The 54876-nt window shown below is 30.0% G+C and overlaps 2 protein-coding genes across 6 annotated transcripts in view; one reads left to right on the top strand and one right to left on the bottom strand.

The window, feature by feature from the left end:
- Nucleotides 1-26366: 26366 nt before the first annotated feature.
- CDC50 (cell cycle control protein 50A) lies at nt 26367-46618 on the bottom strand. 2 transcript variants are annotated; one of them, XR_010576430.1, is made up of 9 exons: nt 46434-46618; nt 45877-46151; nt 40410-40614; nt 40137-40339; nt 39942-40077; nt 39710-39875; nt 38241-38437; nt 37984-38166; nt 26367-27096 (listed from the first exon to the last, which is right to left on the bottom strand). XR_010576430.1 is itself a non-coding variant. In XM_065508631.1 (7 exons), the coding sequence occupies exons 1-7, from the start codon at nt 46489-46491 to the stop codon at nt 27051-27053; spliced, it is 1089 nt and encodes a 362-aa protein (XP_065364703.1). In that variant the 5' UTR covers nt 46492-46618; the 3' UTR covers nt 26367-27050. The 2 variants fall into 2 exon arrangements, 1 of the variants encoding a protein (XP_065364703.1); XM_065508631.1 differs by lacking the exons at nt 37984-38166; nt 38241-38437.
- A 2109-nt stretch (nt 46619-48727) lies between these two features.
- The window catches only part of CoRest, a 24547-nt gene continuing 18398 nt past the window's right edge, over nt 48728-54876 (top strand). For 2 of the 4 annotated variants that reach the window (XM_065507283.1, XM_065507284.1), the window contains exons 1-3: nt 49739-50050; nt 50139-50186; nt 50255-50389. In XM_065507283.1, the coding sequence (XP_065363355.1) occupies nt 49891-50050; nt 50139-50186; nt 50255-50389 (343 nt within the window). In that variant the 5' untranslated portion in view covers nt 49739-49890. Of the gene's footprint in view, nt 48843-49652; nt 49668-49738; nt 50051-50138; nt 50187-50254; nt 50390-54876 lie in introns of those variants that run through there. The other 2 variants (XM_065507282.1, XM_065507281.1) reach the window with 2 other exon arrangements.

The following is a 54876-nucleotide window of genomic DNA, read 5'->3' as shown; positions in this document are numbered from 1 at the left end:
TCTGTCGAAAATGAAATGATGGATAGGCCATACTTTGCGCAGGCTCACAGGAGACATAGCAAAAATCGCCATTGATTGGACACCCCAGGGTAACACACGAAAAAGAGGCCATACATTGCACACATGGACACATTGAATGCGAGATAATGCAAATTGGTCTTAACTGGAGTGAAATCAAGCATAAATCGACTAACAGAACTGAATGGAATCTGTTTGTGGTGGCCCTTTGTTCTTTATAGGACCCACAGGTCATAATAATAATTCATTAGCTTTAATATGAGATCAAAAATTATAACAGTTCTAAAGTTATTTACAGTTTTACTTTATGTATTTAGCACCCATCTATTAAAAAAAAAGTTTTTGAACCAACACAAAAAACGAAGCTCTGGAGAACTTTTATATATATATTATCATATATTATCGAAATCATAAGAGTAAAGTTTCAAGAATCCATATTTTTTTATCGAAATTTTTCTTTTTGTGCCAATTGTTGAAACCAACTTCTTTTAAATTTTTTTTATCGATATTTAATATATGTATTTCTATATTTGTAGATATTTTTATCGATATTTAATATATAAATGATAGTAGCAAGATCAACGCAGCCATTTGATTTAGAGACTGACGATCAGACAATTGAAGTAGTGTTAACAATGATAGATGGAAAAGTAGGCCAAAATTTAACAAATGCTTCATCCATCTGCAATATTTGTGAAACCACATCAATCCACTTAAATGATGTCCCGGAAAAATCATTAGATAAGACTGATGCATATGAATTTGGATTATCACCGCTTCATACAAGAATACGATTCATGGAACACATACTAAAAATCAGTTATGATTTTGGACTTACAGGATCAATAAGATACAATGACACCAATAAGGAGTTAAGAAGTTTAAAAAACAAACATGTTCAGGGCGAATTTCTCAAATATGGGTGGATAATAGATCAACCAAAACAAGGATCAGCAATACGAATGATGGGAACACAGCAAGGAGGTTATTTTTAGATCCCGAAAGAGCATCTGAAATAAGAGGTGTTGATAAAAATCATATTTCAAAATTTAAAACAATTATCATTGAACTTGTGTGCAATGAACAAATTGATGCTAAAAAATTTTGTAATTCTGCGAAGGAACCTATACGAATATATACAGGCAAATATCCATGGAGAAATATGTCTGCAACAATTCACAAAAATCCTTAATCATGGATCGTTTAGTACCACTAACAGAGGAAGCCCAGGAAAAATTTAATAAGGATTACAGATTTTATAGAGAGCACAGTAAATGAAGATCTATTTAATATATAACTAGAAACGTCAGATCCACTCATCTCTAGCATTCGAAGTCAATGGAAAGTAAAACATCGGGACTTAGATGAAGAAGGAAAATGGCTGCTACAGGACAGAACTAAATAAAAAGTTCCTAAACCACTGTAGGCCGCCCATTAGCCCCCATTCCCAATACAAACCCATGTAAATACAAATCAACTCAAAAACATGTCAGCTCTGACTATATTTCATCAAGATATCTCAAATTGTTTACGATCTACTGAATTATTTCCGAAATAAAAAGTTTCTAAATCACTGTACGTTCGACTAAACACAAATCACTCGAAGAATAATCTAAAATTTAATAAATTATTGATCTAAGACTCTTATTTCAATTCGCTTACGTGGCATATAAATTTGAATAAGATTTCTAAAAATCATACTAAATATTTAAGCACATTAATATTGTATAGTATGAATAATGTACATTAGAAATACATATATTTAGTGCACTATTTGTAAATACTTTGTGGTTTTGAATTCATATACATACTTATGTATTATTAATAAAACAAAATTTAACCACACTTATGAATCAGAAAACACGAACCACTTTTTTTACGTAATAAAAAACTCCCAACCGCTAAAGGTTGAGGATTTTAAAAGATGTTTGATTTAACAAAAAAAAAAAAAAAACTTTGGACTTATGGTTTCGAAAAACGTCAGTCACACTTTTCACTTGTTGACTTAATTGTTGTAATGAAACTACAAGGAAGCCCTTCACAAGGCAGCTAACATTCTTAATACAGCTAGGTTGCCAAATGATGGACTGACTTGGAATTTGCTATTTATTTTTACTTCTTTAAATTAACTTTATTATTTTATTTATCCACTTTTATTTCACAATTTGTTGTCCACTGTTGAAGATTTAATGCACGAATGACGATTTATCCGAACCTTACACGATCTTAAATAGTGAATGAATCTTTTCGTTTGAAATAAAATTGAGTTTGAGATTTATTTAATTTGAGTTAAAGTATTATTCGTACGGTGTTGTGTTGTTGCTGCTACTGTTTATTTTCTCCATATTCTGATAAGCTATTAAAACATTTTTGCGTCAGGCTATAGACCCGCAGCCTTAAGCGAAACATTTTATATCGAGTTCTCACTCAAGACACAATCACTTTCAATACAATATTACTTGCTTCTTATCGTAAAACCACGCCTACACGTCATACAGCAAAAATTGTATCTTTAGCATAAAACGGTACCAATATTTTACACAGAACATGGCTTTATCTGCATTTTTTTTATATTGTGCATTCTTTAAAATAATCGCACAATTGTTTTTATTTTTTTTTTGGAAAAATTTTAAATATTTATATGTTTATTTTTTTAAATTATACTGGTTGGTGGGCGATGTTATCACCAAATGTACAGTTATTCAAGAATATGTATTTATAAAAAAAAAAACATTTTTATTCTAAAACTACACATTTATTTATTTGTCTGAGGTCACGATTTTATTCCTAAATAAAAAACGACATATTTAGTTTTCGTGCGAAATGCTTTCTACGTTTTTATACTATATTGACCGTGAAGATATACTGGGCTGGGGTTTTTATGAAATGGATTGATCTTAATTTGTTAACTCACCAATAGATATTCATTGATTCAACAGTTTGAAATCCTTAGAAATCAACTTAAATCAAACTTTTGGAATTTATTATTGTGAATGGTGGAAATGTGAATTAATGTTCAGTAATATGCAGTACCGTCTTTACCAAATGGGCACTCGGGACCCGTGCCCAAGGCCCTGACCTCAGGTTACAAGAAGGTCTGCTCCTACGAATGCTATTAATGCTTTGCAAAATGATCATATTAATATTTCTGAAGTTTAGACATCAATTGCAAGTGACATCAATCAACCAGGAAAAACAAGAAATGAGACTCAGGGCCTGGCAAAAAAATAGAAAAATTGGAGACTATTCTTCAAACAGAGATATGAAATGACCTTTTGGGAACTATGAACTAAACAAGCTTAAGTTTACAGAATAGCACTGTTAATAACAATTGATTGGAATACACTTTCACAGCTCCTGAATTCGCCCTTTGGTACTGGTTTTGTAGTTTTTAACATCGAAAAATACCTTATTAGTACCTTTATGACCAGTGCTTCCAAATGGCAATTTAATAATACTTGGGGGGTTTTCAATTGAGAAAAATCTTTAGAAAATGAAAAATAATTATTTTTTTGTTCATGGACAATATTTTTGTTTAATATCCTGTGTTCAACTTTTTGGAAAATATATTGAAACTAGGCTAAATAAGCATTATTATTATGAGACTAATATTGTTAATATTGTTGTATAAGCTTTTAAATAGTTATATACAATTGAAATTGTGCGATTTTACACTATTATTATATACAATTTTAACTTTGAGCATCGATAAAAGGCAAATGAAAGTGAATTTACAACCTGTTATACAGGTATGTGATTTCGAATACGAAAAAGGTTGTGATAAATGTTTAATTTCTGTTTCATTTATGAAGTCTCTGGATCCAAGTAATCACAAAAACAATGTGTATTGAATATGGGATCTACATCCAGACCAGAGCTTCGAATTAATTCAATTTAAGCTTAATTCACTGAAATCGTATAAAAGAGACGTATAACTTATAAAAAAGAGTAAAGTTACTGAGTGTCTGACTGATTCATCATCGCCCAGCCCAACCGTCTAAAGCTAGAAACATGAAATTTGAAAGGTTTATCTCTCCCCGTATAGATCCACTTTTACAGATACAAGAACATTTTAAATACATTTTCGTCCATTTAGATCAGAAAACGGGTAAAAATTGTATTTAGGTACTGCTTTTGCGCCCTATGTATATACAGAGAGCCTCAAAAGTGAGTAAACACCAACGAATTTTTTGAATTCTTTCAGATCATGAAAATCATTATAGACCGACTTAAATCATTTTTTTCAGAACCGAATCTATTATTCAGCCCAATCTCCAACAAACCGAAACTTTTAACTTGTAATCGATGGATAGATTTTAGGATTTTCATTATCTTATATACCCTTCACCAAATTATACTTTAAAATAAATCTGTTCAAATATTTTTAGGTAAACAAAATTTAATTTTTTTTTAATTGATTTTCAAAAGTTTTTTCCAAATTTTTTTTAAATTTTTTTTGTTAGTTTTTACATTTTTTTTTTTTAAAAAAAAATTTATGACAAAAAAAATTGTTTGATGAAAAAAAAATTTGGGTTAAAAAATATTTTTCCCGATTTTGACCCAATGTAGGTTCAACTTACTATATCCCTATCTACATCGTTGCAATGGACTTTTAAATATCTATCATTAGATATCCATATTGTCTATATTAATGACTTAGTAATCCAGATATAGATCAAAAATAGGTCAAAAATCGAGGTTGTCTTGGTTTTTTGCTCATATCTCCGTTATTTATGGACCAATTTTGCTGATTTTTAATAGCAAAATTCTCGAAAGCATGCCTGACAGAATTATTGAAGATTTGGATCCCGAAGATATCTGGGGTCTTCAGAAAATTGATTTCAACAGACAGACTTAGCTTAATCGACTCCGCTATCTATAAGGATCCAGAATATATATACTTTATAGGGTCGGAAATGAAAAATGTAGAAATTACAAACGGAATGTCAAACTTATATATACCCTTCTCACGAAGGTGAAGAGTATAACAAGTAAGAGAGCTATATTTGGCTGTGCTGAATCTTATATACCCTTCACCAAATTATACTTTAAAATAAAAATTTTAAATATTTTTAGGTAAACAAAATTTCAATTTTTTTCAGTTGTTTTTTCGAAATTGTTTTTAATTTTTTTTTTAATTTTAAAAATTTTTTTTTTTAGTTTTTAATTTTTTTAATATTTAGTGAAAAAAATTTTGGTCAAAAAAAAAAATTCGGGTTAAAAAATGTTTTTTCCGATTTTGACCCATTGTAGGTCCAACTTACTATGGCCTTATATACGTCGTTGCACAGGTCTTTGAAATATCTATCATTAGATATCCATATTGTCTATATCAATGACATCAATCCAGATATGGGTCAAAAATAGGTCAAAAATCGAGGTTGTCCTGGTTTTTTCCTTATATCTCAGCCATTTGTTGACCGATTTTAAATAGCAACCGAGCCGGAAGAATTTCGGAAATATTCGTGTATGTAAGTTATTTGGGGGCTTCAGAAAGTTGATTTCAACACACAGACGGACAGACGGACATGGCTATATCGACTCCGCTAACTATAACGATTCAGAATATACAGTGGTGGCCAGGAATTTAAGACAAAAATTGTTTGCTAAATTCCACGTGATTGTCAATTATTTTTTCAAATATTTCCACAAATGTGTATGCATGAGGACTGTTTTAACACACAAGTGTGCTTTATTCGACTGTGTCAATTCATACATATTCACCACGAATACATAAAATGTTTCTACAACTTGACCAAAAAATTTTTTTTTTAAATAATCATATTTCCTCACATTTATGTCATTATATTTTAATTATTATAAAATATAAAATATTCTGACCAAATTTCTTATTTTTAGATCCATTAGTTTCGGTCATATCATGTTATTAACAGCGGATGTTCGCTGAGGTGGGTCAACGTATTTCCACATATCTTTGTCCATATATGTTTTACCCATTTTTCCAAACATTTTTCAGAAACTAGAAACATTAATAATAAATTTCATACCCTTAGAGGTCCTTTTATTTTGGCTCTATCGCACTTAAAATTCAGTTGATGAAAAAAATTCAAGTATTTGTCTTAAATTGGTGGCCACCACTGTATATTAGAGTGACAGCCGATTTTTTTTTTTTAGATTTCAAAGAGTGCCGGGTGGAATATTGTGACACTAGGCCTAAATGTTAAGTGCTGAAAATTTGAGCCAAATCGGGCAACGATTTCTGGACGCGCATCGAGGTCAAAGTTCAGATATATGCAAAATTATACTATTTATATGGGATAAATAGGTGAAACTCGTTAAATTTCTGCATTGTTTTCTAGAAATGTATAGATTTATTTATATTAATGAATATTACATTAAAAAATTTTTTTTGGAAGTTAACCCTGCATCTCCTTTGTGTCAAAATGACCCAAAAACTGTATTATCGCCAAAATTCGGAAAAAATGCAAATTTTTCAGATATTTTAAAAATTTTGCTACTAAATAAATACTTTTGCAATTGAATGCAAAAGAATCGAAATGTGTACGTAATTATCGTTGTAATGAGATATAAGTGACAAAATTTGGTTAAAAAATGTTAAAGTTATTACAAATTCGCCAGACCATTAACGTGTTTCAGGCCACTTGAACAAAAAATTTAGGAAAAAAATTAAAAGCTCATTTTTACTTAAAATATGCCCATATTTACTTGTATATAAGTTTTTGTCTTCGTAGGATACCGTTAACCTATTCGCAGGTATGGCCAAAAAAAATAATTTTTTTTAACGGCTGTTTCAAAACTCCATTTTCAAATTTTTAAAAATTTTGTTAAACAAATTTCAGATTTTTTCGATCATCACATTGGGGTTTATTGAGATCAAAATAGGGAATAAAAATATGAAAAAATTATGTCAATACCTCTTACAGTTTTTCCGTACCTGCGATTGAAATTTTGCGTTTTTCAAGAAAAACTAATTTTTTGTCCATATTTAGGCGAATGAGTCCAATTTCCTTACTGTTATAAATTTTAAGTAAAACCTATTCATAATATTATAGTCCTTATAATTTTAAATATGTTCTGAAAGTTTTACTAAAATCGGAAAACGATTACCTTTGAATCGTGAAGGTCAAAGGTCAAATTTTTCAATATTTGGAATTTCTAATGAAAAGATAGCGAAATGTTACATATTTATGGGCCGATTTTCATGAAACTTGAGGAAAATATAACATAAAGTCCAGAATTTAAAATAACAGCACAAAAATGGAAATTAACCCTTAGCAGCACTTGGGGTCCAAATTATTCTCAACTTTTAAAATCAAGAAAAACACAACCATTTTGACCCCAAGTCCTCTTAAAGGTTAAAATTCATTTTTGCACTGATGTTGTAAATGCTAGACCCCAATATATATTTTCCTCAAGTTTCATGAAAATCGACCGAAAAATATGTAACATTTCGCTATCTTTTCATTAGAAATTCCAAATATTGAAAAATTTGACCTTTGACCTTCACGATTCAAAGGTTATCGTTTTCCGATTTCAGTAAAACTTTCAGAACATATTTAAAATTATAAGGACTATAATATTATGAATAGGTTTTACTTAAAATTTATAACAGTAAGGAAATTGGACTCATTCGCCTAAATATGGACAAAAAATTAGTTTTTCTTGAAAAATGCAAAATTTAAATCACAGGTACGGAAAAACTGTAAGAGGTATTGACATAATTTTTTCATATTTTTATTCCCTATTTTGATCTCAATAAACCCCAATGTGATGATCGAAAAATTTGAAAGTTGTTTAACAAAATTTTTAAAAATTTGAAAATGGAGTTTTGAAACAGCCGTTAAAAAAAATTATTTTTTTTGGGCATACCTGCGAATAGGTTAACGGTATCCTACGAAGACAAAAACTTATATACAAGTAAATATGGACATATTTTAAGTAAAAATGAGCTTTTATTTTAATTTTTCTCGAAATATCTAAATTTTTTTTCTAAATTTTTTGTTCAATTGGCCTGAAACACGGTAATGGTCTGGCGAATTTGTAATAACTTTAACATTTTTTAATCAAATTTTGTCATTTATATTTCATTACAACGATAATTACGTACATATTTCGATTCTTTTGCATTCAATTGCAAAAGTATTTATTTAGTAGCAACATTTTTTCAAAAACTGAAAAATTTGCATTTTTCTCTAATTTTGGCGATAATACAGTATTGGGTCATTTTGAACCAAAGGAGATACAGGGTTAATTTCCAAAACTTTTTTTTTAATGTAATATTCATTAGTATAAATAAATCTACATATTTCTAGAAAACAATGCAGAAAGTTAACGAGTTTCACCTATTTATTCCATATTAACAGTAAAATTTTGCATATATCTGAACTTTGACCTCGATGCGCGTCCAGAAATCGTTGCCCGATTTGGCTCAAATTTTCAGCACTTAACATTTAGGCCTAGTGTCACAATATTCCACCCGGCACTCTTCAAAATTTTAACAAAAATTTTTTTCCATACAACTGATTGTCACTCTACTGTATATACATTGTGGGGTCGCAAATGAAAAATGTAAAAATTACAAACGGAATGACAAACTTATATATACCCTTGCCACTCATGGTGAAGGGTATAATAAATACAGCATAAAAACAATAGGAACATAAGCTATGAAAAGGCCTCGAGAGTTATTTTTTGATGATATTTGATATAAATATAAAGTCACTTCTTCAATTAAGGTTATTATTGCAATAAATTACAAAATATTGACTTAAATTTTCAAATAAAAATCGTTGTCTATAGGATCTAAAAACATTTTTATATATAGAAAATTTTCTTTCGACATCAACTGATGTTATAGGAGCAAATTTAAAAGACAATATTTCTTTAACACTTAGAACGGTTAAGTTTGAATTAGAACAAAAATTTGATATTTGGATGGCGCTATTAATAAAATAGTGCTTATTTTATATTAAAAAAAGCCATCTATTTTTCAATTTTGAATTTTAAACAAAGGAAGTAAAAACCGGTAACATAACAGCGAAAAATAAGTAAGACAAAATTTGTTTTTGATAAAGTCAAAATATGCTATTAAACAGTAAAATATGCTCTAAAAACGCAAAAATATGACATAAATATGCTCATAAAACAAATATATGCAAAAATATGCATTTAGGGGTAAAATATGCAAAAATATGCACTAACAAATCGATGCCAAAATTCTTAAAAAGTTCTGAAACGTGTAAATATCTTATGCATGTGCTCATTAGAATCACCAGAAAAAACATGCATTTGCATATTTTGGTTTCCCTGATAATAACTCATGAAAAGTTGTGTTTTTTAAGATAGACGATTTTGAATATGGACACTCGCTATATATTAATATATAGTTCCTTAAAATGTTAAAATTTGCTATGGTATGGATTCTACCGAGGTTCAACTTTTAATAACCAATTTTTACACAATTGGTCTCATAGTAGTGGTAAGAATAATGAAAAAAATCCTATTTTCACTAAGTTATCATTTATACTTTAAATAGATATTTATGATTAAATTTTGAAATTTTTACCTTGATTTTGTTGGGTTTTGCAATTTTTATACCCTCCACCACCATAAGTGGTGAATGAGGGTATATGTATATAAGTTTGTCATTCCGTGTGTAACATTGAGAAATATTCATCTGAGACCCAACAAAGTATATTATTGATCCTTATGAAAATCTAAGTCGATTGAGCTATGTCTGTCCGTCCGTCTGTCTGTATGGCTGTGTAAAACAAGCTCACGTCCAAAATAAACAAACAAAATTGGTAAACTTGCAAGAAAATGTTTATTGTTCTCCTAAGCAGTTTGGTATTGAAAATCAGCAAAATCGGTTCAGTGCAACCAGAGTTATAACCAAAATGTGAGACAACATAAAAAAAACATGATAATTTTAAAATTGTTTTTGTTATATGTGCAAATATATTGCAGATAATACCATCAAATTTTACACACGTTATTTTTATATTAAAAAGACTAACTTTGGTAAAAATTATAGGAATCGGTCCATGATTTATCCTAGCCCCCATACAAATTTCTTCCCGAAAATACCTACCAAATTGCAGTATCCACACAAAATTCAGGAAAAATAAGTTTTGTGCTCAAAAAAAAACTAAAACACTAAATTTTTTGTAGATCGGCCCATATTTGACCATATAAAGTTCAATTCCGAAAATCACTTAAATAAGCATAAGTGTATTAAGTTTAAATTCGTCATAAATAGTCCCAATATATACAAAAATCGCTATACCTAATTCTATGAAGATCGGCCAATAATTGGTTATAGCTCCCATATAAGGACCACTCTAATTTATATTTAGAAATCATACTACGGGATTTTGTGAATATCGGTCCATATTTGACCATAGCTCCCATATAAGGTACACTTCTGAAAATCAGTTAAGTACTCATAAATCTCTTATAAATAGCTTTATCATTCTAAAATTCGACAAAAATAATAAGCATATACATAGAAATTACTGTATCAAATTTTACTCAGATTGGCCGATAATTGGTCATAGCTCCCCTATAAGGCCCATTTCCCAAAAAGATATTAACCTTAATAAATATTTAAAACAAATCGATAACAAAATGAAATTACAGCAAATTTGTTCAATATATACACAAATCGATGTACCAAACGTTACGATGATAGACCCATAATTGGTCATAGCCTCCATATAAGAACCACTTACCGAAAATACATTAACCTTCACAAATATCCAAAATAATCTGTACTGAACCAACATTTTACACCGGTCAGTAATTTGTATCCAAGAATCGTACTACAAGATTTTTTAAATATTGGTCCATAATTCGTCATAGCTCCCATATAAGGTCCACTCTTGTTAATGGCGTTGTTTATATGAAATTGTACAAAAATAGCACTCAAATACTTAGGCCCATAATAGGTCATAGTATCCATATATTGAACCAAAATAGTACAATGATCAGTAATTTTTAAAATCATACTACTGAATTTTGTGAATATCGGTCCATATTTGGCAACAGTTCCCATATAAATACATACAAATCACGTTAAAATATTTTATGACAATCGACTTATAATAGGTCATATCTTCCATATAAATCCCACAACCCAATATCTTGAAATTTGTCTAAATATATTTGTATACCCTTTTTTATAATCTGTTTCTTCAGTGAAGAATCTTCACTTGAGGTTAAAAAGGAAAAATGTTGATCCAAACGTATTAACTAATTATTAAGTATATAAATTGTTAAATTGCATACGTTCTAATAGGAATTTCAATTATAAATTGCTGAATTAGATCTGCGTAAACTAGTCTTACTTACAATTGTTATATTATTTCAGTTGTTATACCATCATATTTAGGTGGATGTTATTTAAGATTCGGCACGGCCGAATATAGTTCTATTACTTGTTTTTTTTAAATATTTTCATTCTTTATTTTAAGGGCATATAAGATTCGGCACCGCCGAATATAGTTCTATTACTTGTTTTTTTTATATAATGTACATTTTATATATGTATGTACTACTTATGTACATCATAACGGCATTAAAAGAAGCAACAAAAACAAAAGCGTGCTCCTGTTTCAGGTGATGTTGGTGATAATGATAAAAATGAAAATGGCTATGATGAGTAAGAGTAATGATGTTATTGTTGTTGATGATGATGATGAATATAATATTAAGGTGAAATATAAACAAAAACATGCAATTGTATCCTTAGTGGGTCACGTGCAAATGTATTTAGGCAATGTGAACACACGCACACACATAAACACAGCAAAATATAACGGAATTTTTATATTAAAACACAAACACGAGTATCCTTCCTATATACATATGTATTAGTGCGTATAGGATATAAAAAAGGGCACATTCTCTTCCACACACATGCACACACACTCACAAGCAAATCCTTAAACAATTTACATTATATTTATTTGTTTGTTTGTGTGCAAGTGTTTATAGTAAATACCGTTACATATACATATGTATTTATTTATTATTTTTACTATTTTTTTCCGTTTTGCACTTATTGTTTTTAAACTAATTTGTCTTTTGTTTAAATTCCTTTTAACACTTTTATTCTTTTTTTTTTTGCTATAATTTCACAAAATTTCTAATTGATTTAATTAATAGTTCTGTTATTAATTATTTAATTTAAATTTACCACTGAACACAAAATGTTTATCCATTTGACGGAGAATCCTTTTGGCTTTTGTAGCTGCACAACTTCATTTTCGTTGTGTTTTTTTCATTTTCGTTTTCGAAACCAAAACAAGTTTCCTCATGACCCCTTCTAAATTTATAATGTGGATGCGCCACCACCAACCATGATGATGATGAGTACATGTTGTACGAGTAGTAGTAGAATTGTTATTGTACAAATGTTGCCAGAAAACAGCTGTAGTACGTCTTTCGTTTTAAGGCTTGTGAAATCGCCAAAATATCGTATTGTCCAATAGAGACTTCCGAACTTTGGCAGTTGAAGCTAAAACTCTGTTTTGCCAAATCACCATTGACGTACTTAGCGAACAACAACATTGTTTTATCAAAATGAGAGTTCTGTTCGGGTAACGGTGAGGCCCATTTCAGGATGAATAGGTGCGTCAACAAACTAAATTGTCGATTAAAATTCACTTTTTTATCGGATAAATATTCACACACACTTGTTTTATAACAATGGTATATTTATATAATATAATATTTATCGAATAGGATCACTTTCTGAGTCGACTAAGCGATGTTTGTCCGTCCATGTAAACCTTGTAATTAAACTACAGGTCGCAAGATTAAAGATAATTCGACAAAATTTGACACAAACCTTTATATTGCCCCAAAGGACACAGCCTATTGAATTTGGTTAGAATCGGTCCATTATTTCTCCTAGCCCCTATACGATTGCCCTATTTGAAAAGTTAAGCTCTCATAAATATCTTAATTATAAACATATTTAAACCAAATTCAGCACAATGAAGTTTTATATAAGAACTCTCACGTCCAAATTTTGTGACGATCGGTCAACAATGTTCCATAGCTCCCATATAGGCAACATTCTCGAAAATGTCATTAATATACATAAATCTCTGAAATATGTCAGTATCCAAGCTCCCATATAAGGCCCACTACTCGGTGTAGGGTATCATAAGGTCGGTCTTGTCCGACTATACCATATTATTTGTTTATTAAAAAGTATTCTTCGTTGCTTTTCACAACAGTTTTTGTTATATTTTTTTCGAATGAAATATTAAAATAAAATATAAAAAACCAAATAATGCAAATATTATTCATGAACATTTTGTTTTTCAAAAATTTTAAGTTCGAAATTGCAAAATTTATGAAATTGGACTTTAAAAAATGTTCAAACATAAGTTCGAATTTTCGGTCATAGTATTTTTTTGCGATTTGGAGATTAGTTTAATAGTTTTAAAAATGTTTCGAACATTACTTCGTGTTTAATTTCGAATTTTTGAACATAATATTGCATTGTCATCAGGTGTATGCATAAATAATAGAACTGCGAGAATTGTTCCAAAATTCAGTTATGATATGATAAAATCCTTCAATAAATCTCGATATTATATTAAACTATTACGTCCAATATCCATGGTCTCATACAGAAGCTTCACCATTCAACACTGATTGGTTGAAATATAAAAAAATACATCAGCAGCCATATCATCACTGAATATAATATACAGTGTGAGGAAGATATCAACAATTGTATCAAAGACTTCAAGTCTCTTATCTTTTCGGCCTTGGATGACTCTAAGTGCCAAATACCTCCTAAAATGTATATTTCTAATGCTGAAAAGAGGAGGTGTAGAAGAAATTGACAACACAACAGATCTCCTGCTGCTAAGTAGAGACTGTCTACTGCAAGTAAGTAAGAGACCTTCATTCGGAAGAGGATCGCAGAAATCCTCCCTTTGGAAGGCAGCTAAGAAGATTAAGCCACCGATACTTGGGCACGTAGTGCAAAGCCTTAGTTTTCGCTGAACATTTAAGTAATGTGTTCCAACCAAACCCCCCAACAAATAATTTTGTATTAGGGGTTTTACCTCCTCATATTGAAAGAGACAGTGAACTAATCAAAAACCTAGTTATGATTTTATTACACCTTCCATGATTGAAAACATACCAGATGTGGGTATTATTGTGCTCACAGCATTATTCAATGCGATCTTATCTTTAGGAGTTTTTCCGAACGGTTGGAAAATCTCCCAAATTATAATGATACGCAAGCCATGAAAGGATTTGACATTGACATCATTCTACATACCCCTTAGCTTATTGCATTGTTTGTCTAAACTATTTGAGAAAATAATCCAAGGGAAAATTTTAACTTTCTTAAATAGTCAACACATTATCCCAGACCATCAATTCGGATTCCGTGAGTATCGTGGAACAATTAAGCAAGTTAATCGCCTAACTGGAGAGATACGAAAATCTTTTGAACTAAAAAAGTACTCTGTTCGACAATATTTCTAGATGTTGCTCAGGCTTTTGACAAGGTTTGGCATAAAGGTCTAATACACAAGATTAAATGCCTACTGCTTTCTAGTACACATAAAATACTATAGTTTTACCTATCGGATCGCTTATATTATGTGACAAGCAACTATGCGATCAATGCTGGTGTACCTCAGGGAAGTATTCTGGAACCGAAGAATTAACCATTTCCACCTTTGTTTTAACTCAAAAATTGTATGTCTTGAGTTACATAACATTATTTTGATATACATATATTCCACTCGCATCCCATTACGAGACCAAAAATCTCTTAAAGGAATAGACCTAAACATTCTTTTGAGCAAAAAAAGGGCCCATTTAGGAAAAAAAGTTAGATTTGCAAAAAAAGTCAAAAATGGTATGTCTTGAGTTACAAAATATTTATTTTGATAGATATCCCACTAAGCGACTTAAAATGTCTCCAAAGAAAATATCTAAGCTTTCTTTTGAGCAAAAAAAGGGCCCATTTTGAAAAAAAATGTCAACAAAGTTTTTGATTTTGCAGAAAAAGTCAAAAATTGTATGTTTTGAGTTACAAAACATTTATTTTGATGGCATCCCACTAAAAAATTCAAAAAAGTTTTTGATTTCGGAAAAAATTATTCATTTTTTTTTATTTTTTTTTAAATATTTTTTTTCTAAAAATTTAAGAAATAACTTTCTAAACTATTTCTCACACATTTTGCTAAGAACAATAGGTAACAAGATTCATGTATGAGAAAAAACACATGTTTGGCCAAAATGTTTTTAAAAAAAGTCAAAAAAGTTTTTGATGATTTTGAAAAAAATATTAAAATTTTTTTATTTTTTTTTAATTTTTTTTTCGAAAGATTGAAGAAAGAGCTATCTAAACTATTTGGGACTATAGTCCAAATAGTTTAGAAGAGCCAAAATGTAAAATTTTTACCCCCTCTAACTCAGAGAGGTCTCGACCGAAAATTGTGTCTGAATTATTATTATCCAATAGAACTAACCTTGGGGCAAATTTCATCCCGATCGGAAGACATCGATTTCAAAAGTTGGTTCACTTGACACGAAATGCCGCATATATAAAAAAAATATGAATCGGTGGTTGAGAAAAACTAAATGCTGACTATGAAGATAAATCTAAAGTTTTTAAGGATCATCAGAAAATTTACAGTTGAATGGCAAAGAAAAATGTCGGGTAGATATCCCTTTAATCCCATTCGACTGCATGCCAAGAAATTGAAAATGATTAAAGTTTTCTTTCTCAGTTAATAACAATTGACAAACAAATTTAAAGAGTTTGCAGAATTCTATCAAGATTTTTGACAACTGAGGTAGGTCTTTGGCAGAAGAGCTTCTGATCTTAAGGGATTCTTAACCTTTGTGCGTGTAAACCTAGTGGCCAGTGTCTAGTAAAGGGCTCTATGAGGCTTCTTAGTCCTCTGAATATCCATATATAACCAGATTAGCCAGATCTTTCTTTAAAAATTGAGTAACATTTTAGTAAAATCGTCTCTCCTCAAGAGATGAACATCCAAATTCGTTCGAATTTGTAAGTGTGGCCTGTGGTATGGGATATTTTCCTACATTATCCGCTGATATAGTTGTGAGGTTATGTAGAATATTACATAAAGTGTGTTTTGGACGTATAACCTGTGTAGATTCAAATGGTCCCTATTTTTAAATTTGTTCAAACCAAAATCCCATTATGTGGCAATGCGATCCATCATATACTACTTATAAATAAAAATGTAAGTGTATTTGATTCCTATTACACTCGTTTCTGTGTGTGTTTGGTTAGCTGTGTGTTGTTCCATGGATATTTACGATGTTGGTCACACGAGGTCGTTTGGCGTATTCATTGTAGCGCATGCGTTTCCTTTAAGTAGTCGTTGTCCTTTTTTTCAACAATACATTTGTTGTTGTATTTATTTGTTCCTTCGACTATAGAATGATAATTATGTATGTTTGTTGTTGTTTGCTAATACATACTGTGAGGAGCTGTTTGTTGTTGTTCTGTTTTGTTTTTTTATTATTATTTTATAAAGAGCGCGGCGAGAAGAAGGGCTTAGTTGGTTGGACTTGTGTGTTCTGATTTGGATTTTTGTGTTTTTAGTATATGAAATCGATAGAAAATATGCCTACCCGCTAACCGAACCTCCGGCCTAGCCTGCTCCATGCCAACGACAAATTGGTTTCCTTTTACTACTCGTACTTTGCATACAAATTTCTATATCTATCTATGGATGTAGTATAAATAACAATCGTAAACTACAATCCGTATACAACAACAGTGTTGTAAATGTTTGTGTGTTTCACCTCATCGTGCAGTGGCGCTGTCGATGATGATAATCATGTTGGTGAGACTGACGACGATGTCGGTGATGATGTTTTGTGGCATAAAAGTAGGTTTCTTTGTACAATATATTTTATAATTTAAACACCCCCTTTCCAACAACAACTGAAACAAGTCCAATTGCTGTGTAAAACTGGCGCTCCTTTCGTTTTTGTACTCGTCGTATTCGTATTATTGATGCTTCAATAATGTTAATAATTGTGTTCAAGGTTATTGTTGTTTTGCTGTATCCGTTTAAATCGTTTCTGGGCCAAACAAACAAACATATTTTGGACTAATTATGACAAAAAAATATACAAAATAAGGCTAAATGTTTGTTTGTCTAAGTGCAAAGGAAATCATGAATAATAATTTGAATAATGCATGTTATTTTTATATGTACTTTTTTCTTTTAGAAATTTCGATGTGGGCTGTTTGGATTATTATGACACTTGATATTGTAGACAAACTCTGAAAGTTTGAGACAAATCGGATAGTGTCAACCCGTGCCGCATTGTCCCTGAAATTTAGCAAATAAGATCAAAAAGTCGGAAATTGGTTGTAAAATTTTCTAGTTACTCATTCGATTACAATAGACGAATTAATTACATAGATTTTAGTAAAGGGTCAATTTGAATTTTGCAATTGTTGGAGCCTCAATTCTAAATGGTTTTCCAATATGGAGTTCTGAACTTTGACAGTTAATAGCGGCCATATTATTGAAGCTACATCTGTGTAGATGTTTCAACAAATCACCATGTCACAGTGGTTTAGAAAAGTTTTTTTTTGGAAATAATTCGGTATCTCGGGAACTATTGGAGATATTATTACGAAATTTCACATGGTTGGAGCAGTGTGTTACCCCTCATAGTTGGTCACCTCGGGTCTAAAATTTTTAATGGTTTCTTAGATGTGGCGGGCCTACGGAGGGTTACCTATATTGGCTATAAAATTCTAGACACGAGGTGACCAACTCTGAGGGGCAACGCACTGGTCCCCATTAGCGCTAGAAAACTAAGCAAATCCACTCGAAAATACCTCAGCTCCAACCATGTGAAATTTCATAATAATATCTACAATAGTTTCCGAGATACCGAATTATTTCCAAAAAAAACTTTTCTAAACCACTCTGAATGGATGGATATAGTATTGAAAAACACGTGAAAATGATAAAATTGTTTTATCAAAATGAACATTCATTTCTTAGTTTTTCATCAAAAAATCACCTTCAGCTATGATGCACATTTCCGGATGAATGGTACGTCAACAAACAAATTTATGGAATTTGGGACTATAAATTGTTTGGTGACATGAAAACCCCGCAATAGCTTCTGAACAACTCCAGTCTCACATCGGTGATTTGGAAAAATGGCTGGGCAAATGGAAAATTAAGGTCAATGCAACAAAATGTATTCACGTTACATTTACTCTAAGACGAGAAAGTTGCCCTTCCATACAGATAAATAATATCAAAATTCCAGAACAGAGTCATGTGAGATATCTTGGTATCAATCTTGATCGCCGTTTAACATGGTCACACCATATTGAAGCTAAGGTTACACAAATAAAATTAAAATCAGTTCAATTGTACTGGCTAATTGGCCCATGGCTATAGGGCATTCAGCTATGGGGAACAGCCTCCTCTTCTAACGTTGAAAAATTGCAAAGAAAACAGTCAGCTCTGTTAAAGACAATAACAGGTACCCCATGGTACATTTGCAATAGTAATATCCATAGGGATCTCAATGTCCCCATAATACGCGAGGAGATCAAACTCTCCAGTCTAAAATAAATTTAAAAACTAATGGATCATACAAATCCCCTTGCCAGGGAGTTGCTGTCATTTGAGGGTCATAGACGACTGAGGCGATTCAAGTCTATGCAAATAAGCCACAAATCACACCGGGCTTCAAAGCCAATACAACCCATGCCATCGGACAAATTCAGTCCCATATATGCGCCGGAGTCATGGAAAATTGGACATTTCGGATGCGCGCCATCCAGCGAAACTGCGGCGGACATTTGACCATGTAATATTCCATATATAATGGCATAAATAGACCTTTGAAACGAATAAAAAAAATTTCGATGAAATCTCACACACAATTTGATTTATCTTAATTAAAACATAGGAAGTGGTTATTGAAAGATCCTTTATTAATATTATGGTTTATCAATTCTAAATATACATAGATATAAAATTATCTGGCTGAATTGCCAATTAACAATCAAGTTTCCAGTAAAAAGGAACTTCCAATCAACCAAACCAAAAGTAAAATTAAAAGGAATTTCGGTTTCTCAATTCCGTATAATACTGAAGCAATTGACGGACCTTTATATGACACAACGGGTCTCGCAGTCTATAGAATTCGACACTAGGTTATCTTTTACACTTCCAAATGAATGTAGCATTATTCAGGCTGAAATATCATAACCGGACACTGCACTTTTGGCAACCATGCGAGGAGACTTGGCTTGCCCTACAACGACTTCTGCAGAAGTTGTCAAAACGAAGAGAAGGATGAGACCATTTTTCATCTTCTTTGTCACTGTCCGTCATTAGGAGATCTACACTTAAGGTTTCTGGGACATCGTTCCCTAAATAGTCTTTCAGAGCTCTCGAATATGAGGCTAGTGAGCTGCTCTTCTTTTCTTCCTTTTCTATTTATTCTATTCATTGCTTTAGAAGTTGTAATGGAATTCATTCATTGACGCACTAAGAACTATTCCTTCATAGGCTTAACAATATACTGCACCTCGTTCTAACTGACTTTACAATGGTGCGGTTTAGCGAGTGTTAATGCATCTGGATGTTGGAGATTGAGAAAATATGGCCCTGTGAGAATTTTGGGTCTATTACCTCCGGTCTTAATTCAATCTTCTTTCAATATTTCAATATAAAATTAGTTGTGGTGTTGTATCTGGTCTATTCTCTGTGAACTTGAGATAGGTATCTTTAATTGTCTTCGAATGAATGAATGTATTGTATTCAGGCTGATTTTGTTTGCTATATATGAATTTAAAATTCATGGCCCTTCTATCACAAAACTCATTTCCTACCATGCACTGTGGGAGAAATCAACAATTTAGTGGCGCAAAATAATAAAAAAAATCTTTCGCATATTTAATTTATTGTTATGTAGTTTCAATCTATAGTTGTTGCTGTACTTAAAAATATTTAACATTTATTAATAACTTCAGTGGTTTGGTATTGACAACTATTTAAATGTAAAATTTTTTTCAGAAATTTTTTTTGTGAAGAATTGTTTTCACAGTTGTTATTAAGCAGGATAGTACAAGGTTTTCTTTAAGTTGTATTTTTACTTTTTTTTATGTAAATGGAATATGAGGCTTGATAAATCAGAAAAATAAAATTATATTTTCCGCTATTTGTGATAACCAGGGAAACCAAAATATGCAAATGCATGTTTTTTCTGATGAGTCTAATAGGCTCATGGATAAGATATTTACACGATTCAGAACTATTTAAGAATTTTGGCATCGATTTGTTAGTGCATATTTTACCCTTAAATGCATATTTTTGCATATATTTGTTTTAAGAGCATATTTATGTCATATTTTTGCGTTTTATAGCATATTTTACTGTTTTATAGCATATTTTGACCTTATTAAAAACAAATTTTGTCTTACTTATTTTTCGCTGTTGTTTTACTTACTTTGTTTAAAATTCAAATTTAAATCTATATATATAAAATAAAAAAAAAAAAATTCTACCTATGTCCGTTATAGACTCATCCAACCGATTACCTCCAAACTGGTATCATTGGAAAGGAAATTTTCTGAATATGGTTTTGGACACATACATACATTAGGTCCATTCGGTGATTTCGTAAAGAAGATTTTAAAATTTTCTAATACTAACATTTTTCATCTATATATATAAAAGTGGATGTATGTTCCGAATGAACTCAAAAACGGCTGGACCGATTTTAATGAAATTTTCAGGGAATCTTCAGAATACCCTAGCGGGTAACACTCTAAAGTCAGATTTTTGATTTTCGGTCTGTGGGCGGAGGGGTGTGGAAAAATCAAATTTTTACATTATACCGCTAATGCCATCTATATATATAAAAAACCGTTAGACCGATTTTGATGAAATTTTCAGGGAATCTTTAGAATAGCACAGCGGAATCTTCAGAAAAGCCTTTTTGGGTAACTGTGTAAATTCAGATGTTTTGATTTTCGGTCTGTGATAAACAATTTTGTTTACTCTTGCATATTAGGTGCATGAATAAGAAATTTCCATATGAAATCTACTTTTAATCAAAAAATTATGATGTTAACAAGCTCGATGACCAAATACAATTGAAAGTGCCTTTCGAAACAATAAAATACAAATCGATTGACACAGTAATGAACGAAGAAGAAGTCGTCAATTATCCTACTGAATTTTTGAATTCATTGCAACCAGCCGAAATGCCACCACGTGTATTAACATTGAAGGTTGGATTACCGACTTTTTCCGACACTGTATATTAAAATCGAGATGCAATATAAAACAGATGTTTTCTAAAGGCCAGCGACGCGGACCGGGTTTAGCTAGTATAAAATAAGCACTATTTTTATAATAGCGCCATCTAAATATCAAATTTTAGTTCTAATTCAAACTTAACCGTTCTAAGCATTAAAGAAATATTATCTTTTAAATTTGCTCCTATAGCCTGTACTCTGTTACTATTTGCGAAAAATTATGGTTTTTTCATGCGAATTTCGTGCGAAAGAAGTGCTGCATATGTTATTTCGTGTGGAAAAATAAGGTTGCCAGATTATTTTACATGTTTCCACAATAAAAACAGAGTACTGCTTTTGCGAAATTATTTCGCATATATTTCATTCCAAATATTTTATATGTAGTTTGACAGCATTTCGCACGAAATTTTGAACAGAGTACATAGCTTATAACATCACTTGATGTCGAAAGAACTAATAGACAACGTTTTTTATTTGAAAATTTAAGTCAACATTTTGTAATTTATTGCAATAATAACCTTAATTGAAGAAGTGAATTTATATTTATATAAAATATCATAAAAAAATACCTCTCGCCGCCTTTTCATAACTTAAATTCCAATTGTTTTTATGTTGTATTTATTTTTTGTTATACTTGTTTTAGTTTTTGTTATTTTTGTTTATTTTATTTTACTTTACCTTTTTAGAAATGAATTGTATTGATTTTTTTAAATAAAAGTATATTTTTTGGTTAAAAATTATGTAAAAGTTTGTTTTTTTAAGAGCATAATTTTTAAATTTTAAGAGCATATTTTAAAGTTTTTCCTGCATATTTAAAGCGCTTAAAACGCTTTTTTTAGAGCACATTTCCGGTTTCCCTGGTGATAACCAATGGTCATATTCTTAAATTAGGACTGAGATGCAGTCCTAATTTTTTACCAATATCAAGGCTATATTATAGACTACATATGGTGAAAAATTTAGATGCGAAAAAGTTCGAGGTGAATTTATATAATTTTTTTAAGAAATTATTATCGTTGGGACGATGTAAAATCTCGTACTAAATTTGTACCTTATTTTTTTAAGATTGTATATAAGAAGTGTTATTGGTAATTACCAGGGAAACCGGAAATATGCTCTAAAAAAAGCGTTTTAGGCGCTTTAAATATGCAGTAAAAACTTTAAAATATGCTCTTAAATTTAAAAAATATGCTCTTAAAAAACAAACTTTTACATAATTTTTAACCAAAAAAAATTTACTTAAATTTTCAAATAAAAATCGTTGTCTATTGGATCTGAAAACATTTTTAAACATAGAAAATATTCTTTCGACATCAACTGATTAACACTTAGAACGGTTAAGTTTGAATTAGAACTAAAATTTGATATTTAGATGGAGCTATTATTAAAATAGTGCTTATTTTATATTAAAACAAGAGAGCTATATTCGGCTGTGCCGAATCTTATATACCCTTCATCTAATTATACTTCAAAATAAAAAATTTAAATATTTTTAGGTGAACAAAATTTTTTTTTCAGTTTTTTTCATTTTTTGGATAAAAAATTTTTCGAATTGTTATTTTAAATTTAAAAAAAAAATTTCTGTTTTTAAAATTTTTTTTTTTTGGTGAAAAGCCATCTATTTTTCAATTTTGAATTTTAAACAAAGGAAGTAAAAACCTGTAACACAACAGCGAAAAATAAGTAAGACAAAATTTGTTTTTGATAAACTCAAAATATGCTATTAAACAGTAAAATATGCTCTAAAAACGCAAAATATGACATAAATATGCTCTTAAAACAAATATATGCAAAAATAGGTATTTAAGGGTAAAATATGCAAAAATATGCACTAACAAATCGATGCCAAAATTCTTAAATAGTTCTGAAACGTGTAAATATCTTATCCATGTGCTCATTAGACTCACCAGAAAAAACATGCATTTGCATATTTTGGTTTCCCCGGTAATTACATTATATAAAAATGAAATTTATGTAATTCTAACTACTTACAAGTTGCTAAAACAAATGTCCATATACCAAATTTAACATGAAATTATGAGTCCTTTTAAATATGGTAGTGCTTTATTTAGATTAAAAATATAACATTTGCAAAGCGTTTTATGTCAATATTAATATATTTGTTTTAACGCTGCAGCGTTATATCCACATTGTCCAGAACATCATCTGCATGCTATAAAAAAGTGGAACCGTTATCGAAAGATGTTAGGCAACTTTTGTTGGATCCATTACTTCCTAGTGATTCATCAGACTCTGAAGACGACTAATTTAAATAAATTTTAAAAATCTCATAATAAAAATTCACAAAATTTTAACAAGTGTTAGTTAGCTTAATTACTCTTTATTTCATTGTTTAATTATAACAAAATTATTTATAATAATTAAATAAAATCATTTCATAACTAATAATTGTTATTCGTTTTTAAAAATAAACTTATTAATAAAACTAAAAACAGTTTAATTTTATATGAATATTTCGACGTATGCGGGCAATAGGGTAAATGTCCAAAATCTATAGATTTAAATAGTTACTTGCTATAAATAAAATTACTTATAAAATTTAAATTTTTAGAAAAATATATTAAAATATATGATAGGACTTCAGTTTGTAGGCCTTCTAAAAATAATACTTACTCATTCCAAATGATTCGATACTCATTCCACACTGCCTGCTGTTAGAAGGTGTTCAAGAAGCCCAATGAATCCCCTTCTAATAACAAGTGAGTAAATGAAAATAGTCTCTTTACTGCATATTTTTCCCGCTGGGCTGTCTCAGTTGTAAGGAAGATGAAAATGAGAAAACTGGTTTCCATTCCTGGACAATTACATACCAACTAATCTTGGTTAGTTTTCTGAATTTACTCTTAATGACCTACTGAGATATCTCACGACTACAGGTAGGATTTAGTACCATCTTCATTAGCATCCATTATGATCTAAGTGACACTACATATGAAGAGTGGTGCGGTCCTTTTGTCTCTACATACATATTTTAATTTTGTATCAGTAACAACTCGTATATTATGAGTTGTTCTTAAGTGAAAGCTATGGTCAAATATGGATATCCTCACGATATTGACAGGATGACTTCTACTTGCATAAATTATCCATGATACATTTTATACAGATTAATAAAAGCTTAACCTACAGATAAAACTAACTATAATAAATTTTTGGTTAAATTTAACTAAAAGCTTCCACTATTATGTCGTTACCCATACGAAATATACTAAGGTCTCTATCCGTTCTGTTATGCAGATGAAGTCGCGATAGTGATCAGAGGAAAGGATCTCAACATTTTATGTAATAGGGCAAAGGAAACCCTCAACATATCTTATAACTAGACCAGAGAGAGAGGATTAAATGTAAACCCAAATAAAATGGAAAATTCCAAATTATGAATGCTCTGAATACAAATAACGAAGATAATTAGTCAAATACCTAGGAGGGCTTATAGCACATACAAATTTCTGAAAATAAGCGAATTCACTTAATTGTGTATAAATTCGAAAATAATCCATCGATTTTTATGATCGATATCTCATTTTGTTCCTATTGCAATAAAGCAATAAATCTAAACAATTTCTGCCGTTTTCGATTTTTCATGATTTTTTTAAAACAAAAAATTTACTATTTTCAAGTAAAAAATATATTTTTTGCTTCAACTTGTTATTATAATTCCGTAACTACTGAGCCGATTAAAACGCAATTTATAAACGGATTAAAGGCTATGTAAATCTTAACGTTTCTAGGTTTATTTTAATAATATTGGACTAACTATTTTTTAGTTATCATAAATTATGTGGAGAAACATCTAAAAAAATTCACAATTTTAGAAAAAAAAAATTAAAAAATCTAAAATTTTACCATTATTGTACTTAGGTAACCATGATGCATCAAATATATATAGTGGTTAGTGAGCCATTTTTTTGCTATTGACCTGTGTTATCAGGCAACCAGACACCAAATAATAAAAAAGAGGGTATTATTACCACTGAAGAATGTGACAGAATATGTATAAACTGCGTTACCATAATACCAGACGGAGAAGAATATGATGAAGTAACGAGTGTAAGGAATAACCAAGGAACTGATCTATATACAGATGGTTCGAATGCTAGAGTAGTTCATGTGTTAAAACCATGTATTTGTTGTTAATTAGTTAACAGATTATATTTATTGTACCTGAAAATATTTTTCAAAAATTGTGTTCCACATGAGAGTGATTTACAATATACAATTCCATATTGTTAAACTCTTTGGTCTTGAAACACGGCAAGTTAGCCAATTACTTTGCTGTGCTGATTTTGTAGTGGCTATTATTGTTCTAAATAATTGATTTTTTCCAGGGGCTTTATTTTGGGAACGACAAAAGCCACAAGTAATTTTTTTTTTTTTTTGCAATATTATATTTACAAACTAGCTGAACCCGATCCGCGTTGCTGGCCCTTAGAATACATCTGTTTTATATTGCATCTCGATTTTAATATACAGTGTCGGATAAAGTCGTTGATCCAACCTTCAATGTTAATACATACATGTATGTAGTGGCATTTCAGCTGGTTCCAATGAATTCAAAAATTTAGTATGGAAATTTCTTATTCATGCACCTAATATGCAAGAGTGAACAAAATTGTTTATCACATACCGAAAATCAAAAATCTAACCCGCTAGGCTATTCTTATGATTCCCTGAAAATTTCATTAAAATCGGTCCAGCCGTTTTTTAATTCATTCGGACCATGTGCATTAGATGAAAAATGTTTGTATGAGAAAATTCGAAAATCTTCTTTAAGAATGGAGCGAATGGACCTAATTTAGTATTTTAGGTGTTTAAAACCATATTTAGAAAATTTTCTTTACAATGATACCAGTTTATAGCTAATCGGTTGGATGGTTTCAGAGTCTATAACGGACATAGGTAGAAATATTTTTTGTATTTTATATTTACAAATTATATATTTATAACATTCTATGGAACTGAGGTCAACCTCAGTTCGGTTTTTATTTATTTTAAAATAAAAAAATTAAATAAATTGTACTTTAAGTTCAATATTTTATTAGTTCGTATTCATTTTTGTAGTTTAAAAGATCACAAGTGAATTTTATTTGTAATAAATAAGGTGCTTAATATATTTATTTAATACTATAGTATGTATTTACTATATATTTATGTATATTTAGTTGTGTAGGTGTGTAATACATTTAAACTTTAAAAGAAAATAACAAAAAATAATTTTTAACATTATTTAGTATGTACTTAACTATAGGCCCATTTCCAAATTTTTGATGATGCTGTTGATTTTTGGTACTATTTTTGGAAATGACACTAAGCCCGATAACAAAAATAATAACTAAACGGTTTTTTAATAAAATAATTGAAGAATTCTGAATTTTAAAAAGTTTAAAAATAAAGTAAGTTTAAAATAATACAATAAAATAATAAATTACACTTTTATACGTCAAGACAACATTAATAACCTTGTTTTTCAAAGTTTCCATGATAATCCTCGTCTGTCTGACTGCACAAATGTCTGAAGTGTAGAAGAAAGGCTTGTAAAAAATACTCGTACAAAAAGAAAACTGAAACAGGGAGGAGAGGAGTGCGACAACAAACCAAGATAATGATTGAAATAATAAAATTAATAACTTGAATTTGTAGTATGTTTAAAAGAAATACAAATCTTTCTTATACTTTAACATGTTTTGTCTGTTATCATTTATGAATATGGTGTACGAGGATTGACATTGATCATTTCCGCATTACTGTAAAGAAAATATAAAAAAATATGTAATAATTCGTTTACTAAAATCCAATTTATTGAAATATGCGGGCTAGAGGAGTGTCCGACTAAACTAATATTTTTTATAAATATTAATATTTAAGCATGCACATTTTAAAATGTTATCTTAATATTAAACTTCATAAATATATACATACATAATATGAAATATTCAATACTAAAAAAAATACAATAGAAAAAATAATAATAATCTCTGATATAAATTTATTGCAATTTGCGGCGGTTTTAAAAAGGATATACGAGGGTTGTTTGTTGGTTTTCATTATTCAACATAATACCCTTTAAGATATATATTCACATTTTGCGTCGATGTTTATTGGATATCTTACTACCTCTTCCATGTAGTGGTATTGGTCATTGTCTGTAAAATATGCATTGAATTTGGACTTAATCTCAGTATATTTTTCCAGCTAGCCGTTTTTTTATATTTGGAATTGGAAAGAGTGATGAGATGTAGCCAAATCTGTAAAATACGGTTGCTATTCATAATCAAATTCAATCAGTATTTCTCTAGCAATAATGAAAGAATGAGTTTAACTTAATGCAACATATAGTGACTTTTCTTTACTTTCTCATCATCATCAAAAATTAATGAAAACTTTTCTCAAATCATTTCTAGTAATCCGTTCAGTAAAACTGTCAATAACATATTACATAATAATGAAAATATGCTAGAAAAAGCCCAATTGAAAAAGTTGTTTATGATTTTAGAAGTTTAGAGTCATTTTGGCCCCAAGTATGTTTAAGGGTTAATATAGATTATTCCACTATTATTGTAAATGTAGGAGTTAAAGTTATATTTTTCTAAACTTTCATAAAAATCCAACCAAAAATATACATATATTTCGATATATTTTCATTAGAAATTCCAAATATTGCAAAATTTGACCTTTGACCTTCACGATTTAAGGGTTGAAGATGTCTGATTTTAGTGAAACTTTCGGTTTATAAATTTTCTGAATAAATTTTATTTAAAACTTGTGATTTCCCACTCAATCGAATCCATATAAGCTTTATTTCTTTATATTCATTAGAGAACATAATACATAAAGTACTATTCTAATAGAGAACAAGTAAGAACTATGTATATTCGGCTGTGCCGAATCTTATATACCCTTCAGCAAATTATACTTCAAAATACAAATTTTTAATATTTTTAGGTAAACAAAATTTATTTTTTTTTTCCAAAGTAGTTTTTTTCATTTTTTGGAAATTTTTTTTTTTCGATTTGTTATTTTTTTAAAAACTTTAAAAAAATTGTTGGTTTTTAAATTTTTTTTTTATGAAAAAAAAATTCGGTTTAAAAAATATTTTTTCCGATTTTGACCCATTGTAGGTGCAACTTACTATGGTTTTATATACGTCAAAGATCTTTAAAATATCTATCAGTAGATATCCTATTATCTATATTAATGACTTGGTTTTTTTCTTCATATCTCAGCCATTTGTTGACCGATTTTGCTGAATATAAAATAGGAAACTTCTCGAAAGCATGTCTGACAGAATTATTGAAGGTTTGGATCCCGAAGATATTTGGGATCTTCAGAAAATTGATTTCAACAGACGGACATGGCATAATCGACTCCGCTATCTATAAGGATCCTGAATATATACTTTATAGGGTCGGAAATGAAAAATGTAGAAATTACAAACGGAATGACAAACTTATATATACCCTTCTCACGAAGGTGAAGGGTATAAAAATGCAGCAATTGTGGCGGAAATCACACAGCAAATTATTGAAGATGCCCAGCATATGCCAATGATAAACGAACTTTGACACACAAATCTAGTATTTATCCCGTGCTATCAACGAACCTCGTAGATATTCATTACCCCCAAATCTCGCAACCCACAAATAATAAAGGTTCATACGCTAGTGTTCTAAGAACAAATCAAACACCACTTGGAAATAACAATAACCCTAACATCTTCTAATTTTAGTCGACTTGAAGATACAGTAGAGACCCTAGTGAAATCGGTTAACAATTTCACCATTTCTATGAGCAATATGATGCACGGAAATGCTTAAAATGCAATCTATGTTATTGCAAGCCATCATAAATAAACCATGAACTGTGTGAAAATATGTTTCTGGAATGCAAACGGCAACACAAAAACGAACTCGATTTTTTTAAGAAGTCAACAAATTGATGTAATGCTGGTTCCTGAAACTCATTTGACGTCCAGAAGTTCATTTCGAACAAATGGATATGTAATATATGATACCAATGATCCCAGAGGTAGGCTCGACAATTTTAATAAAAGCTCGAATCAAACACTACTTAATGTGTGATCTTTGCGAAGATTATCTTCCAGCTACTATGGTCTGTCTTGAAGATTTTCATCGAAACTTTGTGATTTCATCGATATACTCACCCCCTAGAATTTCAATTACAGAAAGTCAATTACAGCAGCTCTGTTTCCTGCCTGCTGGCGATTATAATGCTGTGCACACATTCTGGTGATCGCGACTGATTACCCCTAAAGGTCGCGTTTTGTTTGATACAATTTCTAAAATGAGTTTGTATGTGACCAACCTACTTACTGGCCACTGATCCACTAAAAATACCAGATGTTATTGACTTTAGAGAAATGATTCAAGTTGTACCCTCGCTGGAACTATCTTCAGATCACTCACCCACTATTGTTAATTTATTGAGCCCCCGAGGAATTGTATCCCCGATTGGTAATTTAGCGATGGCAGGCACAATAATTAATTGGCTCAAATATAAAAAATACCTCAGTACACATTGCTCGGAAAACATACCGAGAAGAACACCAGAAAACATCTATCACTCTCTTATCAATTTCGATAACCATTCTGCACACATTGTTTCGAGAAAGGGCTAGTTTGTACCTTTGTACAAAGAAAGCTTAACTAGTGTTAACGTGGACATGGTGACCATCTATGGAAGTCTTGAGTGAGATTACAAAATTATATTTTTAGACCATGAATAAAACAAATCCATACATCTCTAGAAAATGTGGACCAGGTAACAAATTTCGCAAAGACTTTCCTTGAAAAGTTTGTCAAAGGGATTGTACGGAACATAAAATAAAAAAATTAAAAAAACTAATTGAAATCAAAAGAGTGAAGGAATTTCATCTGTAGTATGAAATATTAATAGACAACAAAAATAGTTTTTTTTCCAGAAATTCTAGAAAATATGATGCAATGTACAAGTAGGACATCTCATTTGTCAAACATAAACTCGATTTCTCTTTCTTCTACTAAGCCCAAGTGAAATTTCACGTAAAGTGAAACAGCCGGTAGGTAATAAATGGCAGATTTATTTTCAAAATATTTTGATTCTGCCCTACTCTCCAATGGAATACTAAGTGGTCGTCATGCTGCTTCATTGCTATCCATCTGGAAATTGTGTCTTATCGACAATGTCAGTGGAAATTCTTTATGCAAAAGTCATCAGGTGATGACACTTTATATTGTACGACTCCATGATATTTCATCATTATCTCTGAAACTGAATAGTACGGGAAGATTGCTCACTAAATTAAGTATTTTGAAAGTAAACTTATTTTTAAGCTAATGTCATGACATGTCATGATGTTTTTTGTATACACATCTGCTCAAAATAATAGATACACCTAATTGGAAAAAATTTAAATGGCGGTAACATTGAAAATTTCCTCGCAAGCGTTAAGAATACATCATATTATTAAAATTTCTATCTGGCAATGTCATGTCAGTCAAAAATCTGGCAACTATTTGCTTTCATGTTGATTTTTAAAAACGAATTTATTTGAATTACAAAAAATTATTTGCTCATAAAAATAGATACACATCAGTAATTTGTAATTTGTTTATATACAATTTTTTTTTTGTGCAATTTTTTGTTCCTATTTACGTGAAACAGTAAGTAGAATTTAAATTTTAGCAACAATTTTATAAAAAATAGGACTCTTTTGAAGAAAATGGGACGAAATCATCATTGTACCGAAGATGAGAAAAAAATTGTTCAAACGATGAGAAATCAAGGAAAATCATTACGGGAAATAGCAAAGAGCATAGGAAGATCTTTACATTTTGTCCAAAATGCTTTATCTAAAAAACAAAAAAGAGAAACTCGCGGTAGACCAAAGAAAACCAGTCCAGAAACAGATAGGCGGATCGTCCTTATGGTTAAAAAAGACCCTTTCATATCATCGAAAGCTATTTCTGCGGAGCTATGTAACGAAATCAGTCCACAAACAGTTCGTCGTCGTCTTTTACAAGCTAAATTGCCGGGAAGAATTGCCAGAAAAGTGCCACTAAGGCGCCAAAAAAATATCAAGACAAGATTAGAATTTGCTAAAGAGCACTTACAATGGTCCGGGTGTGAAGGCGAAAAAAAATGGAGAAATATTTTATGGAGCGACGAAACAAAAATAAATTTGTTTGGAAACGACTGCCAAAGAAATGTACGCCGACCAAAAGGAAAAGAATTCCACGTTAAATTTACAAAAAAGACGGTAAAACATGGCGGGGGAAACATAATGGTTTGGGGTTGCTTTTCATGGAATGGTGTTGGTCCGATATTCCGAATAGAAGATACCATGAATGCTAGTGGGTATAGAGACATATTGGAAAACGTAATGCTTCCATATGCATCGGAAAATATGCCATTAATATGGACATTCCAGCAGGACAACGACCCAAAACATAGTTCAAGATTAGTTAAAAACTGGTTCTTGGAGAATAACGTACCTGTTTTAAGCTGGCCCAGCCAATCCCCTGATTTAAACCCAATAGAAAACTTGTGGAGTGAATTAAAGATAAGGCTTTCGAAGGAAGTTTTCAAAAATAAAGACGATTTATGGGAGAAAACGCAAAAAATATGGTACGAGATTCCATTGGAGAAGTGTCAGAACTTGATATCCAGTATGCCCAGAAGAGTGGAGAAAGTTTTACAAAACAAAGGTGGATATACTGGATACTAGCTTTACTTTAATAATAAACTAATTTTTTTAAGATAAAATTTATTAGCTTTTGTTTAATAAGAATTTTTAAAAATGTATCTATTATTATGAGCACCAAATTTTTCGAAATTTAAGAAATTTAATTTACATTATAATATTTATTATTAATTATGAAATATTTTGTTTTTGTTTTTTACTCTCCTTTTAACTATAAATAAAAATCGACTGAATTTTTTTTATAATTTTACAATATACCATTATTTTTTTTCGTTTTTAAAAAATAAATTTTGGTGTATCTATTATTTTGAGCAGATGTGTATAAGACGTTTTTAAGAAATTTCCAACAACTAATGTAGCCTCCTGTTTTACAAGTTAGATCATTTGTTAAAAGACAATAGGCGTGGCAACAAATATCTTCCACAGAATGTACAATTATCAATCAGTCTTTCTGCAAAAAATATTTTAAAATATGTAGATGGCACTGACCATTAATATTATTGGTATATAGGTATAGAAGTGTGAGTCTTCTGATACTAGATGTTACAGCAAAACGTTCCTCTATATGTCAGACAAAACCTAGTCAAACTTTGAAGAGAAAAAAATAATAAAACCACAATATTTCTTAGAAAGTTTAAAAATAAATTATACAAGTACGTTACATTAACCGCAAACTCACGGTTGTACCGCAAATCTAACCAAATGAGTATTTATAAACATGGATCAAAAGAGCAATAAATATGTATTGCTCAGGAGCAATAACCCAAATATAACCGATTTAAAGCATTTGTAACAAAAACTCAAGCTTATTAAAACATTAAAATTAATAAATAAATTTCAACGGAATTTCTTGGTACCATTTTAGATTATTTTTGTCACGAGTAGCAAAAAACGACTCAAACTCAACAGTACTCAATCGATTGAGAATTTTTTTATAAAATAATAAAACAATCAGAGTGTTTTTAAGATCGCTCAAGTAGCAAAACTTTTTACTCGTTTGTTAAAAAGTTACATTTTACAATGCTCATTTGAACTATAGTAACCGCAAAATTCTTTAACAATGAGTGTACACGTGAAGCCAGTTTTATTTATAAAAATTTAATTTAAACTATTTATTATTTCAATCAAATAAAATGCAGTAATATTAAAGTTTAAAACAAACGATGGTTTTAGTAATAACCAATTCTGTTTATTGTTTTTATTGCACAAAAATGACAGATTAAATGTTTGTTCAATAGTTATAAATTTAATGTGTCACACTAAGGGCGGGGTTTTGACTTGAAGATTTGAGATTAAATTAAGTTTTATCTACGAATATTGTTCTTGGGTCGTTGTATTTGCTAGTTTAAGTGGCCAATAGTGGCGGGTTTATCTCTGCAATAAATCCGAAAGTTCAAAAAGCTGAGAACAAATATTTATGTAGGAAAACATAAAAAATGGATCATTCCAGTGCTAAGGAAGATTTAAAAGACTTGAAAATATATTATTTGATATGCAATGGTGGCCAGCTAATTAGGGACAAAATTGTTTAATGTATTCCATGTGATTCTCAATTAATTTTTTAAATATTTCCACAAATAAACACACAGCCTCAAAAGTGAATTTGTTTATTTTTTTTAAATCACGAAAATCATTATAGTCCGTCTTAAATCCCTTTTTAAACCCGATTTTATTATTCAGCCCAATCTCCAACAAACCGAAACTTTTAAATTAGAATAGGTGGTTAGATTTTATGAATTTCATTATCTTAAAAAAATCAAATAATTTGTGGTGTTTACTCACTTTTGAGGGTGTGTTTTATTCAGCTGTGTCAATTCATATATATTCACCACGAAGACATACGTTTTTTCAGCAACATGACAAACAATTTTTTTAAATAAACTTATTTATTAACTTTTATATATCGCTCATTTGCTGCAACAACGTCATAATTCAAAAAAAGTCGTTTCGAGAAAAACGACTTTGAATGTTTTATGACATTTTACCATTTCTTAAATAAATTTTCAACAAATCATGCGATTTCTGAAATAAAACCTGATTTAAATAGTAGATACTAATATCTTTCTAATCTGTATTTAACCCAAATTTTTACTTGTCAAATATACGAGAAAATATGAATTTTTATTTTGACGTTTACAACAAAAAGACACTCTCATACTAAAAATAATTGACTTTTTTTAAAACTGATAAAACCATAGAGAATAGACATAGAGCGGAAAGTCTGCTGTCAAAGACCTAACTCAGTTGTCAGAAACCTAAGTGCTGAGAATGTATTAGTAGAACAAACTATGTGAAAACAAAAACAACACTCGTATGTGTGATTATTTTGAGTATTTTTTTTTGTTTGAGTTTTTTCCTAGTTTCCGCTCTATGTTTCTCTATGGATAAAACTATATGAAAAACACCCGTATTTTGAGTTATGACGTTGTTGCAGCAAATGAGCGATATGTAATTATATTTTTATTATTAGAAAATATTCAAAACAGCAAACACCGATTACCGATTTTTCAAAATATTTTTGAGCAACTAAAAATATTAACACTCTAATGCTTAAGCATGCCCCAAGGCAATTATCGCAAAAATGCAAATATTACTGATTTTTCATTTCGAAAGCTCATGTAAGTTGCTAAAAAACGTACTTAAATTATTTTAAAAAGCTTTCAAAGTTTTTGAAATGAAATATCAGTTATATTTGCATTTTGCGTTGAGTGAGATTAATACTAAATTTCATACCCCTAGATCCTTATGTTTTGGCACTATCGAATTCATTCGATAAAAAAAAAACAAATATTTGTCCCTAAATAGCTGGTCGCAATTTTTTTGATTTTTCTAATTTATTTTCTCAATACACACATAACTTAAGTTGGATTTTGGCGGAGACCATTAAACTCAGGAGTTGAGTTCGAGGATTACGGTTTTCTAAACGAAGGTAAAGGTCGATGTGGCAGTTCCTGGACGAGACTCTTCTTAGATTAGGCCAAGAATTTAACTTGATTCAAATCATATTGATTTTATATTTACTAATCTGATTATTAATTGCAATTTAAACTTCAAGCCAAAAGCCGCCCTAAATTAGTTCATTACTGCGCACAAATTTTAATAAAAAAAATTTATTGGGGTAGATCTGTCCGCTCACAAACGTGGGCAGTGGGTCATATTTTGTAAAAATAGTAACTGTATAAAAACTGTATAACTGTATAAAAATTTTACTAAAACAAGTAAGAGTGTAAATTCGGGTCTGACGAATCTTATATACCCTTCACCAAATTATACTTCAAAATAAAAATTTAAATATTTTTGGGTAAACAAAATTAAATTTTTTAAATTTTTTTTTTTTTTATTTCAATTATTTTTTTAACATTTAGCGAAAAAAACTATTGGTGAAAAAAAGGGTTAAAAAACATTTTTCCGATTTTGACACATTGTAGGTCCAACTTACTATGGTCTCAGGTATCTATATATTAATGATTTAATAATCCAGATATAGGTCAAAATCGAGGTTGTCCTGGTTTTTTCCTTATATCATTCCGGAGATATTGATGTATGAATCGTGTATGTAAGTTAGTTAAGGTGAAGGGTATAAAAATGTATTTGGGTAGATCTGTCATTTAATTGTTATCTGTCCGCTCACAAACGTGGGTCAGATTTTGTAAAAAGTGTAAAAAATGGTGACGTGTTTTTTATGTGTTTCATAAATTTTTTTTATTGTGTTATTTTTAATCTGTTATTAAAAAATTAAATCCAATATCAGAAAATGTTCGAGCTTACGTACGTATATTTAAAAATATGCATTTTATTTGGAGTAAGTTATGCCAGAAATAGAAACGATTTAGCAAAACGGATGCTCATGTTAAAATAAAAATTTCCAAACATTTTTAAGAAAAATCTAAATTTGTATAAATTTTAGTGACTCATGCTTATTAAGAATACCATGCATGCATTTCGGTTGAAATAAAGGTTTATTTCATAAAATATTTAATGGTGATTAAAATTAGCAAAAAAAATAAATACAAACAAAAAAGTACATACACTAGGAATATAACTTTTAGCAAATATTCAACGTTATTATGAGTGTTCTAGTCGTATAGAACATAGATTTCCCTACTTGTAAAAATATTTTCAAACAATTACATTATTGCTATTTTCATAAAAATGTTCGAGTGGTTAGGTTACGTTGCTCCTAAATTAGCTGGTTCACTAGGACCCTTGTACCCTTCGAAAATTTCACGTATAAATTGAATTATACATGAAAAAAGAATAATCGTTCTCCCTAATCCGGACGATGAGAACCACCGTTACTTCTGACAAATCTAATCATATTCATCAGTGACACATTTCTGAGACTGTCCAGATAATGAAAGAGACCAGTACCACCAAAATGCACTAATCTACGCAGTCACATAGAAGTGTTGTACCGATTCTTCCTCCTCATCTAAAAAAACTTCGACAGTTAGTTATAAATAGGGTAACCCAATCGTTTCGACATATATAAAATCATATAGTGCCCAGTATTTATACACGTAAGAAGTCTGATCGAATTTTATGCCAAGAGCCAAAAGAGTATTGATCCTTTCCTTTGCCAGAGAGATGAAAGTATTTCGGATAGTCTATAAATGATGATATTAGACCTGCTGAGTTCCGTCTCTCCAAGCGCCCATCTTTCATCTATCAAATTCGATTTATTTATTTATTTTCATTTATTTAGAATCAAGCCCTTAGGGCCAAATATGATTCATATTCCAAGGGAGTATTAATATCCCTTTATGCAAGAGTATGGTCAAATATCGATGGCTGGAAAACAATGCTAGTGTCAGGCAGTATGATAAAGTTCACCGAGACCTTTGAGCCGTCAGTGTAGATTGAAATCGCGTCGTCCCGAAGGTCATAGTTCGCGGCCCAATCATCTCATGTTGGTATTAAAGGCAGAGAGAAGAGAGAGCTTTTAGGAATATCTGTTAGAATTTCATTTTCTGATTAAATAACTCCACCTAGAATCATTGGATTTTGCACTGAATATTGAAGTGAAATTGACATTCATTCATAGAATGTCGTTCAGTCTTTTAGCAGGCATACTGGCGATCACAGGTCACAGGATCAAATTCAAGCTGGTATATGACTGTAAGCGGGCTCTAGGAGTGTTGGTGGATCACATCGATGTACGAATGTACGACAATTGAAGGTAACGAAATGACGAACAATCTTGCAAGGCAGGATTCGGAACTATCCTTAGAGGTGAAATCACCAATCAGCAATTACCACAGGATAGTATTGGAGATTTTGTAGAGAAGCAGACTGGACTGTAGTATCTCCAGCGCCCATATTGTGTATATCAGGTACCAGAAGGCTACTTGACTAGCATCAAATTTAAAGTCGTGGTTGTTCTAAGCGTTTAGCTAAATGAGTATTGCTGTGATTGCTCCTTCAAGTATTCCAACTGTCTTGCAGAAATATATTTATTCAATATTGTCCCTCTATATTTCCACTTTAAACCTCGGTGCGACACTCATAACGATTAAGAGTTTCTAAAAACGTTATGACATGTCCATAAGTCGTTAGTTAGTTTTTATGAAAACAGTTTAATTTCTTAAAGCGTTTTCCAAATTCCAGGCGATTGTTTTCATTTGGTCAAACAAATTTTAAATTTGTTCTATTAGCATTCATTAGGAATATTTAAAATAATTGAAAGGAATTAATTATATTATCTTATTTTCTAATTTAACACTGCATGCATTTTTTCAGGTCAAAATATTGTTTCATTCAAGAGAAAAAAATATATTTAGTTTTGTATAGTTACAAAACCTAACATTTAACAGGGCCATAATGCGTATAAAGGGAATTTTGTGTTTCTATTAAATATATACATAGATTAACAAAAAAATATACTTTTTAATAAATATTTCATTAAGAGACCACAAGTTTATTAATAACTTACATTTTTGATGTTCAAAAGGTTAAACCTGTATACTCAACGTGCTGTTTCCAAGCGCGTCCTTAAAAAATACAATTGAAACTTGAAATTAAGAATCTACTATTCACTGTAACACTATAGGAAATTGAGCAGGGAAATTTATGAACTGGCAATAAGGGAATTGTAAGTGCTGTGGAAATAAATGACCTAAAAAGTGACAACACACAAATAGGGAAAACTTAGATTTCTTTTAAATTAAGGACTTTTTCAAAGTTACAAACATTTAATGCAAATCCAATAGGATGATTTTATGGTTTAGTTGTATCTTCTAATGACATCTGTACTGTAACGCCAACGTGCTGTTGTATTTTTTACCATAAGGAATTTCGTTGGTGGGGGTTTTCTCTGGTGAATGTATGTAAGTGAAGGAAATCATTGATAATCCTTGTGGAGTAAATCAGAAGTGACGTCGGTAACTCTACAAAGGTTTAAGCAAATGAACGATTGGAGACAACACAAATAACTACATTTTTACCGAAACCAGGGGGCTAACTCTCGCATTCGTAAACGAATTTAATTCATTTATTCTTTATCGAATAAAATGTATAGAAATTTATAATGATGGCTTTCCATAACGAACGAGTTTTTACTCAAAAATTTATTTATATTACAAATGCGAGAATTAGCCCCCATTTTTTCAGGCCAAATCCGAACCTAATATTCGGTCTAATCCAAAGAAAATAAGAAATATTTAGATAAAGTTAGTGTAACCAAAATATTAGACTTCAATTTAACATTTAATGCGACTCTGTGCTCAAGTCTGACTTTCACATAAAACACACACAGAAGATATTTTACTATAAGTTGAAAGTTCGGCATTACCGACTTGTTAAATATCTACTACTTTCTTAATTTTGCAATAATATATGAGTTCTTAATGGTTTGAGTTAGGTTTTTTCTTTATATAAAAGTCTTGATATTTGGCAACATTTTGGACGATGCCAGATTTTTTATCTAATCGGAAATTGAATATAATATTTTCAATTCAAGTTTTGCATAAAAACTTTCGGTTGACAAAGCAGCTGAGACCACAACCGACCAAACTTCACGGAGGCGGTGACGGATTAACAATTTCGGAGACTGCTTAAAATCGGCTAATGGAAAATATAAAATTTGGGCAATATTATGAAATTAATAAAAGATGTCAACTTAAGCTGGCAATTTTATAACGGACAGAACGTTTTTCAACGGTTCGGCGCAGTTCTCTACAAAATTGTATCGTTCCCATGATAATTGTATCTTCGCTCCTGAACGACCCGAGTCCCACTGGCAAGAGATTTTCAACTCAGCGACAGCTGTATCAACCATAATTTTTAGCCCAGAAAGAATTTTCAACTACAGCAGAGATGTCACTGAGTTGCCAATTTTTGGCCAAATGAGACCTAGAACAATACCGAGCAAAAATACAATCGTAACAAATCATTAAAATTTTACCATTAATGGTATTTTCTTATCGCTAGCAAATAAAATGAAGCAATTAAGCTTAAAAACATGCAATTGGAAACAAAAAAGTTATGTACCAATTTGTATACACAACGTTTTTATTTCTCTAAAAAGCAAATACTGTTAAAGGCACATTAAAGCATTTGTATATATTCCCCCTAACATTCTTCTCTAACTCTGAGACGAAATGAGTGTGCAAAAATAAATAAATAAAAAGAAAATAGTGTATTAGTTTATAACAACAAACCTTTTACTACATTTAATATGTATGATAAGCAATGCAATGCCCAATATAAGACAAATACAACCGACTACAATATAAGCAATTCCCAAGAAGGGATTTTTTCCACCCAACAAAGATGTGGTCGACAAAATCATTTTCTTGGAACCATCAAAAGCCGAAACGGGATATTCTGAAAAAAAAACATACAAAATTACAATGTTTCTTTAAATGAACATAACACATAGTTAACACATACGATAATCAATATATAAAGAATATTGGCCACTTTTAAGACCATTTTCAAAATTAGTCTTGGAATGATCTATGCGTCGATATAATTTACGAAAACTGGGCAAAGCAGCTGTACGCATCCAAACAATTAAATCTTCATTCTGTGAAAATCAAATAACTGTAGTTGATATATTTATTTGTTAAATTAAGTTAAACATACTTGAAAACCATTGTTATCGGGATTTTCCTTGTCCAATTCCCACAATTGCTTAGTCCAGAATTTAGGTTTAGCATAATGATCTCTTAATATAGATTCCAAATTACCTTCGGGATTACGAAATTTGATTTGTTTATCAGAAGGCCATGCAATACCGGTATTTAGTAAAGGTACTAAAACAGTACCATAGTTTAAAGTTAATGTATCTGAAATATTTGTAAATACAATAATAAATTATAAGCAATAAAAATATGCTTAGTCCGTTTAAGATATTACCATTAAATAATGAATTTGCTATGGCTCCACATGGCGCTATAGGCTTTTGTACTCCAGTATCGATATCGTCATAAGCAAATGGTATACAGTCTGTAGATGGTGTAAGTGAGAGACGACCCAAAAGCTGATCATCATCGCGAGATTTCACATAACGTCTATGATTTTGATAGTAGTTACTAAGACCATAATACATATAGACATTACCCTAAAATTCAAAGATATTAAAACAAATTATTGTACAAATATTAACAATAAACTCTTGATTATAGGGGACAATACAGATGTTGAACATAGTTTTATATTTAAATCCCGACTTAGCGATTCAATAAGCTTTCAAATTACTGAAAAAAATAGAATGTGCTTAAGTTTATCCCCCAATAACATACAGAGGTTGACAAAACAATGGAAACTTTTCCAAATATTTCATTAGTGGCCTAAAATCTGAAATAATTTTTAAAAAAATTTTAACATTTTTGTAGTATCTCGGTTACAACCATTGAGGTGTGTTTCGGGTCGTTGTCGTGTTGGAATCTCCAAACTAGGGGCATATTTTCCTCAGCGTATGGATACATAACATCGTTTAATATGGTTCTGTATCCTACACCTGTCATGGTATCTTTTATAATATGAATTGGGGCCATGCCTTGCCCTGAAAAACATCCCCATACCATAATATTGCCACCGCCAAACTTTACAGTCTTATTTGATCTAATCCTTTTCCCTTTGGTCGTCTTACAATTTAAGAGGCACTGCCTCTTAAATTGGATTCGTCGAAAAAGAGGACAGTATTCCATTTCTGTATCGACCAGTTTAAATGATCCCTGGCAAATTGTGGACGAGCAGAACGGTTCTTTTTAGAAATGAGTGGTTTTTTCACAGGACGATAGCAACCAAGACCAGCCTCATTTGCCCTGCGACTAACTGTTCGGATACTTATTTCTAATTTTAGGCTATTAACAACCTCTGGAGGAGTTATGTTTGGGAATTTCTTTTAAATATTATTTTCGTTTTACACTTCTTTCTTGCAGAAGTTTAAAAGTTTCCATTGTTTTGTCAGTAGCGAAATAGTGAATATTTTTAATTTTGTTCCCTTTTTTCAGAATATAATTAATTATAGCTATGTTCAATAACTAAAAGTTGTTACTAGTTAGTAACAATTGTTACTGGAAAAGCGTTCATTAACTCAAAAAACTTGCAAGTAGAGAAAAATTCAAGAGAGTATAAATTTTAGAGAGTGCTCTCTCGTTGCAAACTATTACAAGCAATGATGTTAACTTTCTAATTTCGATTACCGTACAGCCCTAAAAAAATTACCGTTTTTTAAGTAAAATTACCGTATGCAATGTTTTGTACAAAAATAATAATATTTTCTTATTGAAACAGGTTTATTTTTATAATTCAATATATCGAAGACCTGTATTCAAAACTGTCTATCTTAAAAAACACAACTCTGCAGGAAAGCCACAAAAATGTTTTTTCGCGTATTACTTGAGTTATTAAAATTCGGTATGCTACAATTATTATTTTAAAGCAACTACTGAATCTCACATATAATTTGTTTTTAAAATTTTGCATTATTTATATTTTCTTCTCAAAATAATGTGTATGTATAAAAATGATAAGATAGAGGATTTTGAATTTTAATAGAATTTAATTATTTTGATTTCATTTATGCCATCTGTCAGTTTTTAACGTGATTTATTTAGATAACGGCTAATAATACAACATAAGATAAAAAACACTTTAAAAGTAGACACTTTTTAAGCAAACTCCAACTTTAACCATTAATTGTTATGCCATGGAAATTATATTTTCCAAAAACAAAAAAGGTAAAATATTTCCATGGTAATTCATTTTTTTAAATGATTGAAAAATGTAAAATTCATGTTCAGCATTCAAAAATTAGTAAGAACACATGAATTGCAAGAAGAAATTATTCCAAAAAAAATATTTGAAAATTAATTATTTGAAAAGATAGAGACTTTTGCATTCGGAAAAAATTAATTGTATAACATAGAGAAATAACAAAAATGCAAATAAAATTGCAAAAAACAATATGCTTGTAAGAAATTCACATCATAGATGAGGGAAGTTTTACTGAACATTTTACCATCAAAAACTAATTTTGATTGGGAAATGGAAAACTAAAGGATATTTTAATATTACAGAAATATTGGTATCGAACAATTGGGGATTTTTTACGTCAATGTTTTTAATGATTGCATTTGATTTGATTCAAAAAAATGTTTGCAATCAGTTTTTAATACTAATTTGTTTGTATTTGTATCCATACTTGAAAGACTTGCGGTAGTTGGTTATCATCAGGGAAACCAAAATATGCAAATGCATGTTTTTTCTGGTGAGTCGAATGAGCACATGGATAAGATATTTACACGTTTCAGAACTATTTAAGAATTTTGGCATCGATTTGTTAGTGCATATTTTTGCATATTTTACCCTTAAATGCATATTTTTGCATATATTTGTTTTAAGAGCATATTTATGTAATATTTTGCGTTTTTAGAGCATATTTTACTGTTTAATAGCATATTTTGAGTTTATCAAAAACAAATTTTGTCTTACTTATTTTTCGCTGTTGTGTTACAGGTTTTTACTTCCTTTGTTTAAAATTCAAAATTGAAAAATAGATGGCTTTCACCAAAAAAAAAAATTTAAAAAACAGAAATTTTTTTTAAAATTTAAAATAACAATTCGAAAAATTTTTTTATCCAAAAAATGAAAAAACTGAAAAAAAATTTTTGTTCACCTAAAAATATTTAAATTTTTTATTTTGAAGTATAATTAGGTGAAGGGTATATAAGATTCGGCACAGCCGAATATAGCTCTCTTACTTATTTTAATATAAAATAAGCACTATTTTAATAATAGCTCCATCTAAATATCAAATTTTAGTTCTAATTCAAACTTAACCATTCTAAGTGTTAAAGAAATGTTGTCTTTTAAATTTGCTCCTGTAACATCAGTTGATGTCGAAAGAACATTTTCTATATTTAAAAATGTTTTCAGATCCAATAGACAACGATTTTTATTTGAAAATTTAAGTAAATTTTTTTTGGTTAAAAATTATGTAAAAGTTTGTTTTTTTAAGAGCATATTTTTTAAATTTTAAGAGCATATTTTAAAGTTTTTACTGCATATTTAAAGCGCCTAAAACGCTTTTTTAGAGCATATTTCCGGTTTCCCTGGTTATCATCATCCTCAAAATATGTATATCATATGTAGACACATTATGGAAATATAACTTTTGCGATATAATTCTTAAAAATTTAAACTTTTTAAAATTACCGTACAAATGTAGAAATTACCTGCCTACCGTACGGAGGACTAAATTACCGTACAATACGGTAATTACCGTACGGTTAACATCACTGATTACAAGTTCTATTTTGAACTCGTAATAGTTAGCAGCTTATATTTCATATGTTTTGTATTATTGATTTTATTCTGGGAAAGTAAATGAACAGACCTAATGTTGTTTATTTTTCAGTTAATTTATATAAATAAAACTATACAAGTAAAATACTAAAAAAAAAATTTATTTTAAAAAAATATTTTAAATTTTGGGCTACATATGGAATATTTGGAAAAGTTTCCATTGTTTTGTCAACCACTGTATGTTAGTGAATTTATTAATAATTAAATTGGTAATTTATCATATTAAAATTAAATCTTACTAAAAAATAAATTCTGTATTCCCAAAAATAACTTTTTATAAAATCTTTGACTTTTACTCCATGTTTTTACTTTTATGATTAATTTCAAAGTAGCAACCATTTTAATTTCATGAAGCTTATTAGCTAACAAATTTAAAATCTTGAATGTATTCAACGATTAAAATCTATTTTCGAAATTTTTTTTAGAAACCCTGAAATTTATAAATTTTTTATAATTACAATAATTGAAGAAGGGAGAGTTTTCAATATTTACCCCTATAACGTTAAACTTTTAATTTGATTTTTTTCATATTTTATTTTGTTTGATGTTAGAAGATGATTTTTGAAAAAAACTTGCAATAATTTTAATTTCTATCTAAGATTTCAATGTTCGAAAATACGAAACCTAAGTTCGAATCTTTCACAACTTTCATAAGATTGTCGTACGCATCTTTTTGTTGTCGTTTCAACAATGGAACGTTTGTTCCATCACACATGACATCTTTGTATTTGCTCTACAAATCAATCGGTTTGGATGGGAAGCCTGTTGAGATAATTATCGAAAACAATGTTCTTATTTGATGAGCATTTGACGAAAGCACAGTATCTCCGAGGGTGTAATGATGTTGGGCCACAAACGTTGACTAATAGCAAACGCAAATAGAAACACTCATTGTTCCTTGGATGGACTGTGTAAATACGACCTAATGCGTCGGTGGAAAATAAATGGGGAATACCTGTAACTGGATTTCCTTGTTTCCGCCATTGAAATTTCTTTGTAATACATTCTCCACAGTAAAGTACACTCTTTGACCATTTTCCACATGTATGGCTAAATGAACAACAGTTGAATGTCTTTCATGAATGGCAAATGAAAGAATGCGCCAAAATGTTTCGTTACTGCTAACATAGAGGACCATTTGAAATTGAGTGACTTCTCCGCAATAACTCCAATCACAGCCATGTCACTGCATTTGGTCACATATTTGCAGATGAATTTGATAAGTGGACGTATTAATGGGAGTGGTCTAGTTTTGTTTCTGTAAAAAACTTTTGAGGTCTATTGCAAACATTTAAAAAGACGTTCAGCTTATTTTAAGTATATGTCCAAAAAAAAAGTTGGCGTAGAAAATTGTTCTTTTAGTAAAAACTTAAATTGGATTACTACAAAAAAAAATAAGCCTAATTGGTGGAGCTGTTTAACGAATTTAAATAAATCGAAAAAAGTGGGTGTAAAAGTAGGCGTGGTCGATTTTTCCTTCAGTAAAAATTTAAATTGGATTACTACGATTTCCGATTTTAGATAAATTGGAAAAAATGGTCGTAGAAGTGGTCGTCGTCAATTTTAATTTCCGTAAAACCTAAGTTGGACTATGACGAACCTTTAAAAGATTGACCAAATCGGTGCAGCCGTTCTCAACTGATGCAATTACAACGATCGACATTTGATTTTTATTTATATAGATATAAAAAAATGAAGCCGTGAAGCAAAGGCTTTTAAGAACCCCTGGTCTATAGCTCGCTTAATTTCATGCTTTAAATCAAGAACTGTTGATTTCTTATTAACGTGATTCTTTCCCACTGTTAATTTATGAATAATACTCATTAAACTGAATTCTTAAACTTCACCTTATCAAAGTTAAATTTATCGCTTTTCAAACATACCAATAAAAAAAAGTTTTATTTTAGCAACCCAATAGATTACCCCAATCGCATAGAGATAATTATTATAATTTTAAAAACATAGAAAATTCAACCAATTTTTTATACAATAAGAAACAAAAAAAACTTACCACAAAATCCTTTTCCAATTTAAAATCTATTTGGCATTTACATGTTGCACCAGTTGGGTTTGTAACCAAATATTCCGAACAGGTTAAATTGCTTTGGCCCACTTGTATGCAATTGGTGTAATCGATAACATGTTCACTAACTTCATCGGAGAAATAGAGCAGGGCAACTCCAACAGGTATAAAGAGAATGCCAATGATAAAGAAGGTGGGAAGGACGGTGCCAGCTGTTAAAACTGGCTGCCAGGCAGGCAATCGCTGTTGTTTAAAGGCAGAATCTACAAGAGGAGAAAAATGAATTAAAAATGTACAACAATATTAATCAACACAACATGTAGCTATTTAAAGGTGGGCAAGTCAATGTAAATAAATGTCTTATCTCATCACCACCCTTTTTTTAACTTCACATAGTAAAATAATCAATATTCGTACATATTGTATGTGCCCACTGTTGTCTTAGTCATACGAACATGTCTGTCCTTCCGTTTGTTAGTTTTTATCACCCCGTTAAAATGACAAAGATTTCTTTAAGCTTTTTCCGCTGTAAGACACACACTCACCTGAAGGTCGTTTAGACTTCGGTTGAAGCCCTTGAGTTTCGACTGGCTGTGAAGCCATTTTTACCACAACCTGGGAATCAACAAATTTTCTTTAACTCTGTAAAATATGATTTTCTTTATTTTGGTAAAATTCAAAAGAAAATTTATGTATTTTTAATGAAGAAACACTTCTTCGCTAGCAGAAAAATTAAGCACAAATTTTATGACGAATGCAAAAAGAAAACAGAATGAAAATAAATCTGTTTTTGACAGTTAGTGCTGTTTTCATACAGAGTATTCGAGTACTTGATAATTTTGTAGTGACTAGGGTTTGAAAAAATATATATATATTATATGGAGTAGATGAAAATAAAGATTATCGATAGATTAGAGGGCAAACGTGCAAAGTCCACTTTTTATGAAAATTAAGATTTTAATACAAAACGGTAAAATAATTTGTGAAAATGCTAAAATAAGAAAAAAACATGAAAGAAAAATAATTACAGTGCACTTGCGATAATATGAACACCCCAATATATGAACACCTCAAAATATGAACACTTTTTACATTCATAGAGTACTTTAAAATATGAACTTAGTGAACTAAACTGTTCATATTTTAAAGCTTTTTAAAATATGAACATCTTATTTTTATTTTTTTAACGTATTTTATCTATCTACACAGAGTTGAAATCTAAATCAGCAGGAACTTCCCTACTTCTGTAGATGGGAATTAGATGCTTGAAAAGGTGAACTGGTCTGGTTTTAATTAGTTCATATTATCGCGATTGCACTGTATAACAACAAATCATAATTTTCATCTCATTCATATCACATATGCATATTTTATAGCAAATATTTGAAAGTTTTAAAGATTGCATACAGATCAATTCATACTAAAACTGAAAACATGGATCGCATGTTTATTACCTACAATTTAAATGATTTAATATTCATTTTGGGCTCTTCTATCGTATGATGTTTGAAAATTTTTAATTTAAATTATTTTTCAGTTTTCAATAATAAAATTGGATATCATAATAGCCCCCGTAAGCTAATGTCGTTCTCTAGTTTATTGGGAAACAACAAAATTAAAAATATGTAATACGTTTACGTATTTAAAATAAATCTAAAACTTGCGATATCTTTACGATACTATACGTCCGAATAATGAATCCCACTTGGCTTGTGTGGTATTCCATACAATTTTGCAATAGACTCAAAACTATTTTTTCTCAAAAAAAAACCATGAAAGGATTAATGTCAATCTGATGTTTAAATTTCCGCGTCCTTTCACAAAATCCTTAATATATGGACGCAATTACAAACAAAATCTAATCTGTTTATAATGGTGTATTTCGCACATGAATTTCGCTGACAGCTGTTATTTTTCAGGTAAAAATTATTGTTTTAAACAACGTTTAATATGTTGTTTAGTCATTTATTTAAGCAATAAAACAGTCAAAACTAAAATGTTTGGCTGTACAATTCCAAGAATCGCGAGAAGCAACTATATAATGCAAAATGGTGGCTAATTTCTAGCGGATTTAATTGGAAACAGATGTGTATATTATGATACGGTTTTTCTCAGATTATTGATGTTACCGAAAAAAATATTTTCAAATATTTACGAAAAGGTGACTTTTAGATTTAGTATCCTATTTTAATATAAATATGTATATATGGAATTTGTTGATTAATAATAATTTTCTAAAAAAGTTGCAATTACAATGTATGAAGGCTTTAAAACATTAAACGACATTCAACTTTTTGAGATTTTAGAAAATATATTTCCACAAGGTTTGCATTTCGACTTTTTTCGATTTTTTAAAAGTCGACTTTTCGAATTAGATTTTTTTTAAAATTTTAAATAGTCGACTTTTACTATTTATGAAAAGTCTTTTTTTTTCGACTTTTATCCTATTTCAATGTATAAATTATATGGTTCCTAAATTTGTTGATGATCAAACAATTTTATTAATTAAAAAAAAAATTGGTAGTCGACTTTTATGCGACCAAAAAGTTAATTTAGAATTTTAATTTTTTTTCTGCAAACATTTTCGAACAATCGACTATAGAACCCAAAACCAGATAAAATAATCAAATTATTAATGTTCAAATACATATATACATACATAATACATATATTAACCCAATGCTCGTATAAAGGTTAAAGTAGTCGCACAAATAAAGCGAGTACTCACTACCCGTTTACATGCTAAACACAGCTGTCAAAAGTACAGCTGAATACGTGACATTTGTGTTGTGCACACTAAACACAGAAATCACCCTAATATCGTAAATTTAAAATGTGTCAACAAGCATCTTTGAATAACACACACAATTTATTTTAATTGAAAAGTGCATAATAAAAATAAAAATTTTAAAGACTAATTTATTGATAAATTGTAAAATTTTAGGATTAAATTAGTAAGTATATATAATAAAGTGGAAATATGGTGGTTATTGAGTTTTTGGAGGTGAGGCAAAAATAGTTTTATTAGTAACTACGGTCGTTCTGGAGTGGAAAAAGTGTGCTGTGTATCTGAATTCAGCAAAAATCAACTCTGTTTTATTCACTTAGGATTTTTTTACCTGCCCATTCATTACCCACCATTGTGTTGAAGTAGAGACTTTATAGGTAAAAGAACTGCAGTTGTATTTCACACAGTTCAGATTATTAAATTACACTAGACTGAGTAGTTAACAAATATTTATTTTGGTAAATTGTTAAAATATTTTAAAAATATTAAAATTAAGAAAATTGTTGTGGTGCATGAACTTTGAAGAAACACAGAAATTGATATGGAAGAAAAAGTGTAAAGACAATTGTGCATAGTATTTGATGACCGACCAAATGTGTTATACGCGCGGAATTATTTAATAAATTGTAAATATTTTAATTTTTTCAATCAATATTCTCTAGCGTAGTAAATTGTTTGTTTATATTTTTGTTTTTGGTGTGTTTCTTGTTTTTTTTATGCCTTTTAAGCGACGTTATTTTTACAATATACGGTCGTTTGCAAAAGTGTGCTGTCTTTAGAGACTTTGGGCTGGCTTGCTGCGTTGCAAATGCTGAATTTCTTTTTTTTTTCATTTTCATTCAAGTTGTTTTGTGTGTGACGGATTGACTGAATTTTCAGTTCAAATTGAATTTTCGCTTGCTAGGATTTCAAATTGCAGTTTTGAATTTTCTTTTATTTCTTGTAATTATAAATAAATATTGAAATAATTTAAAGTAAAAGCTATTGTGATGTAAGATTAGAAATTTATTAAAATTTGTGAATAATTTAAATAAACAATATTTTTTTTTTGTATAATTTCAGTATTATTTATAGGAAAACTGTTTGCGCCCACTCTTCCCACTATTGGAACTAAGAACGTGTTGTTTTAGTGGTGATCATTGTTCCAGCACGACGTGTGAATCACATCAATATTTTTTGGTTTGTGCCCGATTTTTCTTTCATTTAAAAACACAATGGTTTTGGCGGAACGTAATTCAGAATTAGTACGTAATGGCAGACGTTCGCGTGGTCCCAGCCCTAATGGACATGGCGCAAGTTCGGGTAGTGCCAGTGGCACTGCTGGTGCTCCCGGTGGCACTGGCACTCCCGAAACAAGTTCAGATGATGATAATTGTAAGTACTGCCCACTTATTACTTTTTTTTTTTGTATCAAGCCTGGTTGTAACTCCATCTTTTGTTTATTTCTTATCATTATTTTTAGCCATCAAACGTAATGGCAAATCAAAAGCTAAACAAAGTGAATATGAAGGTAAATAAATCTTAAGCACTTCATTTCCATTACTTTTATTTATGGATTTATTTGTTTCTTTTACTTAGAAAAAATCCGCGTTGGTCGTGACTATCAGGCAGTGTGTCCACCTTTAATAGCTGAACCGGATCGAAAACCCGAAGTCCTAAATGATCGTGCATTGCTTGTTTGGTCGCCCACTAAAGATATTCCTGATACCAAACGTAAGTATTTAAAGTTAATTGAATAACTAGGAGATATAGAACTAATTATCTCGTTACACTAGCTTATTATATGTAATACTATAAACATATCGCAACCCAGTTCAAAAGTGACACAAGTCAAAATTAATTTGTCGGGTTATATAAACCCGAAAAATGAATTTTACGCTAAAACTATGCACAATACATTTGTTTATCTAAAAAGATATCAGTGTATTCTGTTATTGTTAACTGTGGCTAAAAAAAAACACAAATGTCTTTCATTATGTTTCAATTGGTATAAATTTATTTTCGATTTCTGAAAAATTAAAATTTTGAGTTGTGTCACTTTTGAACTGGATGTGCGACATGTATTTGTAAAATGATATCACTAAAAATGTTATAGTTCCTGTCGTACCAATTCGGAATAGATTACATTACCAATATCACATTTCTAAAACTAATAAGTAGCTAAATATTGCAATAAAAAGCTTATCATTTTAAAATTATCTTATTTTTTGTCCAAGCTAAGAAATCTTTTTACAAACGAAAATATTCAAAAAGACTGGAAGATGACTCTTCGCTAAGAAATTTTCGTAAGTGAGTAATAATGAAAAAAATTTAAATTTAGATACATTATACATCATCAAGAACTGTTAGTATGTGATACGTATATTTAGAAAGACAGTCAAAAAGTGAAAATTTATTTTCTAATTTTCTAAATAAATATTACAATTAAAACAAACTATATTGATTCAATTTACAATATATAAAACAAGTTATAATATTAACAAAGTTCATTCTCATTCTTCAACACCCCCACTAGAATGAACGCCAAGATTCATCAGGTCACAGCAATGAAAATGCTTCACACTTGATAGGGATTTTGTTAAGATGTCTGCTGCCATATTCTCGGTATTGAGATAGTTAATAATGATCTTTTTATTATTAACTAGTTCTCTTAAAAAGTGATGTCTTATATCAATATGCTTTGAACGAGCATGATAAGTGTTGTTGTGAGACAAATTTATAGCACTTTTGTTATCACATTTTATTACAATTGATGATGGTCTTCCAAGTTCATTAAACAAAGATTGTAACCACAACGCCTCTTGACCAGCTGCTGCCAAAGCCATATATTCCGCTTCTGTTGTTGATAACGCTGTTGTTTGCTGTTTCTTAGAGTTCCATGAAATACAGCCACCTTGAAACTTAAAAACATAACCCGAGGTTGATTTTCTTTCATCTACATCTCCAGCCCAATCTGCATCTGAGAATCCTTCGATGAATTCATTTTCATCCTTAGAAAATTGTAGTTTGTATTTCATAGTTCCTTTAAGATACCTCATGATACGCTTTACAGCTTGCCAGTGTGCCTTACCAGGGTTATTATTAAATCTGGCTAAAGCCCCCACTGCAAATGAAATATCTGGACGACTTACTTGAGCTGCATACATAATACTTCCAATTGCTTCTTGATATGGTATCTTTTTCATTTCTTCAACTTCTTCTTCAGTTTGTGGGCTCATTTCTTTGGTAACCGTTTTATTTATGTCTAAGGGAGTTGAGATAGGTTTACAATCATCCATATTAAATTTTTTTAAAACCTTAGATATATATTGTTCTTGGTCAAGCCATAATTTTCTGTTCAATCGATCTCTTGTAATTTTCATCCCCAAAATATAATTTGCTTCTCCGATATCTTTCATTTTAAAAATATTTGTAAGGCTTTTCTTTATATTAGACTTACTTTCAGGATTATTCGTAAAGATTAAAATATCATCAACATAAATTGCGACGTATGTTATTTCATTATTATTTACTTTATAATATATACAAGGTTCTGTATTGGATTGGAATAGTCCTATATTTTTTAAAGTTTGGTCTAACTTTTTGTTCCATACTCTACTTGCTTGTTTGAGACCATATAATGACTTTTTAAGTTTACATACCAAATCCTTGTTTTCATTTAAACCTTCTGGAATATTCATATAAATTTCCTCATCTAATTCACTTTGTAAAAATGCTGTTACTACGTCCATTTGATCGATATCCAAATCATGTTGAACAGCCAGACTTAAAAGTAATCTGATTGAAGAATATCTAACCACAGGTGAAAAAGTTTCCTCGTAGTCGATTCCATAACGTTGAGAATAACCTTTAATGACTAATCTAGCTTTATAACGTTCAATCTCACCTTCTGAATTCCTTTTGATTTTATAACACCATTTGCTATCAATAGGTTTCTTGCCTTTTGGTAATTTTACAATCTCCCACGTTCCATTTTCTATTAATGCATTTAGTTCTTCATTCATTGCCTGTTGCCATTTTTGTTTATTAGGACTTTCTAGTGCCTGTTTCATTGTTTTGGGTTCTTCATCAACTTGAATCACATTAAAACCAAACCTTTGTACTTGTTTTGGAACTCTCGATGACTTATAAAACAAGTTATAATATTAACAAAGTTCATTCTCATTCTTCAACAAGAACACTAAAACTTTTTTAGATATATAATTATGGTTTGAATCCTGATAGACTATCCCCCAATTCTGAAATTTATGACAATAATAAGATTATAACCAAGGCGTATTAATACACCTTGATTATAACAAAAAAATTCAAATAACAATTTCCATCAAAAGTTGTCAAATTTTCAGTTTTATTATAATGTCACTGTGATAATGTTAAGAATACAGGGATTAGTCTGCCAGGATTCAAAACATAAATATATATCTAAAAAAAGTCAGTGTTTATTTAATTAAAAGTTGTACATTTTTTCATTATTACTCACTTACGAATCAGTTTATACAATTTCATAGCGAGGAGTCGTCTTCTATTCCTTAACCTTGCGTCTTTTAGTTTGTAAAAAGATTTCATAGCTTGGACACAAAATAAGTTAGTTTTAAAAATGTGAAGTTTTTGTTGCAATATTTAGCTTCTTATTAGTTTTAGAAATGTAAAATTGGTAATATAATCTATTTCGCAATGGTACGACAGGAACTTCAACATTCCACATTGTTAGGTCAACGAATAAAAAATTAAGTAAGTTTCCAAGAACAATCGAAATTGGTTCCTCCAACCAATTTGCTTATACAAAGCTTCTAAATTTAATTATTTCGGAATGTTTTAAACAAAGTATACCGTTTTAAACTCCAAAAGTAAAAATTGTATGTCAAATAACCGATCCTACGTCGAAATTTTACTACAGAGATATTATAGAAAACTGGACATAGGCCGTCGATAAGATGCCTTAGAATTGGACATTGCAGTAGCACAATGATGCAAAAAATTTCAATGCCGCGCTTTCGGTTTTAAAAATTTTAGTAAGATTTTTTTCCGTTTTGGGGTAATTTATTAAATATTAAGATATTAAGAAACAAAATATGTGGATGATATACAAAAATCCTATATATACATATATGAGTTTATACATATTTGAGTTTAATTTTCCTTTTTTTGAAATAAATACCCTCAATGAAATTTTTACATCCATCGATTTGACTGAAGACATAGAATGAATCATCAGTATCTAAAATGTTGTTTATTGTAAGGTCTTCTTTTTCCATACAAATGTAAAAATATAATAAAAAGTTAGTTTCATTTCTAGGAGCCTGTTTTTTATATTTATTTTCAACAACCTTGCCTATAGTTTACATTAAAATATTAAATAAAAAAAATTAAATTAAAAAGAATTGACGAATTTTTAAACTGAACTCAATAAAAACCATTGAAAGAAGATAAACCAAATTGACCAGTGAAATAAGTTTTTCAATGTAATGACAAATCAGTGTACATATTTTGTAACAAGTAAAGATGCTATATTCGGCTGTGCCGAATCTAATATACACTTCATCAAAGTATACTTTCAAATAAATATTTAAAACAATTTTTGATGGAAAAAATTCTGATTAATACAAATTATTCCCGATTTTGTCCCATAGTCGGTCCAAATTTATATGGCGTTATATACATACGTCGTTGGAGAGGTCATTGAATATTGTGTACGTTAATGTTTTAAGGTAGGGTCACACATGGCAAATATTTTACTTAAAAGAAATAAAATATATTTGAATTCTTTGAGAATAATTCAAAACAAAAAAATTTAGTTTTATTTGATGCTGTTTGATCTTACAAAACACTTGCAAGAGTAAACACGTCAAACAAGTTTGTGCTAAAAAAGTGTGTGGCCCTACTCGAGGTACTCGTTGTTAATTTTATAAAATGAAACGAAAACGGTTGAAAAACGCGTTATAAAAATCCAAGGTTTTTTCCAGTATTCTTCATACAATGTTCTACTTTTCCAAACGTTGCGATCCAAAATCCAATCCAATACTAATCTAATTTAGCTAATTTTAGCGTAACTACACTGGATTTATTTATTTGTTTGCAACGAAATTTCTAAACTACAAACTTTAAAGTAAAGAATCGAAGGTGAATGCGGACGTATTTAGTGGATCCATTTGTAGGGAGAATTACCTACATATCTACATATCATTAGATGCAGGCATTTT

This window comes from Calliphora vicina, chromosome 4, assembly GCF_958450345.1.
Source record: "Calliphora vicina chromosome 4, idCalVici1.1, whole genome shotgun sequence".
Classification (NCBI taxonomy): domain Eukaryota; kingdom Metazoa; phylum Arthropoda; class Insecta; order Diptera; family Calliphoridae; genus Calliphora; species Calliphora vicina.
The sequence above is the reverse complement of the archived record's forward strand: the minus strand, read 5'-3'. Positions and strand labels throughout refer to the sequence as shown.

What these genes read in the sequence shown, in the direction of transcription:
- CDC50 (XM_065508631.1), bottom strand. Translation starts at nt 46,491, where the DNA reads ATGGCTTCACAGCCAGTCGAAACTCAAGGGCTTCAACCGAAGTCTAAA. An exon ending in GAAGTCTAAACGACCTTCAG is followed by an intron (nt 46,152 to 46,433) that starts GTGAGTGTGTGT and finishes CTCCTCTTGTAG; the next exon opens with ATTCTGCCTTTAAACAACAG. An exon ending in CATATTAAATGTAGTAAAAG is followed by an intron (nt 27,097 to 39,709) that starts GTTTGTTGTTAT and finishes TTTTCTTTACAG; the next exon opens with TAATGCGGAAATGATCAATG.